Source organism: Podarcis vaucheri (genome assembly GCF_965113315.1).
Source record: "Podarcis vaucheri genome assembly, chromosome: 7".
In the NCBI taxonomy this organism is placed as follows: domain Eukaryota; kingdom Metazoa; phylum Chordata; class Lepidosauria; order Squamata; family Lacertidae; genus Podarcis; species Podarcis vaucheri.
The window spans coordinates 24,979,126-25,051,214 of record NC_138765.1 but is presented as its reverse complement, the minus strand read 5'-3'; the positions used below and the strand labels follow the sequence as shown (position 1 = coordinate 25,051,214).

The 72,089-nt window shown below is 44.1% G+C and overlaps 1 protein-coding gene across 1 annotated transcript; it reads right to left on the bottom strand.

Moving 5' to 3' along the window:
* Nucleotides 1–42,445: 42,445 nt before the first annotated feature.
* Nucleotides 42,446–64,427, bottom strand: MATN1 (matrilin 1; the record flags this gene model as incomplete). Its single annotated transcript, XM_082231747.1, has 7 exons — nt 64,195–64,427; nt 61,399–61,745; nt 49,158–49,380; nt 47,489–47,614; nt 44,249–44,656; nt 43,215–43,367; nt 42,446–42,537 (listed from the first exon to the last, which is right to left on the bottom strand). Exons 1-7 carry the CDS (start codon nt 64,280–64,282, stop codon nt 42,446–42,448), a joined length of 1,437 nt encoding a protein of 478 aa, XP_082087873.1. The 5' UTR covers nt 64,283–64,427.
* Between the last annotated feature and the right edge of the window lie 7,662 nt (nt 64,428–72,089).

The following is a 72,089-nucleotide window of genomic DNA, read 5'->3' as shown; positions in this document are numbered from 1 at the left end:
TCATCTCTATACTGACTGAGCTGTTTCACTCAGCTCCCTTTCCTGGTGTGTCCTTTGCTTCATTTTACAAATCATATCACCTCTGGCCTCACTGCAGGTGGTGACAGTAGTCACGAAATTAAAAGACTCCTGCTTCTTGGGAGAAAAGCAATGACAAACCTAGACAGCATCTTAAAAAGCAGAGACATCACCTTGCCGACAAAGGTCTGGATAGTATGGAAGTCTGTATGGTCTGTATGGAAGTGAGGTCTGTATGGAAGTGAGAGCTGGACCATAAAGAATTGATGCTTTTGAATTATGGTGCTGGAGGAGACTCTTGAGAGTCTCATAGACTGCAAGAAGATCAAACCTATCCATTCTGAAGGAAATCAGCCCTGAGTGCTCACTGGAAGGACAGATCCTGAAGCTGAGGCTCCAATACTTTGGCCACCTCATAAGAACAGAAGGCTCCCTGGAAAAGACACTGATGTTTGGAGAAGGGGACAACAGAGGACAAGATGGTTGGACCAAGGTTGAGTTTGACCAAACTGTGGGAGGCAGTGAAAGACAGGAGTGCCTGGCATGCTCTGGTCCATGGGGTCACAAAAAGCCGGACACAACTAAACGACTAAACAACAACATCACTTCTGGCATGCATTCTTCAGCCTTCATAGGTGTCCACAAGTCAATCAAAGCCCAGGAGAAGACATCATAAGGTGACCCCTCTCATTTGGCTTTTTCAAATCAGCAAGGGCAAACAGCCAGGGAGGCTGCAAAGCCCTAGAAAGATGTTTATTGGGGGGAAACATACACACACACACATGCACACCACACCTTGGCCACCTCACAACAATAAGGTAGCCTCAAAATCCCACACCCACTGCCATTTAAAAGAATTTTTTTTTCAATTATATTTCATTAAGTTTCAACATTTTTAGCACATACAATCCAAGTGCTCTGAGAATGAGGCAGGAAAATGAAAGGCTCTTTTGCAGGAGAAGAAAACTTTTGAGAAACTGAAGGATAGGCTTTTCTATAGTGCTCCCCTTCATCTCCAAAAAAATGAATGTGCTGCTTTGATCCTTCTTGGTCGGAGGGAGGGAGGACCCTTTCAGAGATCATGCTACAATTGTGAGGCTGTGAAAACCTCAGCAGGCGTCTGGTATGAGACCAGCCATTGTTCAGTCTGTATCACACTTGCGCCAGCCTGCGAAGGGAACCTCTGCAAACATGGGAAACCTTATCAGCACCCGCTCTGGCTTCAAAAGCAAACGAAGAAGGAGTTATAACTCTTTTGTTTCCGCAGCTCGGGTCCCTCAAGGTGGGAATTGGAAGTGTGAGACAGGTCTCTTTGTCCCCACTTTGCCCTGAAAGGAAGATGAAACAAGAAGTGCGATGGATCTGCAAAGTGAAATGAAACAACTCGCTTGACTATGCCTTTTGAAAGCATTATCAAGGCTTCTTCAAACAGCAACTTAAAGCTTTTTTCCGAATGTTAACTTCTGTGATTATGGTAATAATAATAATAATAATCTTCTTCTTTTTAAAAGAAACTCTTCTTTCCTCAGGTTTGTTTGTCAAAATTCTCCTGTTTGTCTGCAGCTCCTCTAGAGTTATTGAACTTGATTGGTGATATTATCGGTGCATGTCTGGTGAAGGCTAGAATAAAGTTTATTGAGCAGAAAATTACATGGAGAGCTGTTTCCACCTAATGGTAATAGGTAGAACTGCAGCCTTCATAAACTTCAGTAATTATTCAGTAGCGCAAACATCAGTTGCAGAGTCCTGAGATCTACGGTGATGTACAAATTTACTAAATAATAATGATAATAATAATTTGTGTCCTGTGACTTCTGGATCCCAGTATGCTTTCTGGACCAATATGCAGTCTAAGTAGGAGACAGTAATAATATTTTTATATATCTTTTTAAAAAACCACTAAGAACTTGATTGCCAGTTTTCCTAGACTTTCTGAGACAATATTATTTTAAGGTTTAAGGGTTTATGTTTCTATATAAAAAGAAGAGTGATCCCACTTTCGGTGGAGACCTTCTTTAAATGCACACTATGATTACAAGGAAAGCAGGTGTGCTTTTTCATTCTAAAGCTATAGGCAACCCTATATTAGCCTAAATTCAGTGGAACTTATTCCCAGGTAAGTGTGTATTGAACTGCAGCCAAAAGTATTTAAAGCGCCACATGTTGTGCAGAGGCCTTTTGAAACAGCCACATATCTAGACACTCAACTCGACCATTAGAAATGCACGATCAGAAACAACTGATATACAGGGGGGAAATGACACTAAAAACCAGCAGAAAAAGGAAACCTTTCTATAAGAACTCCAAGGCCCCCACATGCCCTCTAAATGAGAGCAGGTGTGGTGTACAAAACTGCTACAAATGTATACTGCAGATGGAGCCTCAGTAGGACAAGTGTTGGACACAACCCTCAAAAGTTTGTTCTTAGCATGAACAAATAGCAGCATCACAGGCAACAATCTATTTTAATGCAGACGTCTATAATTAGTATCTCACATTTCAAAAATAATAGTAGGTGTTAATTATCAGTAGTAAGGAAAAATGCAAAATTGAACAAGGCCTATTTTCTGAGGTAGATGACTTGGGGGCTTTAACTCTTACAAAAAACTTCCAGAGACCCCACCTGTGTGCCTGGACCATCTAGGTACCACACATATGCAACCTCTACTAAAATCCAGCACCTGGATGGGGGACCATCTAGGAACCATACATATGCAACCTCTACTCAAAATCAGATCAGATGCCTTCAGAAACATCCAATGGAGCTAAATGCTGGAAGATTTAGGGCAGATTCAAAAAAAAGTACTTCTTCCCACAACACTTAGTTAAACTATGGAACCCATAGGAAGCAATGGTGGCCGCCATCTTGGATGCTTTAAAAGAGGTTTAGACAAATTCATGGAGGACACCGGCTACTAGCCATGATGACTGCGTTCTACCTCCACTGTCAGAGGCAGTATGTCTCTGCATACCAGTTGCTACAAATTGTAGGTGGGCAGAGGTGCCTTGCTTGCAGGTTTCCCATAGGCATCCGGTTGACCACTGAGAGTACAGGATGCTGGGTGAGATAGGCCAATGGCCTGATTCGGTGGGCACTTCTTATGGGCATTTAAAATGAATGTGGTGATGATCCATGGCTGGGGAAAAATGTCTCACTAAAGCAATATAATGCTTACCCATTTCACTCCAATTCCATACAGTAAATCGGGCGGGGGGGTTGTATGTGTACACACACACACACACACACACACACACACACACACACCAGCATTTGGGAAGGAACATAGTTCCTTGAATGCCAGCGGTCCCAAATTCAATTTATAGTACTCCCAGTATTAAGAGGATCAGTTACATGTGATGGGAAAAACCTCAGTCTGAGACAACCTAGAGAATCTCTGCCAGTCAAACTAGACAGTTCTGGGTCTGGTATTCTGACCTGGCATATGTCTCTGCTCCTTTCACCTGTTTCCATGGGCGCTGCCCCCCCCCCCCCCGATCAAGGGGACTCAAATTTAAGAAAATGGGGGGAGATGACACAGAGTTGTTGAGCTTTGGGGGGGGGATTACCCAAAAATCACTCACCCGCCTGTGTAGCAAAATCCACCTTCCATCTGTCCTATCACTGGCAAAAGCTGCCAATCACCCGCCCAATTGCCAGAGCATCAGCCAATCAACAGCACCCACTGATGCAGCAACCAATAACACGCACAATAGCCGCTTTCAGCCGCAGCAGCAACCAATCAAACATCCACCCTATATGCTACCCATGTATAAGACGACCCCCCACTTTTTAACATGACTTTAAAAGAAAGAAACATAGTCTTTTGTACAGTTAACTTGCACCAGTTGGATCGTCAGCATGCAGAGATTCTCCACTGACCTCAAGTCAGAGTGGCCATCTCCTATAACCCAGGTGTTGCTCCGTCAACTAAGTCACACACACACACACACACACAGAGAGAGAGAGAGAGAGAGAGAGAGAGAGAGAGACTTCTTTTTTCAAAAGCGAGACTAATCTGACTTTAATGGAAACAGCCAAGTGTGGTTCAGGTGGGGAGGATGGAGAGTTGAAGGGGTAGGTCATTATCAGACAGATCTAGACTTTACTTAGAGGGAAATACTTTTGCCATGGCTTTCCAATCACATTGGTTTGTGGGAGGAATATTGACAGAAATAGCTAGTTTCTCAGGCTGGCCCATTCCAAATTCTCCCCAGAGGAGGATTCTGTGAGTGGTGGACCATTTGTAGCCCCTCTCATCCTCTCCAGTCGCTTTCTGTTACTCAACCAAACAATGGACCTCTTTATTTTCATTCTTTTTTCTTATTCCCCCCCCCCCGTTGCATTTGTTTGTGCCAAGTATTAGAGTTAAATGTACTGAGTGTGGTGCTGTTCCCTTTTCCCCTCCCTTAGCTGCGTGATGTTCCTTTCATTCCATTTAAAATAATAATAATAATAATAATAATAATAATAATAATAATAATAATAATAATTTATTATTTATACCCCGCCCATCTGGCTGGGCCTCCCCAGCCACTCTGGGCGGCTTCCATAGAAACCAAAAATATACTAAAATATCACACGTTAAAAACTTCCTTGTGTCAGGTAGTTGTTTATTGCTTTGACATCTCGTGGGAGGGCGTTCCACAGGGCGGGCGCCACTACCAAGAAGGCCCTCTGCCTGGTTCCCTGTAGCTTTGCTTCTCACAATGAGGGAACCGCCAGAAGGCCCTCGGTGCTGGACCTCAGTGTCCGGGCAGAACGATGGGGGTGGAGACGCTCCTTCAGGTATACTGGGCCGAGGCCGTTTAGGGCTTTAAAGGTCAGCACCAACACTTTGAATTGTGCTCGGAAACGTACTGGGAGCCAATGTAGGTCTTTCAAAACCGGTGTTATATGGTCTCGGCGGCCGCCCCCAGTCACCAGTCTAGCTGCCGCATTCTGGATTAGTTGTAGTTTCCGAGTCACCTTCAAAGGTAGCCCCACGTAGAGCGCATTGCAGGGAAGTTTTTAATATGTGAAATTTTAGTGTATTTTTCATCTTTGTTGGAAGCCGCCCAGAGTGGCTGGGGAAACCCAGCCAGATGGGCGGGGTACAAATAATAAATTATTATTAGTAGTAGTAGTAGTAGTAGTCCAAGCGGGAGATAACCAGAGAATGCACCACTCTGGCGAGACAGTCCGCAGGCAGATAGGGTCTCAGCCTACGTACCAGATGGAACTGGTAAACAGCTGCCCTCGACACAGATTTGACCTGTGCCTCCATGGACAACTGTGAGTCCAAAATGACTCCCAGGCTGCACACCTGGTCCTTCAGGGGCACAGTTACCCCATTCAGGACCAGGGAATCCTCCACACCTGCCCACCTCCTGTCCCCCAAAAACAGTACTTCTGTCTTGTCAGGATTCAACCTCAATCTGTTAGCCACCATCCATCCTACAAGCGCCTCCAGACACTCACACAGGACCTTCACTGCCTTCACTGGTTCTGATTTAAAAGAGAGGTAGAGCTGGGTATCATCTGCATACTGATGAACACCCAGCCCAAACCTCCTGATGATCTCTCCCAGCGGCTGCATGTAAATGTTGAAAAGCATGGGGGAGAGGACAGAACCCTGAGGCACCCCACAAGTGAGAGCCCAGGGGTCTGAACACTCATCCCCCACCACCACTTTCTGAACTTCTCACTTTGCCTCCAAATCGACTTCAACGATGCAACTTTACAGCACAAAACCCCACGAATTGACTTGTTTGTCTACAATCTGACAGGTTTCTTTGCCAGGGGCACCTCTCTCATGTCAGCAATTTTCAGACCAATTGGCCACAAAACACGCTGGGCAGTTTAATGATTTATATTCTACCCAACCCAAAACAATAAAGACCCTTCCAGGAAAATCACTATGGCTATCATTCTGAAGTCTGGCAGTCTTCATGCCCTCAGAAGGGGCAACTTTGCCTGCAAATTGCATCCAATTATCCTCAAAAATAAAGCAAAAGTTAGAGATGTTCATCTTTTTTCATAGAATTGTAGAGTTGGAAGAGACCCCAGGGGGCATCTAAGTCCAGCACTGTAATGGCTACACCACTTTGCCTCATATTTTTACACATTAAAACATACCTGAGCAGTATTCAAGAAGAAGATGGGTGAAAAGGGGTTCTCCACACCTCGGCTATCCAAATCAGTGATGAGGGGCAAACATTGCAGCCCTCTGCATTGTTCTTAATTTAATATTTGGGGTTTTTTATGCTTTTGTTGTTGTTGTTTAGTCATTTAGTTGTGTCCGACTTTTCGTGACCCCATGGACCAGAGCACGCCAGGCACTCCTGTCTTCCACTGCCTCTCACAGTTTGGTCAAACTCATGCTGGTAGCTTCGAGAACACTGTCCAACCATCTCGTCCTCTGTCGTCCCCTTCTCCTTGTGCCCTCAATCTTTCCCAACATCAGGGTCTTTTCCAGGGAGTCTTCTCTTCTCATGAGGTGGCCAAAATAATGCAGCCTGGGCTTCAGGATCTGTCCTTCCAGTGAGCACTCAGGGCTGAGTTCCTTCAGAATGCATAGGTTTGATCTTCTTCCAGTCCATGGGACTCTCAAGAGTCTCCTCCAGCACCATAATTCAAAAGCATCAATTCTTTGGCAATCAGCCTTCTTTATGGTCCAGCTCTCACTTCCATACTGGGAAAACCATAGCTTTGACTATACGGACCTTTTTTATGCTACCATATCCTATTTGCTCATCCGGGCCTCCTGATGGAATTCCACACCTTGAACACATTCACTTTTCAAGACTGAGCTTCAACAGCATGTCAACAAACTGCTTAGGATTAATGCTTAAGGTGCCTGCTAAATCTCATGACACCATTATTTTCGCTATGTTGGCAACTGACACAGAACAATTATGCAGTTCCTCTGGTGGTGCACTGCTGACATTTGTGCCAGGAACCTACCTCTCCAACAAAGGTTAATTCCTGTGTGGCTGAACTGCTACAGCAGGCATGACCAACTTTTCTCCCCATCAAGGAGCACAATATGTCTAGGGCAGCATAAGAACATCAGAAGAGATTGCCAGATCAGGCCAGTGGTCCATTTAGTCCAGCATCGTGGCCAGCCATATGCCATGGGGAAGCCTGCAAACACAACCCAGGCACAGTAGCACAAGAGTTTCCAGCAACTGATATTCAGAAGTGTACTGCCTGTGACAGTGGAAGGAAAACACAGCCATGAGGATTAGCAGCCCCTAATAGTATTATTGTAAACCACCACAATCTCCAAGAGGTGTGGGATTGGTTTATTTACACATATGTACAAACTGAGCCTATGATGGAGGGGCTCATAGCATTAAAACTCCAAGAGGGCCTTGTTTCTCCCATAGCCACAGCCTTGGCTCTAAACAGAAATGAGCCACAGTTCTCCCTATAGTTTTTTGGAGGTGTGTGTGTGTGTGTGTGTGTGTGTTATTTACCAGTATCTATTTCTCATCTCTGGAGGTGTTTCTCCGGTTGACTTCAGGTACTGAATTTTCCGACTGACAGATCCTTTGATGTTCTCTCTTTTATTTTACTTTTTTTATTGCATCCATAAAAAGAACACAAAACCAACGAGTACAACCATGCATAATGTTTATAAAAGAGAAAATAATGCATCCTGAAATGTGTCATTCCACTGTGCTATAAATAAAATGCATTTTTCAACCAATCTGTTTGGCGTGTGATTCATCTCTTAGTCTCTTAAATGTCAGTTTGGTTGAGAATGTTATAGTCCAAATACGCTGAGGCCAATCTATTAATGCCATAGGTACTGAGAGTTCCAAAATCTGTACCCTACCCTTTTCCCTACCCTGGTATCTATAAACAAAGACGGGCCACAGACATGATAAAGAAATGAATAAAACATAAGCGTTGTGTCGAGCCCAACAGGGTTGCTTTGCTGATGGAAGACTTCTGTCTGTGGAAAGGGAAGGGAGACCACCTTCAGCAATTTCCCTTCCCTCTTGAAGTTCCCTGCTAAAGCTTATTAAAATTAGCTGAACCAGAGAAAAATCTGTCTGCCTACACATTAGGCTGGTGGAAGAGGAGCTCCATCACTCTGCAGATGGCCAGAAGCAGATCAACAGAGACTGGGAAAGGTTGGGTGAAGGAATTCCTCTGCCTAATCCATCCACCCATCCCCAACCTGGTGCAAAAGGAATCTGGATTGCTCTGCTACTCCCATGTACATGAATATAGGATTAGGGCCTGAAGCAGCATTGGTCATCATAGGCTTTAAATATCCCAGATTAACTCCTCTTTTTAGTCCACTATTTCCCAGGTCTGTTGTCCATTTTTTGAGATCATCTGAATCTGGTGGTCCTTCAGATTGCAGGAAAGCATTTTGCATGCTTAGATATCTCCTCTTTTGATACAGCGGTAGAGAAGGAAACAAAACCTTTATATATATTTTTGAACTTTGCATAAAAGAAACTGATTTTCTTTCTTTTCTTTCCTTCTTTATTTTCACGGAAGTACTCATTTCTGTGCTGAATTCAGATTAACTTTGGAGAAGCTGTTATTTGCCCATTTTGCAACACTGAAATTGCTGATTTTTTACCTTGGGTTGCTTATCTGTCACTTCAAGAATATAGGAGACCGGAGAATGTCACAACTGGTAATGTATTTTTGCTCACACATCTCTGCTACGAAGCAGGGGACAATTACTGTCCTATTTCACAGAAGGTGACCTAAAATAAAGGCAGACTGAGTGATTTGTTCAAGGTCACTGACAAATAGCACAACAAGAGACTAAATGCAGATAATGGGGCTTTCGCACAAATTTGACAATTTATGGGTCAAGTGCCAGCAGGAGGTTTGGGTGTTTTTCCAGGATGGGTGAATGGAGTTATTGGTTTCATAGAATCATAGAATCTTACAGTTGGAAGGGACCCAGGGGTCATCTAATCCAACCCCCTGCAATGCAGGAATCTCAGCTAAAGCATCCCTGACAGATGGATATCCAACCTCTGCTTTGAAGCCTCCAATGAAGGAGAGTCCACCCCTCTCTTGTGAGTCTGTTCCACTGCTGAACAGCTCTAAATGTCAGAACCTTTTTTCAAATGTTTAGTTGGAATCTCCTTTCTTTCATGTTGAAGCCGTTCGTTCGAATCCTACCCTCCAGAGCAAAGCAAGGGATAGTATAGCCAAAGCTATTTTTGTTTCATTACATATGCTAAAACTATTTTTGGTCATCTGCATACTATCCCTTGCTTTTTCCTGTAGGACTAATTGCAGTTGTTAACAGTCATCAACAGATTTACCATACCCATTGAGTCAATCACCCATCTCCCACTACCCTTCTGAGAAAAACCCCACCCCACCCTCCCACTTTACATAAGGATCTGGTGACTTCTGTTTCAGTGTATCTGAAGAAGTGTGCAGGCACACAAAACCTTATAACCAGAATAAATTTAGTTGGTCTCTAAGGTGCTACTGGACATTTTTTTTATTTTTGATTTATTTATTTTGACTGTGTCAGACCAACACGGCTACCTACCTGAACCCACAGTAAGGTCACTGTTGTTTGTTGGAGTGGGCTGTGGGCTGCAGTCTTAGGTGAACCAGGTTCTGGGTGTTGGAATTCTGCCTGGGTCAGAGGAATGTGCCACAGCGTAGGCACCGGCAGATATTCCTGTCGACCTCCCCGCGTCTCCACTCTGCTGATAAGCAGGCGAGGTCTCGGCGATTCTTCTCAGATATGTGAGAGGAACACACCGTTCTTCCTCTCTCCCCTTTGGTGTCCCCCAGGGAGGGGAAAGAAGCAGACAGAAAACTATTTACATCCTTTATTTCTGTCTCTCATATCAGTACAGAGAAACATGTCTGCACTCGACAACAGCAAGAAGAAACTCCACCCATGTACTTCCAGTACGGGTCATATGACACACACACTGAGCTAACATCCGGTGCTCAGTACAGAATGGACTGCCCCTTTGTTTCCATGGCAACAGTCACAAACATCCTGTCTGGCTTTCCAGCCACAAGCAGCTGACTGAGCTGCTGGAGCCTTTGCTTGCTGCAGCATTGGTGCTTTATGGTAACACTGGGAACATGGAACTGTGGGACCAGAGAGGGAACTGAGTTGTGCTGGAAAACTCCGAAATGGATAATAAATCAGAAGGCAGTAGCAGGTTGGGTCTCAGGACTGAAGGATAACCCAGGATAGAGGAACACACCAGAGCTCAATAAAAACCTTGTTGCTCAACACAAGCAGGAAGCCATTTATACTCCTTCCTGCCTAGGAAGAACCAATGACCAGCTTGAGTGGGTGGAGTTTTCCACTGCTTTAAAGTCATTCACTTGAGGAAACTAACTCCAGTGCCTGAAGTTCAGTGGTACACCACTTGTTCCTTACTGCATGTCAAGGTGTGAGGAACCATTGGCCCTAGAAAGACAGGAGCAAGTAAAGTGTGCTGAAAAGTGGGAATACTCATTCACTGGTGTCCAAATAATTCAATCACATTTATATCTTCACCCACTGGCAGGTGGTAACAGCCAGGCTGACTCGTTTCACTGAAATTGCCCAGAAAGGCACCCAGATATTTTGCTTCATAACTTTCTAGGAAAGATTCTTGGGGCCCCTACCATGAAATGAAAGCCTTCAGGTGCACCCAAGGGTGCTGTGTTGGTGGATAACCCCGCACCCACCTTTGAGGAAAGCTGGGTGTAAATGAAGTCAGCAAAATTACTGTTTCTTAACTAACATAGTAGGAATTACAAGCTTCCTCAGGTTTCCGTGCTCTCGGCTTACAAGTCAACAATGATAGAGAGCAAAAAGGAAATTCTAACTGTAGCAATCCATCAAGCTGGATGAGTTATTTAGGGAAATTGAAGGGATTAAGTCACTTTGAAGGACAGGCTTTCAAGGCAGAGAATTGTGCTATTGGCATTTTCCTAGTTCTGATTCAATTGCTTCTGAGGTATTACAATCCAATTTATTTTTTTATTTATTTTCTACACAAAAAAGAGAGTAATTCAATCTAGATTATTTTGGAAATACAGGATACTCTTATGATTAAACTTTAACTAGATTTGCTCATAAAATGTCTTCTTCACATGAAATGAAGGGCAACTTGTGACTGTTTTATGGCTGAGAATGATAGGAGGAAAAGAGTATTGGAAGGTCATCTCATTCGTCCTGTGCTGAGGCAGAATGTGTCAAAATCAAATGCTCCTAACCAAGACATGTTTACCCAAGTAGTGCTGCTCTGCGGAATCACGTAAGGCAGCGATGAGGTACCCTTTTCAACTACAGGGCCACGTTCCCTCAGAGTCAACCTTCCAGGGGCCACGTACAAATGGTGGGTAGGGCCAGAGCCTGGAGCCTCATAACCTCAATTGAACCTCATGATATCCTTGCACAGGGTATTAATAATTTGGTGCTTTCTGAAATTAGACTTAATTAATCACAGCTGCTCCTCACTCTGCTGATGACATGCTGAGAATGTTTTGGAGGGCCAAACACGATATAACACATCCTGAAAGAAGCCCTTTTGTTTCATTGCAACAAACCCCATTGTTTCAAAAACAATGCCTTCTTCCCCCACCCACCCTTACAATAAAGAGCTTGATTAATTTAATTAAAAAGAAGAAGAAGAAGGAACACCAACAAAGAAACCTTTGTGGCACCTTAAAAAACTGGCAGATTTATTGTGGGCACAAGCTTATTGTGGTGTGGAGCCCACTTCGTGAGAGGAACGAAGTGTGATCATCCATTTGGCTGGAATTAAGCTGATCTCCTTTCACTTAGTTAAAAGAGCCAGGCGACTCTTCCCATCTGGCTGTCAAGCCATCCAGGTCCTCCAGGTGCATATGTAGGTAATGAAGCATCCAATAAGGAGATAATTGTGGAGATACATGTGGCTGGTGGCTGAGGCCATGCCAGAAAAGATGAACTACCAAAGGGCTTTTGAGCATGTGCAGAGCAGAGAATAACCAACACTATGTGAGGTAAATAACCTTGAGGGCTTGCTGTCTCATAACTGATCTTCCATATTTCTTTGCCAGGTGTTGGGAACCTGCGGCCCTCCAATATTTCCGGACTCCAGCACCCATCAGCCATGACTATTGACCATGCTCACTGGGGCTTATGGAAGCTGAGATCTAGCAACATTTAGAGCACCCAAGGTTCCCTACCCCTGCTCGTAAGCATTGCTTAGACAAAGGGGTGGCCCAATACATTTTTTCCACCTGAGGCAGAATGTCCCACTGCCGCCCCTGTAATGTGCCGTTGGGGTGTGTGAGGCTCTTCAAGTGGCAAAGTGGAGTTTCTCCAGTGGCTGTGGGGCAGATGGGGCACCAACTCTTGAGTTTCCACCTCCTGAGGCAGCTGCTTCACCAGTTTATGGGAGCATATTATCCCAGATAGAGCTGACAGCTATATCTGGAGAAGCCCATTTGCAGTCAATCCAGCCAGTCAGTGTTGAAAACAACATCATCTTCAGCTTGACAGTTTCAAAAGCTTCCCATCTTCTGACTCACCATGTCTTTCCCCTTCACTTTTAACCCCCGCTTCTCCAATCAGCCCGATGGCTCATGACTCTGGGAACAGGTCCAGTTCATTATCTCCTCCTAGACACTTCCTTCACAACAAGGTTAGCTCCCAATGCATCTCTGGCTACTCAGACCATCTTAGCCATAACATTGAAATCATGGCTCCACTGCCAGCTTATTATTTACATGACTTCAGGGGCAGCACGCCTATCAAATCTTAAACACTGTGAAAGGGCAAAAGAAGCTGCCAGATTTGTTCAAGTACAACAGAAAGTTCCAGACACAGACATAGCCAGCCGTTTGCTTTTTTAAAAAGTCAATAATCTATAGAACAAGGAGCCTTGCGGAATGTGTATTTAGCCATTCTGGGGGTTTCCCCCCTCTTTCTAATGTGTTCTGCCTATTTTTCTGTTAAGCCTATGGCAAGAACCTGGCTATACTGTTCACGCATCACTTTCAAGCTTGCAGTTTCCCTATAAGTTGCTTCATTTCGACATCATGGCCACGTTCACATACATTTAAAGAACTATAATACCACTTCAAACAGTCATGACTCCCCAAAGAATTCTGGGAGCTGCAGTTCTTTAAGGGAGCTGAGAGTTGTCAGGAGGCCCCCATTCCCCTCACAGAGCTACAATTATCAGTGTGGTTTAATAAACCATCCCTCTTCCTAGGGAACTCTGGGAATAGTAACTCTGTGAGGGGAATAGGAGTCTCCTAGCAACTCTCAGCATCCTTAACCAACTACAGTACCCATAATTCTTTGAAGGAAGCCATGACGGTTTGAAGTATCATGGTGCTTTAAAGGTGAATGTGGCCTTTGTATCATTTGCAACAGGGGTGGCAAACTCATTGGCCGCCTACAGTGGTCCACCAACCTTCCGCCTCCAGTCAGACGTCACTTCTTCTGGCCCATTTACTTCCAAAGGCCCATTTACTGGCCAAATTTACTTCTCCCTCTGGCAGGGAACCATTGCTAGAAGGTCTTACTGCTCTGAAAACAAGAGTGCTAAGCAAGTATTCAGACAAGCAAGAGACAGTAATCATTCAGTATCCTTCAGTCGCCATATAAGGATTCAAAAGGAGAGTGGGTTTATTACAATGTGGCATGCAATCTATGTGGTAACGAGCGACTCATGGACCTTGTCAGAAATGGACATTCTCAACATGATGGTAATGTGTCTTGACTCTCCCGCTTGTTCAGACAGGATTGCTTTAGAGCTGGATGCCAGACAGAATTACACAGATATAATCGATGTAAATGGGAAGATTGATGGGAAACAAGTCTAGCTACCTCCACCACAAGCTACATGCACATGTAGATGTTGTTGTTGTTTCCAGGAATCATGAACAGTAGAAAATAATGCTAGTAAAATAGTAGAACAGTCTTGTAATTGGTACATCTCTTTGCTAAGTATAGTAATTTGATTCACTGAAATTGTAGATGTTTGTATGCATTATACTAGGTGTTTAAATTTGATTGGTTGGTAACTGAATTCTAGAGACTTTTCTAGTAGTTCTCATGTGATTGACTAACATTGGTCACATGGGAAGTATCTAGTGAAGGAGAGACTCCATTTCATGTGAAGCAAGAGTACTGTGTTTTAGAATGCACTGTGAACACTGCTAAGTTGAATAGAGTGTTGGTTGGAGTGCTTCTTCTCTGCTTGAAAGAAAGAGAGCAAAGCTGCAGGAGAATGTAAAAGCGGAAATCTCTCATAGGAGCTGCAATGACCTAATTGAGATACAGAGGGCTGAGGGCTGAATTCTGGAAAGAGAGGAAAATACAGCTGTTTGGAAGGTAGAAGAAGAGACTATAAGCCCGTGCTTGAAGAAGCATGTGACTGTAAATCATAGAATCATAGGAGTTGGAAGAGACCACAAGGGCCATCGAGTCCAACCCCCTGCCAAGCAGGAAACACCATCAGAGCACTCCTGACATATGGTTGTCAAGCCTCTGCTTAAAGACCTCCAAAGTAGGAGACTCCACCACACTCCTTGGCAGCAAATTCCACTGTCGAACAGCTCTTACTGTCAGGAAGTTCTTCCTAATGTTTAGGTGGAATCTTCTTTCTTGTAGTTTGGATCCATTGCTCCGTGTCCGCTTCTCCGGAGCAGCAGAAAACAACCTTTCTCCCTCCTCTATGTGACATCCTTTTATATATTTGAACATGGCTATCATATCACCCCTTAACCTCCTCTTCTCCAGGCTAAACATGCCCAGCTCTATGCTATGCTTTAATTCATAAGTTTCTGCAAGTAAAGTTTTTGAATGTTAAAGTCTAGACATTGGTTTAATTTCCAAACAAGGGTGTCAGTCATATATATGATTTAAGTTTCTTAGCTGCATTTTCACTACTCTTACTTCAGTACCATTGTCTATACTGACTGGGAGCGGCTCTCCAGGACTTTAGACTTCAGACGAGTGCTTTGTGGGGCAGATTGAATGTGTCCATTTCAGTTTCTAATTTTTCCAAACTTAAGTTCAGTTCATGGAGTTTTCTTGGCAGGGATACTGGAGTGGCTTGCCGGTTCCTGCTCCACGTGGATCATGTTTGATCAAAATTCTCCACTATGACCTGTCTATCTTGGGTGGCCCTGCACAGCATAGCTCATAGCTTCTCTGAGTTATTCAAGCCCCTTCGCCACAGCAAGGCAGTGATCGGTCTGTATAGTTCAAGCTATGGTTTCCCCAGTAGTGATGTATGGAAGTGAGAGCTGGACCATAAAGAAGGCTGATCGCTGAAGAATTGATGCTTTTGAATTATGGTGCTGGAGGAGACTCTTGAGAGTCCCATGGACTGCAAGAAGATCAAACCTATCCATTCTGAAGGAAATCAGCCCTGAGTGCTCACTGGAAGGACAGATCGTGAAGCTGAGGCTCCAATACTTTGGTCACCTCACGAGAAGAGAAGACTCCCTGGAAAAGACCCTGGTGTTGGGAAAGATTGGGGGCACAAGGAGAAGGGGACGACAAAGGACAAGATGGTTGGACAGTGTTCTCAAAGCTACCAACATGAGTTTGACCAAACTGCAGGAGGCAGTGGAAGACGGGAGTGCCTGGCGTGCTCTGATTCATGGGGTCACGAAAAGTCGGACACGACTAAATGACTAAACAACAACAACAAGTTCGGTTCTCTCTATTTCTACATCAGTTTCTCATGTATTAATTTTTTAATGTTCATGATGAGGAACTTCCTGATGAGTTCTGCGAAAGAGCACATGTCTCAGGTGACCTTCCTCATACCTACAGGTGAATTGCCCGTTAGGGATACATTCACAGCCATTTTAAAGGAACACTGGCTTTCTTTCATCACTTCCCTGACTCACATCAGTTGACAGGCAAGAATTGCCACACACAGTAATCGGAAAGGAAAGATCACCTCAAGAGCTTTATAACAATGAAAACAGGAGGAACAGACAAAGAAACAAAGGAAACAGTGTTAGTATATTCTTCTGAAGAAGCTAGTGGGTAGTTTTTTTTGGGGGGGGGAGATGCCATCTGACAGCTAATCAAATAGAGAACTATTCTCTGTAAAGCCCTTCGGTCGCCCTCACTGGATATGGATGGCATCTTTTCAAAATCTGAAAATATAACTTTTTTCTGAGCTAGGGATGGTAGGATTTGATTTGGTTCACAATGAAAGTGAACTTACAGAATTCTCAGTTTCCAAAACAATATAGCTCAGTTGGTTGCAGGTGCGATCCCCGTACCAGACAGCTGCCTATTCCTGCATTGCAGGAGTAGATTATCCTCAGGGTCCCTTCCAACTCTACAGTTCTATGATTCTGCAAATGCATGAACCAAAATGCAGTCATCCTTCTAAATTCACACATCGCTGAATTTTGTAATGCAGTTCTCCAGATAAGTGATGTGTACAACAATGTGTATACTCAGCTAAATTGTGCATATGAAGGCACATGAAAGTGAAAATAGCATACGGGAACACATTTTATTAGGGGGAATTCCTTAGGAAAATATATATGGGTATTTGGCAAAATTACATACAAAACAGTGTATATAAGAAGAAATTTGCACTAAAATGCTGATGAACTTCCATGAGGACTTAAAAATAAAAATGCAAACTGATTTGGAAATGTGGAGAGTCAAAGTTAAGACTAGAAAAATGAGAAACTGAGAGAAAATGAAATTTATATATTCGCTTTCCTCTATTCTAAGCCTTGGCCAAGGATATCCCAGAGGATATCCCAGAATCACAGCTCTCTGGGATAAGCCATGTTCCTAGTATTCGCCTAATAGGAGCCACAGTTTAGATAATCATTTAAGATATGAGTTAAGCCAAGCATAGGCAAACTCCGGCCCTCCAGATGTTTGGAACTACAATTCCCATCATCCCTGACCACTGGTCCTGTTAGCTAGCGATGATGGAAATTGTAGTCCCAAATATCCGGAGGGCCGGAGTTTGTCTATGCCTGAGTTAAGCAGATTAGTAAATACAGTAAAATAAGCAACTATATTATTCTACCCTTTGTAACATTTGAGGATATCAGAGAGGCTGTCATAAGCGAAAATGCTGTCAATTTCCACTCCCAACTCTGCTTTGCTTTAACTGTGGCCAAACATGAAATATCAAGATTTTAATCAATTTTTACAGCAAGCCAGTGACTGCAATTGGGGGGAGGGAGGGGAATGCAATGGCATTATAGTCCATTGCATAAAATCCCCACAAGGTGCCAATGATGACTACTTCTTTATTGAGGATGACCCTCCATGTTGCACCCAGCCTTCCGAAATATCAGTGTTTTGTTTTTATTGGCACTTACATTTATATTTATTGCCCCTTTGATGGAACAGCAAAAGGATGTCTGCTCGTGCAACCTGGCGGATGAGCTCCAGCGACTCTCAAGTATCAATTGGAGAAAATTGCATTCAATTTTGCAATGATACCATTTCAAAAGAGAGGAGGTGAAATGAGAGTGAAAACGTTAATGAGCTTTGAGGCTTCAGATGAATGCAGACCAGCTGGAAAAGCCAGTGAAGGAAAGAGCTTTCTTGCTTTATAAAGGAGCCCACCCCCCAAAAAAACCCCAGATCTGTTTGGTTTTTCCTCAGTCAGCGATGGTTACTGTCTTCTATAGTGCCTTGATTTTGGAACTTTTCATATATTTTTGATTTGTTTCTCAGGTTCTCTCAGAGCCTAAGCTTCAGAAACTCAAAATGCCTCATGCATCAAAAACAGCCAAGGGTGTCTTGACCTTGTCTTCCATCAGTTTCCTCTATGCTCAGCGTGGGCCAACACACTGTGTTAAATCTCTACGGTTTATGGTAGGATGAATCAAAGCAGAAGATGTGGGAAGGAAATGTGGACTTTTAGCAATTCCGAAGAATCTCTTTCTCTAACAGTTGGAGAAAGTGTAGAAACACAGGAGGCAGAGCGGAAATCTGCACACAAATATATATGCACACACACACTCTCTCTCTCTTATTTGCTGAGATACCCTTAGGTTAGGGGTGGGGCAGAAATTTCATTCACTTTGCATTTTAATATGTATGAATGGAAATCCACCTAATTTGCTCGGCCAGGAACAATATGAAAATCAGGATGCAACTATTCATCAGAGGGTGCCTTTCTCCGAATTTCAAAATCAGACTTCCAACCAAAAATGTAACTATTAGGGGGAATTGTGTGTCCAAAAATAATGCATCAATGAAAATTAACACACACAAAAAACCCATTATATTAGGAAACAGTGCTTGAAAAAAAACTGGGCATGTTAAGAAAAAGTGCATACAAATATGACTACATTTGCGAAAAATGGGCATGAAATTGCTGGCAAATGTTTGTGATGACTTTTTCTATTAAAAAACAATTTAATGAGGTAAACTGAACTTTAGATTCGAAAAACGAGAAACTGAGAAAAATAACAATTGACAGTTCACACACCCCAAAACTCTAGTCACCCCGCAAAAAACCAGATTGCAGACCAAGCTTCATCTCTACAGATGTGCCCACCAACATAGGCAGGCAGTGGTGGAACAGGGCTCCTGGGGATTCAGTGCTGAGGGCTGAGCCACCAGGCACAACGTAAGAAGTATGTTCTATACCAGGAGTTCCAAGACTGTGGTCCATGAGCTCCATTCAGGGGGTCCACTGTGGATTTGTGGTTGAAGACAGGAGATAGCACATCCAGTGCAGAAAATATGTGGAAAGGACTTTCTCTCCCCATATAAACCAACCCCAAATCTGTGTTCCTCATATGAGGCCCCTTTTTGTGTGCCTCTTCCACGTGAGGTCTGGAGGGTGGCAACCTGAGAATGGGCCTTTTGGGCTCCAAGACCTTTGGCTGATTAATATTCCTCAGCCTTTTAAGTGTGTCTGTAGTATGAGGGGTTGTTGTTTTCTTGTTTTTGCTTTTAACTATTTATTTGTGCTTTTGCCTTGCATTTTTATCTTATAAACCTCCCTAAGATCTTGTGGCGAAGGTTGGCATATAAAACTCACAAATTAAAAATACAAATATTCATATTGAGTTTTGATTGCGTTTTAACTTTTTCTCTTATTTCTTACATTGTATTTTACTCTATTTCAATTGGAATTCTGCAGCAAAATACAATATATAAGAAAGGAAAAGAAGCAATACAAACACAATTAAAAATCATACAGCTTCTGGCTGTTCTACATTGACATGCAGTGGCTCCCAAACTTGGGTCTCCGGTAGTTTTTGGACTACAACTCCCATTATCCCTGGCTAGCAATACCAGCAGTTTGGGAGGATGGGAATTGTAGTCCAAAAGCAGCTGGAGACCCATGTTTAGGAAACACTGCTCTAGGGTTTCAGACACAGGACATCCACATGGAAGTGCCGGGGATCAAACCTGGGGCCTTCTGAATACAAAGCAGATGCTCTACCGCTAAGCTACTCTATGGCCCTTCCCACATCTCTACTTTCCTCCATGAAATAATGGATAAATGCTTGAGAGAGAATGACTGAGTGAGTCTGCTGTCTGTGATTTAATATGTTCATCCCTGTATATCTGTGGGATGCTTTGTCTTTTCTACCTTGGCTTTCTAATCAAATCAAACCCATTTCCCTTCTTCCCTGCCCCTCTGTTTTCTTACTATCCCTTCCGTAAGAGCAGAGTAAAATACAGAACGCATACATAGCGCTTCAGAGCTGCTAAACAGGGTTCATTAGGCATTAAAGACCTGGAAACTATAACATGTTCTGACAAACTGTCACACATTCTTGCTAAGATATGAAATCAACTCTGAAAAGCTAGCAGCTGTTTATTCCAAACAAGTGTGGTTTAGGCAGGATATATTTAAAGCCACTCAACATTTCTTTAACAGCAGATCCTCCCTGTTAGTTCCCATTGTACTCACAGTGCCAACTTCCAGCTGGGTGGGCTTGATTTATCCTTTGAATTTGGACCTTATTGGACAAGGGACAGATTTGGAGGATTCAACAATTCATCTAAAGCTCTCGCTGTATCTCGTTGGCCAGTGCATCTACTGGAGGAGCTCTACAGAGTCATTTCTGTTTCAATGACTTGACTTGAGTCACATTCAGCTGTTGTCATGGTTGTACCAAATAAAAGTATGCAGTGGTACAAAATTTGTAAGGTGCAATTGCAGTTCATCTGGCCCTGGAGACTTGAATACATCTAAACTAGCCAAGTATTCTTGTACTATCTCCTTAGTTATTCTGGGCTGTGTTTCCTCTGCTGAATCATTTGCTCCAAATTCTTCAGGTCGGGCATTGTTTTCTTTATTGGAGAAGACTGAGGCAAAGAAGGCATTGAGGAGTTCAGCCCTTTCTGTGTCCCCTGTTTGCATTTCACCATCTTCTCCTCTGAGTGACCCCACTGTTTCTTTGTTCTTCCTTTTGCTACGAACATACCCATAAAAGCCTTTTTTGTTGCTTTTAACCTCTCTAGCAAGCCTGAGCTCATTCTGTGCTTTAGCTTTTCTGACTTTGTGTCTACATGTGCTGGCTATTTGTTTGAATTCCTCTTTGGTGGTTTCCCCCCTTTTCCATTTTTTGTACACGTGCTTTTTTAATCTTAACTCAGTTAAAAGTTCTTTAGATAGCCACCCTGGCTTCTTTAGGCACCTTCCATGTTTCCGTCTCATTGGTATTGCCTGACGTTGTGCTTTTACTATCTCCCTCTTAACAAACTCCCAGCCATCATGAACTCCCTTTCCTTTTAGTATTACTGTCCATGGGATCTCACCCAGCACTTCCCTAAGTTTTCTGAAGTCGGCTTTCTTAAAGTCAAGAAATTGAGGCCTAGTATGCTTGGCTGCTCCTTTCCGCTGTATAGTAAACTTCAGAAGAGCATGATCACTCGCACCTAATGATCCTTCCACTTCTACCCCACTAACATTGGTTAGGACCAGATCTAAAATGGCTGTTCCTCTTGTTGCTTCTCCCACTTTCTGGACAATGAAGTTGTCTGCAAGGCCAGTGAGGAATCTGTTTGACCTTATGCTCTTGGCTGAGTTTGACATCCAACAAATATCTGGGTAATTGAAGTCCCCCATTACTACTATCTCCCTTCCTTTTGCATGCTTGGCCATCTGTTCCAGGAAGGCATCATCTATGTCCTCCGTTTGGCTTGGGGATCTATAGTAAACTCTCACAATGAGGTCTCTGTTATTCTTCTCTCCCTTAATTTTGACCCAAATGCTCTCACTTTGGCTTTGAGGTTCTAAATCTTGGATCTCTTCACAGGTATACACATCCCTGACATATAATGCCACTCCTCCTCCTTTCTTGTCTGGTCTGTTTCTCTGAAATAGATTGTATCCCTCCATTATTACATTCCAATCGTGGGACTTATCCCACCAGGTTTCAGTGATGCCTATTATGTCATATTTAGTTTGCTGTACCAAGAGCTCAAGCTTCATCCTGCAACACTGAGATGGGGTAAAAGTGGATCTCAAAATGTATGGGGAAATTAGTCCATAATTAGGGTTTAATTAACAGGCAGTCACATATTTTATTTTAAACAAATATTTACACAAGCATCCTCTGAAGAAGGCCCTATGGCAGGAGCATTTTTGAAAATATGTGCAGCAGAAGTGAGGAATTACTGATGACAGCTCCACATTTTTTTTCCTTTTTAATTAAAGGGACTGTGCAAATGGAAGAATCAGACTTCTGCAGCTTCTTGTTAGCGGCAGGGCAGATTTGCCTGTAATTGTTATTTACCAGTTCATCTGCGTAGTGCAATGCAATTTCATCCATCCCTTTGTCACATGAATGTTGTCTAGATAATGTTTGTTATAAAATTAATATTTTAAATGATGTCATGTGATTGACATATACCTGTCAGACCCATCCCTGGTCCAAAGGGGTTTGAGGAGCAAATGTAGATGTTTGAGTGGTGTCTAGGGTTGGGGGTGTGATGGGGGGAATTTGGTGGGGCATGGCAGGTAGGGTTGGTGAGCTATACAAGCCGGGGTGCAGCCCTTAGTATTACTATATTTTCATAGTAAACAATTAACAAGAACTGAAGGGTGGGAGGTCAAGCACACAGAGTCATTTATGCAATAAATGCTTCCTGCTAGGAAAACCTGTCCTTGTCTTATGTTGTGAGTTTCCAGTGCTTTGTTACAAAAATTCTACAAGTCTCTTTACAATAAAGCAGGGGCTCCCAAATTTATTTCCCCCATGGAACACTTGAAAACAACTGAGGGTCTTGGCAGAACACTTAATGATTTTTCTGCCTTTTGTAGCAATTGCAATGCACTGTGCTGGATGCTGGGCAGTTTTTAATTGTATTTTTATTGCTTCTTTTATTTCTTGTATATTGTATTTTATTGCATTACAATTTGAATTCCATGGAATTAATACATGGGGGCACAAGTTTCTCAAATGTTCTCCCCCGGGATTAGTTCTTCATGACAAATGACAAAAAAAAGAAAGAAATGATGGGGAAATTATTCTTTTGTGCTACAGCAATAAAGTGCACCTTTACAAAATACCTTCAGAAAGACAGGAAATGTACTTCTTTGTTTTTACTACAATGCAGCTCGGCTTTTGTGCCTGGATATAAACGTTGCCTAAAGAACAGAAATATTTTGTCTACCGTAATCTGATTCAGCTTGCTCCATAATCTTTTGCAGGAAATAAAAAATCAAAGGCTGATGACAAATCAAGAAAGGTTGAGAAGAGCTTGCCTTCCCTGAGTTTTGCACGCGAGCCGCTCATCATGTGGGGCTAGATTCCTAGCAGGTGGCCCAGCGTTGCTTATCAGCAGGACCAAAGCTACAGGGAGGTTGTGGAATGCAAACATTTCATTATTACAGGGAGAGTGCACCTCATGGTCATGGATTCAAGCCCCACATTGGGTGAAAGATACCTGCATTGCAGGGGTTTGGACAAGATGACCCATTGGGGTTCCCTTCCAACTCTACAATTCTATAATTCTATGATTCTGTTTTACCATCTAAGGCTCCCCCTGCAGTAGCTAGCTACCCCCCCCCCAAAGAATTATGGGAATTTTGGTTTCTTACAGGGCCTGAGAGGAATCACGTCCTTGAAAACAGCTAACCTTTTTTTTTCAGGCTGAGGGTTACGTTGTCCTATGGATAAATCTACAGGAGCCGCATATCAAAGTGTGTGTGTCTGAAGTTTCCCTCCCACCAGAGGTCAAAGAGAAGAACAACTACCAGACTTTTAGAAGACATCTGAAGGCAGCCCTGTTTAGGGAAGATTTTAATGTTTAAGAGATTGTTGTATTTTAATACTTTGTTGGAAGCCGCCCAGAGTGGCTGGGGAAACCCAGCCAGATGGGAGGGGTATAAATAATAAATTCTATTCTATTCTATTCTATTCTATTCTATTCTATTCTATTCTATTCTATTCTTCTCACAAATCTACAATTCCTAGAGTTCCCTGAGAAGATAGATTGGTAATTATTTATTTATTTATTTATTTATACCCCACCCATCTGGCTGGGTTTCCCCAGCCAATTTGGGCTGTTCCCAATTGAATATTAAAAACACAATACAGCATCAAACATTAAAAACCTCCCTGAACAGGGCTGCCTTCAGATGTTTTCTAAAAGTCAGGTAGTTGCTTATTTCCTTTACATCTGAAGGGAGGGCGTTCCACAGGGCAGGCACCACTATTGAGAAGGCCCTCTGCCTGGTTCCCTGTAACCTCACTTCTCGCAGTGAGGGAACCGCCAGAAGGCCCTCGGCGCTGGACCTCAGTGTCCGGGCAGAATGATGGGGGGGGAGATGCTCCTTTGGGTATACAGGACCAAGGCCGTTTAGGGCTTTAAAGGTCAGCACCAACACTTTGAATTGTGCTCAGAAATGTACTGGAACCCAATGTAGGTCTTTCAGGACCGGTGTTATATGGTCCCGGAGGCCATTCCCAGTCACCAGTCCAGCTGCCACATTCTGGATTAATTACAGTTTCCAAGTCACCTTCAAAGGTAGCCCCACATAGGGTGTGTTGCAGTAGTCCAAGCGGGAGATAACTAGAGTGTGAACAACTCTGGTGAGACAGTCTGCGGGCAGGTAGGGTCTCAGCCTGCGTACCAGATGGAGCTGGTAGACAGCTGCCCTGGACACAGAATGGACCTGCGCCTCCATGGACAGCTGTGAGTCCAAAATGACTCCCAGGCTGTGCACCTTGTCCTTCAGGGGCACAGTTACCCCTTTCAGGACCAGGGAGTCCTTCACACTGGCCCACCCCCTGTCCCCCAAGAACAGTACTTCTGTCTTGTCAGGATTCAACCTCAATCCATTAGCCGCCATCGATCCTCCAACCGCCTCCAGACACTCACACCCTGGGAACTATAGCTCTTGTGAGGGACCTTCTAACACCTCTCAGCAACCTTAACAAACTATAGTTCCCATGATTCTTTGTGGGATCCAAGGTGCTTTAAATGTATGGGGTGGATGTGGCCACAGAAATCTACTAGTGGTATGATGCAGCTTTAAATGTATAGTACGGATGGAGCCTCAGACTCTTTTCTTAACAGATTGCAGCAAGAGAACATAAAAGTTTCTTTTCATAACTCGCTTTGCTGACCTCTTCTTTTCAAAGTCTCCGTAGAAAAATAAAACAAAGTTACTTGCTAAACAGAGGCAGGAAGGCAAAGGATAAGCTGCAGAAAAGCAGCGATATTGTTTTCTTTCCCCCCACAAAGCATCTTGTTTGTTGATTTCTCTTTTCACCTCAAGATTACTATCAAAGGTTCACTCTGTGATGGTTATGCTACCTTTAATAGAATCCAAAGGGAAAGAAGAAGAAAAACCTTGCCATTGTCAAAGCAAAGATGTGAACTTTTACTTCACACACTGAAAGCTTTCGAATTCTTCAACAACAACAAAAGAGAGAGAGAGGCAACTTTGAAACACACTCCTCATTTGAGACAAGCTGGCAATATAGTTTTTAGCCTCTGTCAGAAGGCTGCTCCTGTTCGCAAACAAGCTTCATCCAGCATCAAATGGAGAAATAAGGGCCTAATCGCATGAGGAATTAATGATGCCAAGAGGAGTTTTGTCCCCCCCCCCTCATGATAATTGCTCCGTGCAGGAGACTGGGGGCAATTTCACAGAGACTGGGGCTGAGAAGGCTGAGAAGGTTTCCCACAAGCTGTGCTCTTGATAACAATCCCACCCCCCCAACATGCCTGGCATTTATTCATTTTTTATAAAACACATAAAATGATTGCTAATCACTTCATTAGCATCAAATGCCGTTAGGCTCCTAAGGACAGCAGACTGATTTTCCTCAAGTGTTAACAAAGAATGTTTAGAGTTGTTAGTAGCATTACCTGCGTTGTAGAAATAATGCAGACCTCTAGGCAAGCAACACACCAACCCCTATTTTAATAGCAGAGAGAATCTCTGAAGTAATTCACATTATTATGTATCCCCCAAGCCACAACAAGGATTGTATGGTATAATTATTAAGCATATGGCACAGCCGCCAAAGGTGGAGGCCATTGGCCACTATGTTGGAAAACCGAGACACTGCTGTCCATCTTCTTTCTTTCTTTTTAAATTAGTATTTATTAAATACATTTTTGTGTTACAAAACAGACAGGGAAAGGTACATCTATTGTTCTATGTTGTTGCCTACACATCCAGCAGGAGTCACATGAGGTGGTCACATAGTATTATGATCAATATTGTCATTGACCATAATAAAGAAATTAATTGATGTTTATTATTATTATTATTATTATTATTATTATTATTATTATACTCATTAATGTATTTGTTGCCTTCTACGCAATGGTCTCAAGGAGATGTCTAATAAAAAAAATTAAAACATACGTTAAAACACACACAAAAAGCTTTTAAAACACAACTTTAAAAAATGCAGAATAGACATGCATGGCAAAGGCCTATTTATCCAGCTGGGAAAGCCTGTCAGAACAAAAAAAAAAAAAATGTTCTTTAATTGTTTCTAGATTCTAGAAAGTGCAGGTGGTGGGCACTTGTCAGCGTTAGAAAACAGATGAGGGTTTTCCCCCTGAACACTCACTAAGGAATCTTGTAAATGAACAGAGCTAATTCTGAATTGAGCACAAGGGAGTTTACCCCATCACTATTTGCTGCAGGTCAAAGGTTTTAAATGCAAAATTATAAGCCTTGTTTATTTTTTTTGACACTTATTAGCAGATACAGACTGTATTATTCCCCACATGGAGTGTAGGAGGTGTTATGCTTAGAACGTGGTAGGTACAAAAGAAATCTCAGGCTATTCCAAAATCTACTGGAACAAATAAGCAATTGTAAAGTGAGTTGGGCATAAATTAAGAAAACTGAAAACTTGTAGAGGAAGAGAAAGAATGCCTTTGAATAATGAACAACATCAGCAACCAGCATCCTTGTGCATATGCTGATACCTGCCCTGTGGCACCCAAAACATATTTTTTAAAAAATCAATAAATATAGATGACAGTACAGGCACTAGCCATGGTTTGGAGGACCACTGATGAGGAGGGGCTCCACAAAATGACACTTTGCCATGGATTCATTCAACACAGAGAAATCTAGCTCTGAGCTACTACTGTTTCTACTCTGTAGAAGGGGACATGGGTGGCGCTGTGGTCTAAACCACAGAGCCTAGGGCTTGCCGATCAGAAGGTCGGTGGTTCGAATCCCCATGACAGGGTGAGCTCCCATTGCTTGGTCCCAGCTCCTGCCCACCTAGCAGTTTGAAAGCACATCCAATTTCAAGTAGATAAATAGGTACCGCTCCGGCGGGAAGGTAAACAGTGTTTCCATGCACTGCTCTGGTTTCGCTAGAAGCAGCTTAGTCATGCTGGCCACATGACCCAGAAGCTGCCTGCAAACAAATGCCGGTTTCCCCAACCTAGATGAGCTCACAACTCCAGAGTCGTCCGTGACTGGACCTAACCGTCAGGGGTACCTTTACCTTTACTACTCTGTAGAACAGGGTTGAGGAACCTTAGGCCTGGGGTCCAAATGCAACCCTCTAGGCCTCCCTATCAGGCCCTTGTGGCTCTCACCAAGCCACACTCCCTTCCCAACCACACTTCTTCTTCCCAGGCCATGCCCCACACTAGTCTTGCTTCACACCCTTGAGTATTTTGCCTGACTGGAATGCACCCTGAACCCCTGGCAATAACCTTTGCTTGGCTACATAGAAGATAGAGAGGAGTGCGTGGATCTTCTGCAGAGGTTTTTTTCCAGTTCCAAAAACAAGACACAAATGGGGTGAGAGCTAAAGATTGCATTTAGAAGCTAAAAGAAAGCTACAGACCATTGCAATTATCTTATTTCCCTTCCTTTGGCTCCTGGGAACTCCATCAGCAATCAACATGACTCCAGAAGCTAGAGGTGTGGCTGGTACACAGCCCTTCCCAGGCCTAGCTTGCATCAAGGTTTTGACTAGCAGAGGTGTTCTCAGGACTTATATGCTATGGGGTTACATAAATCACATCTGGTATTTGGGTTATCGTCCGTGGCCTTGACAATGTTTATCCATTCTTGCAAGACGAAGGACTGCTTAATATTTGGAAGGCAGCCAACAAACATAACTTCTAAGGCTAGCAGATACTCCCTACTTCAGGTGTCAATGTGAGTCCCTCTGGAAGTCTATCTTAAAGACTGAAATTCCCACACAGTACCCCACAATATTTTACAGTACCACAGCAATATTTTACAGCATAGACAGAATTAAAGGGCACAGGACCCCCAGGATTTCTTGGTACGCAAGTAGTATTTGTTGCACAACAGCTAAAACATCCTCAAAATAGCACTATATTCCAAATGTAGTGTAGAAAGTAGGCTATTGTAGGGTGTGTGTGTGGTTTTTTAAAATTTATAATAATAATAATAATTTTTTATTTATACCCCGCCCTCCCCAGCCAAGGCCGGGCTCAGAGCGGCTTACAAGCAATAATAAAAACAAGATGAATGATTACAACTTAAAAACAAAAATAAAATACAACATTAAAATAATGGAACATTAAAATATTAAAATGTAGCCTCATCGCAGGAGGAGAAGGAAAAGAAAAAAGAAATGGAGGGAGGGAGGGAATCAAATTGGCTCCAAGCCAAAGGCCAGGTGGAACAACTCTGTCTTACAGGCCCTGCGGAAAGAAATCAGATCCTGCAGGGCCCTGGTCTCATGAGGCAGAGCGTTCCACCAGGCCGGAGCCAAAGTTGAAAAGGCCCTGGCTCTGGTTGAAGCCAATCTAACTTCCTTAGGGCCTGGGACCACTAGGGTGTTGTTATTTATGGACCTTGAGGCTCTCCGTGGGGCATACCAGGAGAGGCGGTCCCATAGGTACGAGGGTCCTAGGCCGTGAAGGGCTTTAAAGGTCAAAAGCAGCACCTTAAATCTGACCCTGTACTCCACCGGGAGCCAGTGCAGCTTGAAAAGCACTGGGTGAATATGCTCCCATGGCAGAGACCCCGTGAGGAGCCTAGCGGCAGCATTCTGTACCCGCTGGAGTTTCTGGGACAGCTTCAAGGGCAGCCCCGCATAGAGCGAATTACAGTAGTCAAGCCTGGAGATGACCGTCACATGGATCACTGTGGCCAGGTCGGGGCGGGAAAGGTAACGGACCAACTGCTTGATGCAGCGAAGGTGGAAAAATGTCGCCTTGGCTGTTGCTGTAACTTGCGCCTCCATGGAAAGGGAGGCGTCAAGGATTGCACCCAAACTCTTAACGGAAGGCAATGACACTAATTGGGCCCCCGCAAGAGAAGGGAGTTGGTCCCTCATCCCCATGCCATCCCGACCTAGCCATAGGACCTCTGTCTTCGAAGGATTTAGTTTCAATCGGCTCCCACGAAACCATCCAGCCACAGCTTCCAAGCATCTGGTCAGTGTGTTCAGGGCCGAGTCGGTGTGGCCATCCATCAGCAGATAGAGCTGAGTGTCATCAGCATATTGGTGACAGCCCAGCCCAAAGCTCCAGATAATCTGGGCAGGGGGCGCATAAAGATGTTAAAAAGCATCGGGGAGAGAATTTATGTAGTCATTATGCTACCCATCTTTGCTTCTGGACCTGCCTATCTCTGGAAGGTAGCCTAGAAGGGAATGTGATCTGTGTGGGGCTGAAAAAGCTTCCCCACCCTTGTTGTAGAACAATGCTCAGACCCTAGTTCTGTGATGGAGCCAGTATGTGGACATGTCACGCCTTCTCACAAATGTTCCAATCTCCCCCACCCATGGAACTGACACATTTGCGCATCTGGTGCCTAACTGCGGTCTCAGCAGTGGTCTCTTTCATCATGATAGCAAATATAAATAATTATTATAATAGCATATGCTGCACCCCAGGATTGCCTGCAAATTGGTGCCTTTTGCTATCACAGGCCTTAACAATTTCCATTTACATCTGGCATATTTATTCATCCCGCTATACCCTGAACCAAACAGAAATACTAAAATAGCTCAGCACGCTTGATTTTAAAAATCTTCATATGTGGCAGAGACAGTGATGGACACGGCATAAAGAAACATCATTTTTCAAGGGCGGGGAGGTGGGGTGGGAATGAATGAGATGTTGATTGGCAAGGCAAATCCCACCCGGCTTCATGGCACTTATGATTAGAATTGGAAATGTGTCCTAGAACATGCACTCCTTCTATTTTTGTTCAGTGGATAGGACTACTACCTTTAAATTTTGCTTTCTGTCTTTCTACTAGGACAGAAATGCTAAAACATTCACATTTTTTTTCTAAACATTTGATAATGATGGGACAAATCATCTCGTTTCTTTAAATATAGCCAGAAAATTGTCTCAAGCTGTGTACACCACACAGCTGAAGCATATCTTCTTTCCCTTAAAAATTCTAGGAATGGTAGTTTACCCCCAGAATCCCCAGCACCCCTAACAAAACATAGCCCCCAGGATTCTTTGGGTGGTGTTTTAAACACACTCTAAATGTATGGCGTGTATGCAGCCCCAGTGATAAGTAAAAGATTGGTTTTTTGAAAGTAAAATAAAAAGAGAGTCATGGCATGGCACCCACGGCAAAGGGCCCATTCACAGCCCCACAGAATTTGATGCCTGAGGCAGGTGCCTAACTCTGCCAAATGATAAGGCCTATACAGCTTGGGTCCCGGCTAACTGAAGGACTGTATTGTCCCACATGAACCTGCCTGGGCTCTGCGATCTTTGAGGGACGCCCTTCTCACAGGCACATATACTGGGGATTCAGGACAGGGCCTTCTCAGTGGCTGCTCCCAGGTTTCAGAACTCCCTTCCTACAGAAGCTAAACTGGCTCGGTCCTTGTTGTCCTTCCACTGGCAGGTAAAAGCTGTTTTATTCCAATAGGCCTCTGAGAACTGACTGAGGTTTTTGTTGTTGTTGTTGAGTTGTTGTTGTTTTGTTTTTTTAAGGAAGGGCTTTAATAGTTCCGTGCTGTTTTTATTTTCTGCATTTTAATGTATTTGTTTTTAACATACTGTTTTAATTCTATTAGAGTTTAATTACTTTTTAAACCATTATCTTTTATAGGTTCTTAGTTTTCTGTTATTTTATCTGTGTTGATTTAATTTGCGTTAGCTGCCTTGAGTCTCAGTCGGGGGAAAGAAAGAAAGAAAGAAAGAACGAAAGAAAGAAAGAAAGAAAGAAAGAAATCTGACCTTGAATTCTTATACAATGGCTTCATTCAAAGTTACAGAGCCACAACCCCCTTGATGCGCTGTGAGCCTGTGACATTGCCTACCTTGGAAGATTTGAGTGAACCACTTATTATTGTTTCTCGAGGTCTCTCACTTGGAAGAGAGGGGGGGAGAGGAAGGAAGGGAGGGAGATACATACACACACACACACACACACACACACAGCAGGATACGAAATTGCTAAGACAGGCATTCGTTAACTCCGAGCACAGCATGGATGAAGATCAGAAATCCTGAGAACTTCCAAACAATCAGAAGGGGGTGCCCATTTGAGTATGGTTCACAAACACCCCAAGAAAACCGTCAACCTTCTTCTTGATCCTCACACAGAGTGCATCAAATAAGAATCAATAAGAAACCGTACAACCCCGAGGCTTTAACATGGCCCTCTGCGGTTTGCTCTTCTTCATCACAGCTGTGAATTTTTCGTTTGGTGTTTTAGAAAGAAACAGCTCATGCTGAAAGGCGAGTCGTTTGGGGGGGCAGGTGGGAAGTGGGGTGGGTAGATTGCAGGGTGCAAAGCTGTGCGGGGGTGGGGGTGGGGAGCAAACATTACTGATCCAGTGCAAATGACAGAAGGCTAAATGGTGTTACCCTTCATTATAGTCAGTGTCAAGCCTAATCACTCAGAGCCTGGTGAGAGAGAAAGAGGAGAAGGGGGGGAGTTTATCTGCATTGGAAAGCAGGGGAGCATCCCTCTATTTGTATTCCGAGGGTACCATCTAGTGGCCACTGAAAACAGAAGCTGACTGAGGAGGAGAGGGAGAGAGACAGGCAAAAGTTTATTGACTTATGGACTTCACTTGGAAAGCTCAGGTTCTCAAACCTTTATTGGCATACGTACAAGATTCCAGTACAAAACACACACACTCACCCCACCTAAAAAAACACCCAGCATCTAACACTTAAGTTAGTGTTGAATAGCATTTATGAATCCTCATTGCGTGTTGCAGAAACCTTGCAACTATCTCCGTCTTATCCCCATCATGAGTAAACATAAGGAAGGCTACTTTGCATTTGTCCGAATGACCAACTGATTAATAAACTTAGATCGAATTGTCTGATACCAGTTACAGTACAAAAGAACATGTGTAACTGCTTCTATTGGTCCACAGGGGAATAGTCTCTATACGAGTTGCATTTTCTGTAGTATTTCCTGTAGTATTGCCGAGAGTAGCCTATCCGGTCTTGCTAGCTTGTGGGTCCTGCGTTGATTCTGGTTGGTCAAATGGGAGAGATAAGACACCGTTGACTGACCACCTTGTGCCATACCCAGACTTAAAGGTAAAGTGGCGGACGACTCTGGGGAGGACTCCAGTGGCGGACGACTCTGGGGTTGCGTGCTCATCTCACTCTATAGGCCGAGGGAGCCGGTGTTCGTCTGCAGACAGCTTCCGGGTCATGTGGCCAGCATGACTAAGCTACTTCTGGCGAACCAGAGCAGCACACTGAAATGCCATTTACCTTCACGCCGGAGTGGTACCTATTTATCTACTTGTACTTTGACGTGCTTTCAAACTGCTGGGTGGGCAGGAGCAGGGACTGAGCAACATGAGCTCACCCCATTGCAGGGATTCGAATTGCCAACCTTCTGATCAGCAAGCCCCAGACTCTGTGGTTTAGACCATAGCGCCACCCTCATCCCAATACCCAGACTTACAAATACACTATTCCTGATTTGGCTACTAAGTTATTGGAATCTGTTGTCTAACAATCTGCATTTAATTATCTCAAACACAGAATTTCTCTAAGGATACATCAAAGGTTGCTCAGGAAAAGGATTATTTGCCCCCTTTCTTCTCAGATTTCGGGGGCTCGTGGTCAGTGATAAAATACTCGCCCGTCCATTCCTTCCTAGTGATTTTGTGTGCTAAGTGCCAGTCACACTTGTTGATTGACCGCAGGTCTAAACCTCTTTTTTATTGACTTTGGGGGAGCCTATCTAATGTGCTAGAGAGCATGCAGCACGATAGCTTTGATGTGTCAGCAGTCCTTTCTCGAGACTTTCTGGCATGCGTGTTAAATAAATAAAAGTGCATTTGTATACCAAAGCAGTTTGACAGCATGCAAATTCATAAACAATATGAAAGTTGTCAGACAAAAACTCTACTGTGTCTTACATGACAGAATGGGAGGGAGAGGAAGTGAAAAAGTATTCACTTAGTACTCTTGGGGCCAAACTAGACAAGACACTATTTGTGCAATTAGCAATTACATGAATAATTTTTCAAGGGTAGAGATGAGCAAATCTGTCAATTCTGATTTATCTCTGTTTCTTATTTTCCCAGTCTTGAGTGCAGTTCTCCACGTTTCCACATTACTTTGTGAATATGTTTTTTAAACCAGTCCTTGTGAAAATTCATCAGCATTTCAGGGCAAATTTCACCTGAATTACATTGTTGCATGCAGTTTTTCCTAAGATTCATGTTTTTCATAGAAATCAAAGCATTGCAGAGTTGGAAGAGATATTGAGCATCATCTAGTCCAACCTGCTGCATTGTATGAATCTCAACTAGAGCATCCATGATAGATGGCCATGCAATCTCTGCTTGAAAACCTCCAAGGAAGAAGAGTCCACCACCTTCTGAGGAGGTCCGTTCCCCTGTTGAACAGCTATTACTGTCAGAAAGTTCATCCTGACGTTTAGTCAAAACCTCCTTTCTTGAAACTTGAATCCATTGGTTTGGGTCTTACTCTCCAAAGTGGAAGAAAATAAGCTTGCTTTTGACAACCCTTTTGATATTTGAAGATGGCTATCATATCTCCTCTCAGTCTCCTCTTTTCTAGGCTAAACATACCCAGTTCTCTCAACCGTTCCTCATAAGGCTTGGTTTCCAGACCCTTGATCATCTTGGTTGCCCTCCTTTGTACACATACCAGCTTGTCAATATCCTTCTTGAATTGTGGCACCCAGAACTGAACACAGTATTCCAGGTGACCAAGGCAGAATAGAGCCGTACAATTACTTTCCTTGATCAGGAAACTATACTTCTGTTGATATAGCCTAGAATAACATTAGCCTTTCTTGCTGCTGCTCACACTGTTGACTCATGTTAAGCTTGTGGTCTACTAAGACCCCAAGATCCTTTTCACATGTACTACTAGCAAGCCAGGTGTCCCCCATCTTAGATTTGTGCAGCAGGTTCTTCCTGCTTCAGTGCAGAACCTTACATTTGTCATTTTGTCAATTCATTTTCATTCGTTATTTTCTAGTTCTGCTGGATCTCTCAGCGGCCTTTGATACAATCGACCATAACATCCTTCTGGACCGTCTAGAGGGGCTGGGAGCTGGGGGCACTGTTATACCGTGGTTTCGCTCCTTCCTCCTGGGCCGTGTTCAGAAAGTGGTGGGGGGGATGAGTGTTCAGACCCTTGGGCCCTCACTTGTGGGGTGCCTCAGGGTTCCATCCTCTCCCCCATGCTTTTTAACATCTATATGAAGCTGCTGGGAGAGATCATCAGGGGGTTTGGATTGGGTGTCCATCAATATGCAGATGATACCCAGCTCTACCTCTCTTTCAAATCAGAACCAGTGAAGGTGGTGAAGGTCCCGTGTGAGTGCCTGGAGGTGGTTGGAGGATGGATGGTGGCTAATGGATTGAAGTTGAATCCTGACAAGACAGAAGTACTGTTTTGGAAAAAAGGGGTTTACAGCTGTAAAAGATTAAGTAAAAGAAAAGAATAAGGGATAAATCTGATAAAATTAAGTGTTAGGATTTGCTGAAATAATTTTGGGAATTGGGATGTAGAAAGGGGAGGTTTGGGGAAGTCGACGAAGTAAGGTTTATGAAAAAAAAGGATATGAAATTATACATGTTTGTTTGTTTTTTTTATTTGTTTGTATTGTCTATAAAACATTCTTATAAAACCAATAAAAAATTTTATTAAAAAACACACAGAAGTACTGTTTTGGGGGGACAGGGGACGGGCAGGTGTGGAGGACTCCCTGGTCCTGAATAGGGTAACTTGTTAAGGTTGCTGAGAGGTGTTAGAAGGTCCCTCACAAGAGCTATAGTTCCCAGGGTGTGAGTGTCTGGAGGCAGTTGGAGGATCGATGGCGGCTAATGGATTGAGGTTGAATCCTGACAAGACAGAAGTACTGTTCTTGGGGGACAGGGGGTGGGCCAGTGTGAAGGACTCCCTGGTCCTGAATAGGGTAACTGTGCCCCTGAAGGACCAGGTGCGCAGCCTGGGAGTCATTTTGGATTCACAGCTGTCCATGGAGGCACAGGTCAATTCTGTATCCAGGGCAGCTGTCTACCAACTCCACCTGGTACGCAGGCTGAGACCCTACCTGCCCGCGGACTGTCTCGCCAGAGTGGTGCATGCTCTAGTTATCTCCCACTTGGACTACTGCAATGCGCTCTACGTGGGGCTACCTTTGAAGGTGACTCGGAAACTACAACTAATCCAGAATGCGGCAGCTAGACTGGTGACTGGGGGCAGCCGCCGAGACCACATAACACCGGTCTTGAAAGACCTACATTGGCTCCCAGTACGTTTCCGAGCACAATTCAAGGTGCTGGTGTTGACCTTTAAAGCCCTAAACGGCCTTGGCCCAGTATACCTGAAGGAGTTCTGCCCGGACGCTGAGGTCCAGCGCCGAGGGCCTTCTGGCGGTTCCCTCATTGCGAGAAGCAAAGCTACAGGGAACCAGGCAGAGGGCCTTCTCAGTAGTGGCGCCCGCCCTGTGGAACACCCTCCCATCAGATGTCAAAACGATAAACAACTACCTGACATTCAGAAGACATCTTCAGGGAAGTTTTTAATGTATGAAATTATAGTGTTTTTTGGTTTCTATGGAAGCCACCCAGGGTGGCTGGGGAAACCCAGCCAGATGGGTGGGGTACAAATAAATTATTATTATTATTATTATTATTATTATTATTATTATTATTATCGTTATTTTCTCAGTTTTGACCCAGTTCTCTAATCTTATGGTCCTCTTCAATCCTGATTCTGTCTTGTGGAATTAGCTCCCCTTTGGTGTCATCTGCAGATTTGATGAGCATCTCCTCGATATCTCCATCCACGTCATTTATCAAGATCTTGAACAACAAGGTCAAACAACAAAGCAATTTTCCATAGTATGCATTTTTGTATGTTATTTTCATTAATAAAATGCATTTTTATGGATACTTTAGCCAAGCATATGCATTTTTATACACACTGGCTTGCGATCTACATTGCAAAATTCAAAGACATGTGAATAATAATAATAAATAATAATAATAAATTTTATTTATATCCCGCCCTCCCCAGCCGAAGCTGGGCTCAGGGCGCTAACAACAATAAAACAGTACAAAAGTACAGCATAAACAACACTCTAAAATCATTCATTATAAAATTAATTAATTCAAGCCACTGGCGACCATTGGGCCAGAGCTCCGCGAAGATTGCCGAGGGAAGGAGTCAGGCTGTGCCCTGGCCAAAGGCCTGGTGGAACAGCTCTGTCTTGCAGGCCCTGCGGAAAGATGTCAAGTCCCGCAGGGCCCTGGTCCCTTATGACAGAGTTTTCCACCAGATCGGAGCCACAGCCAAAAAAGCCCTGGCTCTAGTTAAGGCCAGCCTAACTTCTCTGTGGCCTGGGACCTTCAAGATGTTTTTATTTGAAGACCGTAAATTTCTCTGTGGGGCATACCAGGAGAGGCGGTTCCGTAGGTATGAGGGTCCTAGGCCGTATAGGGCTTTAAAGGTTAAAACCAGCACCTTAAACCTGATCCTGTACTCCACTGGGAGCCAGTGCAGCTGGTATAGCACCGGGTGAAAGTGATCTCGCAGCGAAGATCTTGTAAGGAGTCTTGCTGCAGCATTCTGCACCCGCTGGAGTTTCTGGGTCAGTCTCAAGGGCAGCCCCACGTAGAGCGAGTTACAATAATCCAGTCTGGAGGTGACCGTCACGTGGATCACAGTGGCTAGGTCAGGGCAAGAGAGGTAAGGAGCCAACTGCTTAGCTTGGCGAAGATGAAAAAATGCCACCTTTGTTATAGCTGCAATCTGCGCCTCCATGGAAAGGGAGGTGTCGAAGATTACACCCAAACTCTTAATGGATGGTGCTGGCTCTAATTGCGCCCCCGCAAGAGATGGGAGTTGCCCCCCCAATCCCATATTGTCCCGTCCCAGCCACAGGACCTCTGTCTTCGAAGGATTTAGCTTCAACCGGCTCCCACGTAACCATGCAGCCACAGCTTCCAAACATCTGGTCAGTGTGTCTGGGGCCGAGTCAGGATGGCCATTCATCAACAGATAGAGTTGGGTGTCATCGGCATACTGATGGCAACCCAGCCCAAAACTCCGAACAAGCTGGGCGAGGGGGTGCATAAAGATGTTGAAAAGCATCGGGGAGAGTATTGCACCCTGAGGTACTCCACACACCAAGGAGTGGCGCGATGACAATTCCCCCCCCCCAAGCGCCACCCTCTGTCCCCGACCAGAGAGAAACGAGCACAGCCATTGAAGGACTGTGCCCTGGATCCCCACGTCGGCAAGGCGGTGGTCCAGGAGTTCGTGATCAACCATGTCGAAAGCTGCTGACAGATCTAGAAGAATCAGCAGCCCCGACCCGCCTCGATCCAGCTGTCTACGAAGATCATCTGTTAGGGCAACCAGAGCCGTCTCGGTCCCATGACCAGCGCGGAAGCCGGACTGGAATGGATCCAGAGCCGATGTTTCATCCAGAAACCCACCAAGCTGTTCAGCAACCACTCTCTCAATCACCTTACCCAGGAACGGAAGATTCGAAACCGGGTGGTAATTGGATAGATCTAAAGGATCTAATGATGTTTTCTTTAAGAGCGGGCGCACCACTGCCTCCTTCAGTTCCCCTGGGAATGTCCCCGTGCCAAGGGACAAATTGATGATATCCCCCAGGAGGGCCCGCACCTCGTCTGGACACGCTCTAATCAGCCAAGACGGGCACGGGTCGAGAGGACAGGTGGTGGGCTTTCCAGCTCGGAGGAGTCTGTCCACATCGGCTGGGGATTTCAAAGGATGGTTGTGTTTTGGCTCTTGCATTGTTTCAGAATGTGTAAATTATGTAGGTTCTCCTTTGAACATGAACCAAATTGAATTTCTCCCCAAACTTACATAAGAGCCCTGAGCCCTGATCAGGATTTGGAAATGGAGTGTAGTGAGGTTTTAGCCAATAGGGGGCAGAGCCACCCTCCTGACACCAGCATTGCTGCAGCTTACCTGGAAGAGCAGTGCTAGGGTGGTACAAAGTCAGGGCTGCATGGATGCGCTGCTGGAGCTAATCTGGCATTCCCATTGGTGCATCTGTGCTGCGTCAGCTTCATCACCACTCACTCTGGTTCAAGTAAGCTGGAGCCAGGAGTGGGGTTCAGTGGCTCACCTCTACCACACGGGCAGCTACTAGCTTTAGGCCTTTGCTCCCCACCCTCAGGCACATCAGGATTGTGTGAAATGAGAGCACTGGTGTTCTTTTCCTTGTCCTCTTTCAGCTCTACGTGCTTTTCAAGGCTCAGATTAGTTCTGCTGGATCTGTCTTTTAACCGGATCCCTTGGGAAAGTGAAGGCTCTGTACATGCACTTTTGCGAGGGGGCAGGGTTCTTACCTGCAGAGAAGTGACCACAGCACTTGCTCAATAATCCAAAAGTGCCCATGGGTTAAAAAAAGAAGAAGAAAGGTTGCCAATCCCTGGAGTGTGTTGATGATAAGCTGATTTGCAAATCAAGCCAACACCTTCATTGCTTTCAATGCATCAGCAGCATACAGATGAGTTTCTTGTTGTATGGGTTGCCTCTATTTCCATAATAAACATGTAATTAAAACATGAAGAATGCAAAGCAAACCTTGTCTAGAGGGAGGCCTATTCTTCCTACTATTGATAGCAGGAGGGTGAGACAAGAGATCTTTTCATGAAGTCTAATTACAATTGCAAACTCTGTCAATGACTCATTAACATTAGAGCCAGGAAAGAACCTTTTCTTATTTTGGACCAGTGCAAATGCAGAGGAAGAGATTAATTGGATTATTTCCCTTTATCCATCTGATCGAAAACAAAAACTAATTGCAAAAGCAGTTTTTACAGACTGTTAATATATGCCAGCTATCACAATGTTTATAATCTAATAGCTTGAGACGTGCTCATCTCAACATGGTATTTGGCTCATAATATTATAATTTTTATTTATGTACAGGTGTCCTCCCCCCTTATGCGGGTGTTACATTCCACGCCCCTGAGTGAATAAGTGAAAATCGCTTAAGTGGGGAGCACCTTATAAAAGGCCTCTAGACATCCATTTCCCCCTGCTCACCAGCCCTGTCTCCTGCTCTCTCCAGTCCAGACCAAATATGTAGAGTTTAAGCTTTGAGGCAAGCAGGAGGCTAAAGGACATGCAGGTAAGTGACAGCGGCTGTTGCGCTACCACGCAGGTCAGCTATTAAGCGGGGAGGTTGAGTAGCCTAAACAAAGGCCTGCTGTGCCTAAGGTCTCTTTGGGACTTTCTCTGCCCTCACATACCCTCCAACCATCCCTAATTTCCTAGGACATTCACGGAATTACAGAAGCCATCCAGGTTTCTGATTTGATCCCAGAATGTCCCAGTGATGGCATTCTCTTGCATGAGCCAGCGGCATCAAAAGACATGCATCCTGATTTCCAACAGGGGAATGTTGGAGGGTATGGCATTGTAGCTCCCAAGCATCCTTCTCCACTTCTTTGATCCTGCTGTTTCTCTTGGTCTATTTTACAGAGTCCATTTTTGTATGCTAAACACAATTGCGTGCTACACACACAAGCATTTTCCCCTAATATAATGCCTTTTTGTATGTTATTTTCACTAATATGTGCCTTCATGCCTGTATTTCTCCTATTTATATAAACTCATCATATGGCTGGAGACCTGCCTCACAAAATTCAGAGAAGTGTGGATTTCAAAGGCTGTTTCTCTTTCCATTTAGTTTCTTGAATTTTAAATTGCAGAGATTCATCTTCAAACTGTTTTTAATGTTGCATTTTACATTGTTGTGACCCATCTTGTTGCCTCATGGTGCAGGGTGGGTAATGATCCTCTTCATCATCAAATTTCTAACCCATCTTTAAAATAGCCTCAAGCAAATCAACAAAACTCAGCTTAAATATTTAACTGAACTTTAATTATTTTGCCTACTCACAAAAACAACTTTTACAATGACATTTCTGAGTACTCATGTTATTCTGAAAAGCCTTTTACATACTCTCAAGTATAAATATTCTGATACAAACCCCTACAAAATTAACCAAAGCCCAGCCCCTTGTGCTCACATTCGGAGGGGTGCAGTGGTGATGCTTGTGTGTTTTACAAAGCATGCCTTGGCATTGCTAGTTACATCTAGGTCAATGGAGTCAAAGGACTTTTACTGGGAGCAACAGAAACCCTGGAGTGGGGTCATATTGGCCTTTGGTTTTGTATCACCATCAGAGGCAGCACTCTTAGCAAGCTGCATTATACTGAGTCAGAACATTGAACCGTCTTGCTCAGCATTATCTACACTGATTGGCAGCAGCTCTCCAATGATTCAGACAGGGAACATTCCTAGCCCTACCTGAAGATGCTGGGGACTGAATCTGGGACCTTCTACACATGAATTAGATGTTCTGCCATGGAGCCACAGCCGTATGCCATAAAGGAAAGCTGATTGGTTAACCTATGATGAAAATTTCATGGCCAGGGTTTCCTCCAGTTGCAGTGTCCTGCACTGTTTGCTTATAATGATTATGAAGCTACTGGTCGCTTGAGATGTGGCCACCAATAATATTACAGAGGGTTGCGTAGGTAAGGAGTTGGCAAGCTGCAATATCCCATTGTGCTAGCTAAGCTGTCCTGTGCAACTGTGAACAAGTCCATGGATTTAGTCCTTCATACAAAACCAGACTTGACTTTGAAAAACCTTGGGATTCCTGCTTTGTAGGGGATTGGACTAGAGGACCTTGGGCTCCCTTCCAGCTCTATAATTTTGTGATTCTCTGAAGCTAGGGAGAGACTATTGTTGGTGAGCGGAAACGTTGGCCATAGTTTTCCAGGCGATCTAACCGTGCTTGCTTTTTCTTCTCATTCCAGGAGTAGGAGTTTGCAGCAGGAGCATCTTACCTTGCATGCTGGGCTTAATATTCTTTAATTGTTTCATCTACTTCTAGATATATGTTTTATGCATAAATTATACATTTGCCATAAAAAAAACATTCAGAGTCACATGAGTCAAATTCAGTTCTTAAAGAAAATGAGAGCAAACACAGCAATCAAAACAGAACCCACCAAGCATTCACAGAACTCATAGAAAAGAACATATTAAAACAATATAGAAGTATATATTAAGCTTTCGATTAAAACAAATTATCCGGGTATTTGATATATGCATATTCTATGGTGTGAGGAAAGTTTAATGGTGTTTGGTAACACATGGACCTCTAGTGCATTACCATGACCTGTATACCATCACAATTTTTGCTCCTCCTCAAAAAGAAGTATAGTCAGCACTGGAGAAGACCCTGCCCATCCACATCTGTCAGAGTCTTCTGGTGTGTTTATTTTGAGTTGGGAAGGAGATGAAATGATTCCGCTTTTAAACGGTGATCCTGTTTTCTAGGGCAGCAAGCTTCTTCGACACAGCTTCCAGTGAGCAAGAATTAAGGAACAGTCCTGGGTTATTTCAGAGAAGTGTGGAGACGAAAAGCCTCTGAAAGGGTTAGGCTGATTTAGATCAGTTGGATTTTTTAAAAAAATCCCCCCAAATAGTGCTGGTTCAGACTAGTTGGACACAATGCAAGAAGCTGCATTAGACCCAGTGGTCCATCTAACACAGTACTCCTGAGCTCAGTACTGCTGAGTACTGCTGCATGTTCTGGCTCTTATGGGAAATGGGGATTTTAGCAAGAGCCACTTGTTATGCAGAATTGAGAAAGTTGGAAATGCTCAACTTGCCTCTTCTGCATCAGTACTGAAGATAGAAAAGCCCATCCTCCTTTGCAACTAGGGATGTAAGAAGACATAGTTTCCCATTCTTCTGACCCTGTCTTCAATGCATGCAGCAATGTTACCTTTCCACTGCAGTTCATCTTCCACCAAAAGCTGTGTTATTGGCAAATGTACATCTACAATGGTGCCTCGCAAGACGAAAAGAATCCGTTCTGTGATTCTCTTCGTCTAGCGGTTTTTTCGTCTTGCGAAGCAAGCCCATTGACGGATTAGCGGATTAGCGCTTTTAGCGGCTTTTAGCGGCTTATCTGCTGATCGGCTCAGCTGATAAGCGGCTTAGCGGCTTAGAAAAAAGGGGGGGAAACCAGCAGGAACTCGCAAGACATTGTCGTCTTGCGAAGCAAGCCCATAGGAAATTCATTTTGCGAAGCACCTCCAAAACGGAAAACTCTTTCGTCTAGCGAGTTTTCCGTCTTGCGAGGCATTCATCTTGCGGGGCACCACTGTATACCGCTGTCATTAGGATATTCCACCCCATTCATTTCAATGCAAAGGAAACAAAATGGAAATGGAGAATGCTAATATTATCTGTTATGTATCACTCGTGGGTGAAATAAACAACAGCAAATACTGGCCATATTCACTGGGTTGATTTCTGTTCTGGATATGCAACAAGTAAACAAATATCAGCATTTTCTGTTTGTTTCTCTTTTTGTAGGAATTCTCCACCATCCCTATCAACTGATGAACCTACCTGGAAAAACAAGTGTTACCATCCGGCCACCTAGTTGATTTCCCAGAGAGGTGGCTCACCCAGTAACCTAAAGTTTATTTCTTCCATAAACAACTCAGCACACACCCAAAATATACTCTTTTCCAAATAACTCTCAAAGGATATGTTTCCGTGTCAGTGCCTTTATGAGGTTGTCTACCTTTGTCTGGAACTTCACAATGGCTTCACATTCACATGGATCTTCTTCTGAGGAAGAGAAAACAAAGCCATTCAATGAATCATACTCCTGGCTGGACATCAGTGGAAGCACTTAGAATCATAGAATTGGAAGGGAACCCATTGCAGGAATCTCAACTAAAGCATCCAAGACAGATGGCCATCTAACCTGTGCTGAAAAACCTCCAAGGAAGAAGAGTCCACCACCTTCTGAGGGAGTCCGTTCCACTATCAAACAACTCTTATCAGCAGAAATATGCCAGTATATACTGCCAGTAAAGCAGTATATATCCAAGGGGTGTGTGTGTGTGTGTGTGTGTGTGTGTGTGTGTGTGTGTGTTGATTCTGTTCCTCCATCATTTTTTGGGGACAAAGGGGTTGTGTTAGATCAGTCTTCTCCAACCTGCTGCTGCCCTCCAGATGGTTTTGACTACAACTCCCATCACTCTCAGCCAACGTGAGCAATGCTCAGGGATTATAGGAGTTGTAGTCCAAAGCATTTGGAGGGCAGCATAGAGGGGAAGGCTGAGTCAGAGGAACCTCCCTTGCGGCTCATACTGCCCCCTGCCAATGGACTGTATGGGTTTGTGGTGTCGCTAGGCTGTACTGCCATAGTAGTTATTGTGCCTCGTGTTGCACATTTATTTGCCAGGGTAGCCAGGGTTAGAGGATTGTGCTGTAAACATACGAGGCATGACCTTCCTTACCAACACAGATTTTACTTTGTAGTTTCTTTCCAATTTGGTTGATGGTTCTGAAATCGGCAGTGTAGAAGTAATGCTCTCCCACCGGATCTGAGGCAATTTCTTTAAGTTCGTCTTCAACAGCATTGCCTACTCCAACAGCGAACATCTTGTAACCTGAAACAAGCAAGAATTGCTAATCTGCCGATCTGCTTTGTGAAAGAACAACCAATCTTTTTATGCCAGGCTGAGGAACACGACAGTAAACCATGGTTTAGTGCTATGTGAATGAGCAAACATGAGCTGTGGACTGACATGCTGTGCTCTCCTCCTCTGACACAAAGAAGGGATCAGAAGTATCTATGTTCTGGTTTAAACTAAGCAGAGTTTCTAGTTATTTGTGAACTAGAGACAGGTTTTTATCCTGCCTTGTTAACAAACCACAGCTTGAACTAACCAGTTTCCCCAGTTCAAATCTAACCCAAAAAACCTTCCTGGATACTTTAAGCCAGGACACACACACACTTCTATTCTCCTCAAAGCAAAGTGGGGAGAGGAGGTCAGAATGTATGACCCTGACTCTTAATTCGTTTCCTTCATGTAGCCTTAAACTATGGTTTAGCATTCAGTCTTTAATGCTCCACACTGTGGTTTAATCTTTGTTTATAAACCAGGAAACCAGAGTATAACTCTGGTTGCATATCCTAGTTTGGAAACTACAGTTTTCTAGTTTGGATACAGTGGGAAACTCTGGTTTAATAAACCTTGAAAGTCTTGCAAACTGGTGCATAAGTGATAGAAGGAGGGAAGGGGGACAGTGAGCACAATGTATAACACTCATTCTTGGTCTAAGAAACCATGGTTTATGAGACTGAGATCATTGGGTTGTATCCAACATTAGACATACTCAGAGGAGACTCATTGAAATGAATGGACCTAGGTTACTCATGTCCTTTCATTTCAGTGTGTCTGCTCCAAGTATGACTAATGTTGGATACAGGCCATTATATCTTAATCAGGCCATCGCAAAACAGTGGTACTAAATTATGAAAACCTACCTAGTTCTTTGGCTTTCTTGGCAGCATCATTGATGTAATCTTGTGACCGGCCATCAGTGAAGACAATTGCTACCTTGGGGACTCCAGGCCTTGCACCACTGGAGATGGCAAAGGAACTGTCCACTAGGAATTTCAAAGCTTGGCCAGTCATGGTGCCTTTCTCCATGTAAGACATCCTTCTCACTGCTGCTTTGATGTCCTTCTTGTTCTTGTATTGCCCCAGTGGAAATTCCTGCCTTACTGAACTAGAATACTGGACCAGGCCCACATGTGCATTCCTGTCCGACACATCTAGGGAATCCACTATCTGGTTGATGAACCTCTTCACCAGTTCAAAGTTCTCTGGCCTCACACTCTTTGACCCATCAATCAGGAAGACAAGGTCCGTGGCGCCTCCTCCACTGCAGGCTGGAGAGAAGAGAAGGGGGAAGGGACCCAGAAAGCTGGAGCTAGTCATCTTTTTCATTTAAAGAAACACAATTTTTAAAATGGGGGGGGGGCTTTTCAATCATGAAGGCCACATTCCTTTCTTGCTCTGGGTTCATTCCAGCTGAACCACAGACCAACTATGATTGGCCCAAATCAGTTCAGGATCCAGGATTCAGCTAGACCAGTTTCACAGCCTTAGTTTCTACAGGAGCTCACACAGCTATCTGTATACTCCATCCATGTAAGCAAGAAGCGTTCCCAGAGTTCAGGAATGCATTCACAACCAGGCAAGAACACTCAAGGCAGTTGCATGGTGGGGTTGGTGAGGGACAGTGTCTCTGAAGGGTTTGTGGCCTGGGGAGAGCCTCAAGGGCCAGATACAGGGGGGGCTTGAATATAACCCTGAGGCCTGATGTTCCCCATCCCTGTTTTAAAGGTTGAATTTAGCCAACATATATGGCTGATTAAGTCAACATTCTTCATTCCAGATATAAGGAAACAGTTGCCCTCCAGATGTTACATGGTCAGAGATGATGGGATCTGGAATTCAGCAACATCTGAAGGGCCACAGGTTCCCAGTCCCATTTAGTTCCATCAAACTCAGTGGGTTAAGTTCCTACCCTTCAACATTTCTCCGATGAGAGTAGGGAATTCTTATTCTCTCCATTCCAACATTTCTCCAATAAAAATAGGGATGTCCTAAGGAAAAGTTGGACATTCAAGGATCAAATCAGAAACTGGGACAGCTTCTGTTAATCTGGGACTGTCCCTGGAAAACAGAGGCATTTGGAGAGTCTGTAACTTAGGCCAGTGTGATCGATTTCCGTGGTAAATAGCAGGCAAGCAGGTCCTAATCCATACGGGTTGCAGTGAGGCTTTAACCCTTTGCCCTCTGTTGCAATCCCAATCTAGATGGGGGGGGGGCTTGTTTGTACTAAACCAAAAGCTTCCATTGGGGCAAATGGGAGCTTACATTCTAATGCAAACAGCAGGCACAGAGATAAAGTGTGATTCAGACAGGACCTTGGGCCAGGTGCAATGTTAAAGCTATCCATATAATACAACATTATGTCAGAGCTCCAATCTGGATCAGGGAGAAGCTGCATCCATAATTTATGTCTCACCTTGTTTGACCCCCTCCGGTCTCTTGAAAATGAGATACAAAGCACAAGAGAGACTCAAAGGCTATGTAAGCATCAGCTCTTGAAAGTACTCATTCTCAGAAAGGAAATGAGGGAAAGTCATTTCGACTGGCATGCGTTCGAGATGTTAGATACTGATCCAGTCTACTTCCCTCTCTTTTGTGTTATGGAACCTTCCCAAGTCCCAGCTTCCCAAAACTGAGTTGGTTGTGTTTCAGCTATTGGATACTATTCCTAGTTCAGCCACTGGCTAGGTTTTTCTAAAGTTTACTCAAGGAGGTTATACATTTCAGTGGTCACCTTGTTCTGCCAGGGGAAGTTGGTGCAAAGTTTTAAACTGGGCGATCTATGCTCCTTGTTGCTTTTACAGCTCTTTGGAGGCCATTGGAGAAGGTTACTTAAGGATTCCAGAAGTGACGCAAGCAATGTAGTTATGCTTGTGGAGGGGGGAAAGGAGGTGTTGCAGGGAGTGCCCTGGACAAAGCATTCATGCAGCAGCAGGCCCATGGCCCTGTGAGAATGAGCTGCTTGTATCACCTCATTGCAAATATGGCCCCTAATCCACCCAACCTATGACTCTCCTGGCACATGGAAGTCCAAGGGAATGATGGTTTAAGAGACACAGAAACAATGTAAGTGGTCTTAACTAGAGGAAAGGACCTGCTTCTTGGACAAGTGTCTCAATGTGCTCATGGAGGGAGAATATTGCAAGAATATGCAGCTCATGAGTCTTTAGTGCAGAGGCAGCACATGTAGTGCTTATCAGACTCTCTGAGACTACAACTCCCATCATGTCTAATCTTGGCCATGCAGGCTGGGACTGATAGGAGTTGGAGTCCAAAATATCTGGACTACCTCTAAGGTTCACTAAGGGCATCTTTTCTCCACTGCAAGATTGTGTTCCCAGCACTTTTCCCTGATACAATGCACTTTTTATACTTTGGTGAATTGCAGTGCAACTTTTGCATAAGTGTAAATTTCAAAGTGTGAGTTAATTAGTTTCTCACAAAAATGCAAACAAAATTTAATTTCTCCCCCGTTTTTAACTTAAGCCAATTAGATCTAGTTGTTCCCTGGTGGTCTGAAGAGAGCAAATCTTTGCCTTCTTTTATGCGAAATCTCTTTAGGTATTAGAAGAGTACTATCAGGTTCCCCTGTGGCCTTCTCTTCTCCAGCCTAAAACTACCCAGTTCTTTCAACCGTTCCTCATATGACTTGTTTTCCATATTCCTGACCATCTTCATTGCCCTCCTCTGAACTCATTCCCATTTGTCCTCAGTAAAGATGGAGCATTTGTGGCTCTTCAGATTTTGTTAGACTACAACTCCCATCATTCCTAGAGTGTGGCCATGCTTGTTTGGGAAGATGGGAGTTGGGAGTCCAGCAACATCTGGAGGACCACAGGTGCCCCATCCCTGGTCTGCAACACCCTTCTTAAAGCACATCGTCTACAACCACTGGTGACCAAAACCATGGTTCTAGATGAACCCCTCAAGCAGTGGCAAGGACAGATAGGAAGAGCAATTAAACAGCCTGCATATTTTGTGTCACGTGTATGCTTGCAAACTTGAGATTCAGATCAGGAAGATGGCATGCTTCCTGAACGTTGAAATTTGCATGCATTCAAAACATTGGCCCACTCTACCAAGTTGAGAACAACATTATTTACCACTGCAGGTTTTTCCATCAGCGTTAAGCGTGAACCCCTCTTTACATGCACAGGTATAAGAAGCCCCTGCACTGACACAGATCTGCTGGCAATCGTGGTCTCCAGTGGCACACAGGTCTGACACAGCTGCAAAATAATAACATGCAAAGTTAAAACATATATTTATACTGGCAGAAAGTACCCGACGTTGCTCAGGAATTCTAAGAAACCAAAGGCGTTGGAACACTTCCATCCACTATTTTGATTGCGCAGACACAGGTGACTGTGAGGGTACAGTTGTGGTGATGGGGCTGGCAGCAGCATGGGTGCGAGAAAGGGGTCAGAGAGGGGGTGGAAGAATCTGGATCTGCAGTGGAATAGCATCATTGTTGGGCATTTTGCCTACAATGGGAAAATGACTTGTGCTGGCCCTGCTGGCACCCTCCAGATGTTTTAGACTACAACTCCCATCACCCCTGACTATTGGCCATGCTGGTGAAGACTGATGGGAGTTGTGGTCCAAAATACATGCTTTGTGAAGCCTTGTACCAAAAGTGGATTACATGAATTTCTTTTGCTTGGTAATTTCCAATGTACAACTTTGCTTCTTGCGCTGAGGGTAAGAACAGTCTCTGGTCCTTGGGTTGTATCCAACCAAGTTCTACTTAGAGTAGACCCATGGAAATTAATTACCTTAAGTTAGTTGTGCCCTTTCATTTTATATATATATATATATATATATGCTTTCGTAGATTTTCACGGGTACAGGAATGCAGGTTTTGGTGTCTTCGGGTGTCTTCCCGTGTAAGAGTCGGGGTGTCTGTGCGACGTTTCGACGAGGTCTCACTCGTCATCTTCAGGCTGGTGCTTTCGGCTTCTTGTTAGCACCAGCCTGAAGATGACGAGTGAGACCTCGTCGAAACGTCGCACAGACACCCCGACTCTTACACGGGAAGACACCCGAAGACACCAAAACCTGCATATATATATATATATATATATATATATATATATATATATATATATATATTCTGTTTTACAATTTAAAAATATTCATTTAAACAACCTTAAAATATCAACGACTTCCCTTCTTCTCTTTCTATGGTTTATTTTGTATAACATAAATCCCCACATATTTTACAAAAACTAAAAAATTCAATATTCCATTACTGCATCCATCAAAACTTATTTACACTGTTGAATTTATCTTAATGCTGCCTAAGTTTTCAAGTGTACACAACTCCCCCCAAATATATTCAATAAACATTTTCCAATCTTCTTTAAACATATGTTCTTCTTGTTCTCATATTCTATATGTTAGGTCCGCAAGTTGCACATATTCCATCAGTTTAAGTTGCCATTCCTTTTTAGTTGGGATCTCGCTCATTTTTCCATTTTGGGGCTAACAAAACATGGGCCGCAGTAGTGGCATACATAAAAAACCTTTTTTGACACCTGGAAATTTCCATCTGAGTTATCCCTAACAAAAACAACTCTGGTTTTTTGGTGTGTGTTTTTGCAACATTTTTTTTAATTCATTATGAATTATTTCCCAATACTCTTTTACCCTTTTACAGGTCCACCACATATAAGTTCCATATGTTGTGCCCTTTAATTTCAGTGGGCCTGTTCTGACTAATGTTGGATGCAACCTCTTATTTCGCAGCACAAGGCTTCCTTAACAACTTACCGCAGAATGCCTCCTGAAACTTCTTGGTCAGCTTCTCAATGACACTGTAGCTCTCCACATAATCCACATGCTCATCCAGAGGTGGGCTAGCCATCTGTCGCAAAGTGTGCATGTCCACACGGCCCACGCCAATGGCAAAAATTTCAATCCCAAGTGCTCGGGCCCTCGCTGACACATCCTTCACCCCATCCTGGGGGCGTCCATCTGTCACTACAATGGCTACCTGTGGGTAAGAGAGTGGCAAAGGACTCTCCAGCTGCACACAGTACTGCTTATTCATTCATGTATTTTATTTAATTACTATATTTATATCCTGGGGTTCAGGGTTGCTTGCAACAGTTCAAAATATCACTTACAAAATTCAGAATAATAAAGCGAACTACTGAAAATAATAATCAAAATGCAACACATTTTAAATCAGCAGTTAATTTGCCCTGACAGCAGCCCAGTGATCAGTATTGTTTGCTCCTTAGTTTCTAAAGGCCTGTCTAAAATAGGAAGGTCTGAGCCTTTTGGTGGAAAGAGAGCAAGGAGGGAGACAATCTCACCTCCCTTGGGAGGGAATTTCACAGTATGGGAGCAGCTACAAAAAAGGCTCTATCTCCTGTCACCACCAACCAGGCTTCTGATGATGATGGGACCAAGAGATAGTGCTCACTTGAGCATCTTAGCACCTAGGCAGGTTCCTATAGGGAGAGATATTTCAGGCAGCCAGGTCACAACCTTCCCAATTCTGCCTTCACTTGGATGGCATCTATCCTGAAGCACATGGGTCGGCAAACTAAGGCCCATGGGCCGGATCAGGCCCAATTGCCTTCTGGATCCAGCCCGCGGATGATCCAGGAATCGCCACGTGGATCGCCAGCACGCGTGTTCTTTCCCTCTCCCTCCCTCTGCCTCACACGGCAGCAGTGGTGCCTCCTTCCTCCCTCCTGCTGGCTTCTCCTTGCCCTGCCTAGAGGAGGAAGGGGGCTGGGCTTTGTTGGCACCAGCAGCAGCAGCGCTTGAGCGGCCACCATTTTAAGCAGCCCCTCTCTGGAGCCCTTTTGCGCACCACTCATCGTCCTGCTGCCCCCACCGCCAATCCCTGCCACTCGCAAGACACAGGTAAGTAGTCACCAGGGCTCTTGGTACTCTTGCAGCATTATTATTTTTTTCAAAATATAGCCTGGGCCCCCACAAGGTCTGAGGGACGGTGGACTGCCCCCCTGCTGAAAAAGTTTGCTGACCCCTGCTGAAGCACATCATGCTATCAGAGTCAGTTCTTCTACTCAGCTTGCTCACCCTTTAATTGGAACCAATAATAATCCCATTTTCCTATAAACAATCAATCACAGAAGTTATTGAGTCTACACCACCAGGAACACGCACCATTGCATATATTATGAAAGAGCTATATTTAGTTTTTACAGCAGAATATTTTACAAATCCAACTGGATTTGTAAGGGAGTACAAGATTCAGCCTTAGTAACCTTTAGAGACAAGAGAAATAGTGGGTGGTAGTCATATGTTGGAATTTTATGTTATAAGAATTAGAAATGAGAGCAGCCACATGCTTTAAGGATGCCAATGGTTCACCAGATAGAAATGCAAACACGAGTTAAACCTGCTTAAACCAAAGACCCTACGTTGCTCAGTCACTTTGCTTGTTTAGTCTTCGGTCACGTGGTTTTTGGTTTCTTGGAAAGTGTGTTTATAAGCCTTCTAAGTCCTCCAGACAATATTTACCTTGCGCATATATATATATATATATATATGCTTTCGTAGATTTTCACGGGTATAGGAATGCAGGTTTTGGTGTCTTCGGGTGTCTTCCCGTGTAAGAGTCGGGGTGTCTGTGCGACGTTTCGACGAGGTCTCACTCGTCATCTTCAGGCTGGTGCTTTCGGCTTCTTGTTACTGGAACAGAGCAGAGTCTGGTGTTTGAGTTCCTATAAATACTGTTGAGGGGTGTGGTGTATAGCCTCCAACGTTCTGGGTAGAGAGGAAGTTCCTAGATTAGTGTGCCTTTTCTTCTTTTGTTCCTTAATTACTTGAGGGATATCTTGGGTGATTTCATGAGTGATATTCTGAATATCACTGGGTGGGTCATTAATTACTTGAGGGATATCTTGGGTGATTTCATGAGTGATATTCTGAATATCACTGGGTGGATCATTAAGTGTAGATTAGTTGCTAAAGCTCTCGTGTCTTGACCTCTTGAGCTTGTGAAGAGTTTTTCTGAGAAGATGGCTGTGCTGCATTTAGTTGTGCTCTGGCTTGGCTTCGTGTATAGGGGCGAGCTATGGTTTTGTGCCTTGTGCCAGCCAGATCTGTGTAGGGATTGCAGGGGGGTGCAGCATCCGGAGGTGCCACTATAGTTTGGTTGCTGGATGGAGTCTGTAATATGTCTGTGGAGAGGGTCTGGGTTTGGGTCTGGTGTGGTTGATTGGTGACGGCGTTCTGTGTGCCTCTGGTTCTGGTGTCGGTTTTTGTGGGGAGGGCTAATTTCCAGATGTCTGGCAGGCGGGACGTGTCGTCACGCTTGTTCATGTTGTGAGGGTGTTTCTCTATCTCGATGGCTTCCATGATTATTCTCTTGTGGTGATGTTCCATGTTAAAGAGCAATTTGGAATCTGCAAAATTAATTTCGTGTCCTGTTTCTTTCATGTGTTGGAAAAGAGAGGAAGTTTTTTCTTCTTTTTTGACGGCATTCTTGTGTTCTGCGATACGTGCATTTATTCGTCTGTTTGTTTGTCCAATGTACGTGGCTGGGCAGACTTTGCAGGGTATTTCATAGACCCCTTGGTTTTCCAGCTGGATTTTGTCTTTTGGGTTTCTGAGGATATTGGCTATTTTTTGGTTGGTGCAGAAGGCTGTTTTGATATTGTGTTTATGGAGGATTTTGCTGATTTTGTCTGTAGTGCCCTTGATATAAGGAAGGAGGGCCATGCCATTGTTTTCTTCTGTGTCTTGGTTTTTGGGGGGTGTTTCTTTTTGGATTAGCTTCGTAACCCTGTTTTTCTGGTATCCATTGGCGATTAACACATTTGAGAGATACTGTAACTCAGTTGTCAAGTGGTCTTTGTCAGCCAGGCGTTTGGTTCTGGAGATGAGAGTCTTGGCTACGGAGTTTATTTGTGCAGGGTGGTGGTGTGATTGTGCATGTAAGTAACGGTTGGTGTGTGTTTTTTTCCGGTAGATAGTGTGTCCTAGGGAGCCATCAGGTTTTTTGTAGATTAGGACGTCAAGAAAGGGGAGTTGGTTGTTGTCTTCTATTTCCATAGTGAATTGTATTTTGGGGTGTAGGCTGTTGAGATGTGTGAGGAAGCTATCTAGTTTTTCTTTCCCGTGTGGCCAAATTACAAAGGTGTCGTCAACATATCTGAGCCAAAGTTTGGGTTTGTGTTCTGACTTGTCTAAAGCATTGGTTTCAAAGTGTTCCATGTACAGATTTGCGATGACCGGTGAGAGGGGTGATCCCATGGGTGCTCCTTCTATCTGTTTGTATCTTTGTCCATTGTGGATGAAGTACGTGTTGGTTAGGCAGTGGTTGGTCAGGTCCAGGATGTATTTGGGGGGGTTGTACAAAATCTCGCTAAATTTCTCGCTAAGCAACTTCAGCCCTATGCAGAATCCATCGCTTCACACGTTACTAACTCCTTCCAGTTCATAGAAACAATAAAGAAACAATACCTACATCCCGATGACCTACTTGTGAGCTTCGATGTTGTATCTCTCTTCACTCAAGTGCCCATTAATGAAGCCTTGACAGCCATTCAAAACAAATACAACCCCCCCAAATACATCCTGGACCTGACCAACCACTGCCTAACCAACACGTACTTCATCCACAATGGACAAAGATACAAACAGATAGAAGGAGCACCCATGGGATCACCCCTCTCACCGGTCATCGCAAATCTGTACATGGAACACTTTGAAACCAATGCTTTAGACAAGTCAGAACACAAACCCAAACTTTGGCTCAGATATGTTGACGACACCTTTGTAATTTGGCCACACGGGAAAGAAAAACTAGATAGCTTCCTCACACATCTCAACAGCCTACACCCCAAAATACAATTCACTATGGAAATAGAAGACAACAACCAACTCCCCTTTCTTGACGTCCTAATCTACAAAAAACCTGATGGCTCCCTAGGACACACTATCTACCGGAAAAAAACACACACCAACCGTTACTTACATGCACAATCACACCACCACCCTGCACAAATAAACTCCGTAGCCAAGACTCTCATCTCCAGAACCAAACGCCTGGCTGACAAAGACCACTTGACAACTGAGTTACAGTATCTCTCAAATGTGTTAATCGCCAATGGATACCAGAAAAACAGGGTTACGAAGCTAATCCAAAAAGAAACACCCCCCAAAAACCAAGACACAGAAGAAAACAATGGCATGGCCCTCCTTCCTTATATCAAGGGCACTACAGACAAAATCAGCAAAATCCTCCATAAACACAATATCAAAACAGCCTTCTGCACCAACCAAAAAATAGCCAATATCCTCAGAAACCCAAAAGACAAAATCCAGCTGGAAAACCAAGGGGTCTATGAAATACCCTGCAAAGTCTGCCCAGCCACGTACATTGGACAAACAAACAGACGAATAAATGCACGTATCGCAGAACACAAGAATGCCGTCAAAAAAGAAGAAAAAACTTCCTCTCTTTTCCAACACATGAAAGAAACAGGACACGAAATTAATTTTGCAGATTCCAAATTGCTCTTTAACATGGAACATCACCACAAGAGAATAATCATGGAAGCCATCGAGATAGAGAAACACCCTCACAACATGAACAAGCGTGACGACACGTCCCGCCTGCCAGACATCTGGAAATTAGCCCTCCCCACAAAAACCGACACCAGAACCAGAGGCACACAGAACGCCGTCACCAATCAACCACACCAGACCCAAACCCAGACCCTCTCCACAGACATATTACAGACTCCATCCAGCAACCAAACTATAGTGGCACCTCCGGATGCTGCACCCCCCTGCAATCCCTACACAGATCTGGCTGGCACAAGGCACAAAACCATAGCTCGCCCCTATACACGAAGCCAAGCCAGAGCACAACTAAATGCAGCACAGCCATCTTCTCAGAAAAACTCTTCACAAGCTCAAGAGGTCAAGACACGAGAGCTTTAGCAACTAATCTACACTTAATGATCCACCCAGTGATATTCAGAATATCACTCATGAAATCACCCAAGATATCCCTCAAGTAATTAATGACCCACCCAGTGATATTCAGAATATCACTCATGAAATCACCCAAGATATCCCTCAAGTAATTAAGGAACAAAAGAAGAAAAGGCACACTAATCTAGGAACTTCCTCTCTACCCAGAACGTTGGAGGCTATACACCACACCCCTCAACAGTATTTATAGGAACTCAAACACCAGACTCTGCTCTGTTCCAGTAACAAGAAGCCGAAAGCACCAGCCTGAAGATGACGAGTGAGACCTCGTCGAAACGTCGCACAGACACCCCGACTCTTACACGGGAAGACACCCGAAGACACCAAAACCTGCATATATATATATATATATATATATATATATGCACTCAGACCCACAGCTTTAAAGTATGGACCTGTGCCTAGACAGCATAGGGTAAAAGCTAAGTGTGAATCAGTTGTGTGCAGTCAGTGGACTAGGGGTCTAGGCTAGTCCCCTAAAGTATTAAAGCCTAGCACCTTCTTCCCAAAGCCCCAGGAAGCTTCTGCCCAGCTTAGGGAGGGAGGTGCATTGCTCATGTGTGTGATGTCGGGACACCACACGCATGATGTCAGAAACCCCCAATCATCCTCACAAGCTGGAGCCTCTAACTGTTCCCCTCTAACTGTTCCCCTCTGAAAAATTTCACTGCATGCCACTATTGTAGACAAACCCTTAGTTTCAAGTTGAAAGCAACTGGCAGGGGAAGGGTTATGCACTCTTTCCTGTCCTGTCCCTTCTTACATGCAAACCACACTTCCCAAAGGCATTTTCCATTGTATTCAAGGCTTCATCGCATATGGCTACAATGTACCCTGTATTTTGCTTCTTAAAACTGAACAAGGATCATAGCACTCAGTGCAATGCCCCTTGTTTGCCAGAAGAGAGAGCCATTTATTTAACAAATTGGGTGGGGGAGACACGGAGTAGAGGGGCTTCCCTTGCACACAGAATGTGTGTGAGAGAGAGGTGGGGGTGGTTTTCAACTTGTCGATAAAAACAAATCAAAATCAGCCTTCCACAATATGACAGAGTCTTTTACACAGCAGTTTCAACCCGACCTCCAAAAATATTGCAATTTATTTATTTAGAGCATGTGCCATTAAGCTTTCCAGAGTGGCTTACAGAGTTAAAATGAGACTGCCCCCTGCTTGCTGGCTTACGTGATTAAAAAAAAAACACAACACGTAAAGGAAAAGGGGGGTGGAGGGAAGGGAATCAAACTCTTGGCAGGTCAGGTAAATCTGGGTCTTGTCACTTTTTCCAGTTCATTTTGGCACAGGTCTGAAAACAGACCAATTTTTTAAAGAAAGATTTCTTCTGGGTGTTGAAATCTCATGCAGCTAAGGAAAAAGCCAACTTCCTTCACATCCTACAACACAGGAAAAAGCAGTTTACTAATAGTATATCCACATTCATCATAAGTACTGTAGCCTTCTAGGGAGCTGCCTTCCCCCTGGATCTTTCCAGGATATTCCTTCCGTAAATTTCCATCTATCTCTTTATAGCCTTTAGGTAAAGGAGCCACAAAGTTCAAAGAGCCTGTTCAATTTCTTACGTAAGCCTATGTTTGCTATGGGCGTAGGTCACATCCATGCCATACTTTTAAAGCCCTCTTATACCACTGTAAGGGACGCAGGTGGCACTGTGGGTTAAACCACAGAGCCTAGGACTTGCCGATCAGAAGGTCAGCAGTTTGAATCCCGGTGAGGGGGTGAGCTCCCGTTGCTCGGTCCCTGCTCCTGCCAACCTAGCAGTTTGAAAGCACGTCAAAGTGCAAGTAGATAAATAGGAACAGCTCTGGCAGGAAGGTAAACGGCATTTCCGTGCACTGCCCTGGTTTGCCAGAAGCGGCTTAGTAATGCTGGCCTCATGACCCGGAAGCTGTATGCCGGCTCCCTCGGCCAATAAAGTGAGATAAGCACCACAACCCCAGAGTCGGTCACAACTGGACCTAATGATCGGGGGTCCCTTTACCTTTTATACCACTGCAACAGTCATGGATTCCCCCAAAGAAACCTGAGAGCTATAGTTTCTTAAGGGTACTGACTTTACAGACCTACAATTCCCAGAAAGCCCAGCAACCTACAGTTCCCAGTATTCTCTATTACTGTTAAAGTGGTATAAGTGTATTTTAAATGTATGGTGCAGCTGTGAGCATAGAAACCACGCCAGAAAATGGGGCTAGGGGAGAGACAGAGAGAGAGTTGGCAACAGCAGCTTGCCACAGTGGCTTTGTTCTACTTCCACTGTTGGAGGAAAACAGCAAAGTCAAATGCAATACTCTCTGAGCTAGCCAGAATTCCACAGTCCCATTTGCCCTCACTGCTGCATGACTCTGCAAAGCCCCCCAAATTGATTTGGGGCCCGGATCTGTATTGGTTCATCCCTGGATTGTCCATGGTCATATTGGGGCTACTGCAAAACAGTAGATTGAACCCTGAACCAGATTGCGGGGGTGGAGGGGAGAGCTGTGCATAATCCTGCTCTTTAAGTTTAAGGTGGACTTGAAATGAGCAGCCTTTCAAATAGAGAATGCCTCTGAACAGAGGGCTGTCCTCTCTAAAGTAGAACACATGGCCAACCTGGCAGACACAATTCTATATATTGTCTTTTCATAAAACGATATTATGCTAAACCTAATGGCTTGGAACACACTTAATCCATATCACCGTGAAATTTAAACTCGAGGGGTTTAAAGGCAAGGGGTTGTCAGCCGAGATGGGGCTCTTTTGCTCTCCTAAAGGACAAAGACCTCCACAGTCCACAGAGTTCCTTTCAGCAAGCTAAAAGGCCCCTTCAACTGTATGTAACAATATCTTTATTTCGGCACCTTTTCTATCCCTGTAAAAAGGGAAAATAATACAGTCTGGGAATGTTTCGCCCTGCAGGTTATGAAAACCTGAAAACAGAGACTGGAAGCTGCTTTCCACGTTTCAAAAATAATCCACCTAAGAATCTGCTCTTGGGTTTCACCAAAATGCAGACAACACATCACTCTTGTTTAGGTACAAGTATTAAGGTTTTATGGAGCAGGGATGGCACAGGAAGAATCTGGCATCACCAAAATGGACATAGAAGGCAATGAGCTGGATGCAGATTGAGCTGAACTTTGTTCTTATTAAAATCAACATGACTGAAGTTTAACTCAGCTAACTTGGAGCTGCGTCTAATGTTAGCCATATGCTCAGAGTGAGCTCACTGAAATTAATGGACGTGGAAAACTTAGGTCCATTAATTTCAGCAGGTCTACTCCATGCAAAGCTTAGTCTCATAGAGAATCACAGAATCATAAAACTGCAGAGTTGGAAAGGACTCCAACGGTACTTAGTCCAACACCCTGAAATGCAGGAACTACAGCTAAGGAATCTGTAACAGGTGGTCTTCCACCCCTTCTTAAAAAAACCCAGTGAAGGAGAATCACCACTTCTGCTTCACTGAAGGTTGAATGGCCATCCAGAGAAGGGCTTTGCATGCCAAATGTCCCAGGTTCAATACGCCGCATCTCCAAGGCAGTACTTCCAAGAGATACTCCTCTTTAAAATCCTGGAGAGCCACTGCCAGGAAGTACAGACAACATTAGCCTAGATCAGGTGTCAGGGAACTGACATAGGAGCTAGAGGTGGAGGGAAGGCTCTCAAATGATGCTGGAGAAGGGCCCAGCAGGGAGAGAGGCAGCTCAACAGATGGGGAAGCAAATCAGTGCAACACCAGGGATAAAGGGGGGCAGATGGGGGAATCGGCGAGAGGGCTCCAGGACTCTTCACCGGACACCAGTGGGGAGAGCACGGGTCCTCCGCTACCCACGCCCTCCCTGCGCAGAAGACTTCCACGCAGGGAGAGTAGGAGGAGACTTGGCGTCAAACAACTTTTATGTTGGAAAAGGTTTAAGAAACGCCCACTGACGGATTCTGCTAGTGACTGAGGCAGCCACGAAGTGAAGGGCTGTCCAGACAGAAAGGTTTAACCAGGCAACATAGCCAGGAGAGGCAGCAACTTACGCACGAGCAACCCATACTCATTACATCAGGGATCAGCAGACTTTTTCAGCAGGGGGCCTGTCCACTGTCCCTCAGACCTTGAGGGGGGCTGGACTATATTTTGGGGAAAGAAAAGAAAAAAGAACGAATTCCTATGCCCCACAAATAACCCAGAGATGCATTTTAAATAAAAGGACACATTCTATTCATGTAAAAACACGCTGATTCCCAGACCATCCGCGGGCCGGATTTAGAAGGAGATTGGGCTGGATCTGGCCCCTGGGCTTTAGTTTGCCTACCCATGGCCTAGATGGATTGATAGTCTGATTCAGTCTAAGTCAGCCTCCTGTGAGACATTATTGAAGAGTTGTATCCCGTCTCTTTTCTTCCAGAATAAAATGTGTCAATACTCACCATGAAGTTGTTAGAGTAACTGCCACACTTTTAACCAGTGCTTTTCTTCTGGGGGGGGGGGAGATGCTGGTACTGTGTACCCTTGAGTACCCCCAGAAAGAAAGAAAAATGACTGGTTGTATCTATAACACAGCTATTAAAAAAGCCACTTATACTACATTAACTTCGCAATGCAAGACCCTTGCTACATTAAATGAAAAGCGAGCCAGGAGCGAAGGCATTGTGGCAGCAGCATTACTCCTGACATGACAGTTTTGCTTAAGAAGTGACTTGAGTTTGTACTGAGTGGAAGTAAAAATAAATAAATAAAAGCGTTTCTGGGCAACCACACGTTATTCCTTCTATCAAGTTCCCTTTCCTCTCATAACCAAAGCTCACTCTTCTCCAGCCAATCAAGCACAGAGGCAGCTGCAAAGTTATTCTCCTACTCCCCAAGTGAATTAAAGAAGGCAATTAAAGAAGGCAAAAGGGTTCAATACTTGGTGTCCCCAGCTAGGGTTGGGAATGTCCTCTGCCTTAAACCCTGGAAAGCTGCTACCAGTCAGTGTAGGGAATGCTGAGTTAAAGTAGCTTATATAAAGTAGCTTCCTGTGCTCTTGTTTTTGGTAGCTCACCCTCACAGCACCAAAATAGCCTGACTTAGCCCTGTGTAAACAGCTACTGTTTCATCTTATCTCATTTCCTAGCTTATCACTTCCCCATTTTTTCCTCACCTCCCTGTACTCGTATTAGGTTTTTCCATGATAACTTGTACAGAACTACTTTTTAAAAAGAAGTCCAAATGCTGATTGGAAGACTGGACTTAAAAACAACCATTGTGCCCTGAAAATCATCTCTTTGAACTCCTCAGATGAGCTCATCAGGGGGGTCTTTTTTGGACAGATTCTGTGGATATCTGAATTTAATGACATTCCAGAGCGCCACTCAAATGTCTTTCCAGCTTTTTCAGAAAGCGAAACATGAAGCTGCCCCATGCCGAGTTGAGCTGCTAGTCTACTCCAGTGATTGGGATAGGCTCTCAGATATTGTTGGACTCCAGTTCCCATCAGCTCCTGCCAACATGGCCAATGGTCAAGGATGATGGGAGTTGGAGTTCAGTGACTCCACACCCCTAATTTGCTCCACTGGCACAGAGATGAGGTGAAACACTTGCCCAGCACCTGCTACCTGTGTTTGAATGTGAGGCCTTCCTTCTGCACACAAGAAGAAGAAGAAGAAGAAGAGTTTGGATTTGATATCCCGCCTTTCACTCCCTTTAAGGAGTCTCAAAGCGGCTAACATTCTCCTTTCCCTTCCTCCCCCACAACAAACACTCTGTGAGGTGAGTGGGGCTGAGAGACTTCACAGAAGTGTGACTAGCCCAAGGTCACCCAGCAGCTGCATGTGGAGGAGCGGAGACGCGAACCCGGTTCCCCAGATTACGAGTCCACCGCTCTTAACCACTACACCACACTGGCTCTCAAAGCACATGTTCTACTGCTGAACTGTGACCCACCCCTAACAAATCTGGTATTCCATAGAAGGGTCAAATTAAAAACCCAAGCAGAGTTATGGCCTGACTTAGGTATAATTTTTACCTTGTTCTACATAAGGGCCATTCTGAGAAGGAAAACCCAGGAGTCTGTCTGGAGCTGAAATTAGGAAATAATTGGATAAGCAGAAAACAGAAGTGGTGTAGCGGGGGCCGTTGTGGGGACAAAAGTGTAAATTAAAATGACTGCAAACAGTCATTCAAGCATGAAATTATATCCCTCTCCCAGGAATTCCTGCTACAAAGAACGGGCAAACTGAAGTAAGCAGACACTAGGGGATAGGACAGGACAAAGGATTTCCCCTAATAGATTCTTTGTCCCCTGCTTTCCATAAAGGTGTTGGCCAAAATTTCTGCATATTTTGTTTTATTTTGTCAGCTGTCTCTCCAAGCTTATATTTCTGAAAAATGTACAGAAAGCAAAGTTCATCCTAGAAGTTGCTTGCTGTTTTCTTTCTTTTTTCTTTTGCTATTTACGACTTCATTTTTAAAATTTATATACCACTTAAACCCACAATTTCAAAGCAGTGTAGAGTAGGGATACAGCCAGGAATAGCCAAATTTCAGTTCCAGTTTTTCCCTTTTCCATTCTTAAGCTGCATTCTCCACATTGCCACATCAGTATGTAATTCTTAAAAATGAAAAAAGAAGTCCTCATGAAAAGTCATCAGGATTTTAGTGCTAATTCCTCCTCGTATACAAGTTTTTGCAAAGCAGTTTCCCCTAAAATAATGCATTTCTATGCACATTTATCCTAGTGCAGGAATTATTGTACACATTGCTTAAATGGAGAACTTGATTGCAAAATTCAGAGAAGTCCAAACGTTGAAATATGGCTGTGTTTTGGTTCCCATATTGTTTCAGGAACTGTGAATTAGCTAGGTTCACTTTTAAATCCAAACTGAATCAAATCCCTCCCCCCAGCTCCAGATACAGCATAAAATCAGCCCACTTATATCTGCCTAGATAGCCTGCTTATTCCATTTGGCAGGAACTATTTATCCAATCTTATATTTTTGCAAGAAAGGTTAGAAAACAAACAGGAGGCACAAAGGTTCTTGCAAGTCCACACAGTTTCCATACCTTGTTAATCTCTGGAGATCTCACTCGGGCGCCTTCAACCTCACTGAATGCTCTGTTGATTGCAAACTGGATAGCCAGGCCTGTCATGGTCCCAGTGGAGAGTGGTTCGATCTTGCGAACAGCTTGCAGCAGGCTGGCCTTGGTACGGTGAGTCTTGAGGGACAATTCATTCTTGACTGCACTGGCGTAGTTGATGACGCCAACCCGTGTAGCATTTGGTCCCACATCAAGTGACTCAATGACCTTGGACAAGAAGACCTTGACTTGCTCAAATTCATTGGGGCGCACACTTCGGGAACTGTCAACGATGAAGAGCAGGTCTGTAGGTCTTGTCCTACATTGGACACCTGCGTGAGGAAAATGAAGAGCCCTTTTCAGCCTTGAGAAAACTCAATTTGGAAGTAAGCTCCACTGAGCTCTGTAAGGCTGAGTCTCAGGTATATAGATGGCACAGGATTGCAACCTTAGCATCCTCCTTATATTAAAACCATATTTTATTTTGCTACTGTTCAATCCACTAAGTAAGTGAAATCAAGAGAACTGGGATAAATCTTTGCAATCTTTCAGACCATCATCTGAAAGGTGTACTAAAAGCAAACACTTGGACATGCTTTGGGGAAATTTCTAGGGTTGTCTTTCTTGGTTGTAAGCATTGCCTGTGTTCAGATGGCATCATATGGTATCATTATGAAGGAGTGAGGAAGTACCCCTCCTCCAAAAATACCTGGAAGTGACCACCATACTTCACCATCCCTGTAACTAAGTTAGCTATGTCTGTCACCCATGACCACTACAGGTATCCATGTTCAGAGGAAGTATTCTTCATAGTAACCTGTGTTCTGGGGACAGGAGATTGCTATCAACTTAGTGCACGTCTGAGAAGCCAGAGACATCTGTCTGGCCCCTTCTGAAAGCAAAACTCCCTTACCTGATGCATGCAGATGATTTCCTACATTGGAAATGTTCTTATTGCTTTTTGCTCACGAGACTAGTCCCCCAGAAAAGCTAAAATGTGATTAGAGAATGCTTTGTGCTGATCATAGAGCAGAAGGTATTGGGAATTGGTGGTCTTCCAGATGCTGTTTGAGTCCAACTCCCATCAGCCTTACCCATAGGCACCAACTCCTAGGGGTTGAAGCACTTTGGGCTCCCCAGTATTTATTTATTTATTGAGGGGGTTGGGCTGGCCATTGTTCAGAGGGCAGAGGAGGGTGAGCACAGAGCTGGGCGTGGCGCAGCTTCGGTGACTTGTGGCTCCTCCTGCTGCCCTTGTGTGGCAGGGGAAGGGGGGATGGGAGCTGCTGGCCGCTGGGACTGTGCTGCTGCTGCGTTTGGCTCCACCCCCTGAGCCCTTGCAACGTTGCATGCATGACTAATGTAGGGCCCCCACAATCGTATTTAAAAGTTGGCGCCTCTGGCCCTGCCCAATATGGCCAATAGGGATGATGATATACCTATCATCATAGTTCATATAGTTCAGCACTATCTGGAGAGCCAAAAATTCCACACTGGAAGCTGCTTTATACTGAGTCAGACCATTGATCAATCTAGATAAATATTGCCAGCACCAACTGGCAGCAGCTCTCCAGGATTTCAGACCAGAGTGTATCTTCATCCTACCTAGAAATGTTGGAGATCAAATTTAGGAACTTCTGCATGCAGATATTGGCATTTCCCTAGTAACAATATGCTAAGCACTGTGGAATGTCTCTGGAAAGTCCAAGAAACAGCAGGACAGGAAGGCAATGGAATCACTGGTATTCAATGCAGGATTGACTCTGAGATAGGAATTCCCTTTAAGTGTCTCGCCTGGTAGCCACTTATGGACATAGCCTGCACATGTCTATCTGCTGCATCCATGGTTTTCTGGATGAGATAATTAGCTGTAACAACTGAATCAGTGTGAACGGAAATTCTTTTTCAAGGATGGTCATGCTCAAACTACTCACATGCCTGCTCTCAGATCCTTTGCTTGAACTGCTACTGTCATTCAAAGAATAGCCATAGGAAGATGCCTTATACTGAGCCCGACCATCTAGCACAGTTATTGTCTACCCTGACTGGCAGTGGCTCTGCAGGGTTTGTCTCCCAGCCCTACCTGGAGATGCTGGGGATTGGATGTAGGACTGTCTGCATGTTCTGCCACTGAGCAAAACTATTTCTTTTGCCCTCCTACTGAGCTAAGGGGGGGGGGATGGCCAGGTGATTTGTTACTATGCATCCTACCATGGAGAAGATGGAGAAGATGTACTTGCTAGTAAGCCAGGTGTCCCCCATCTTTTATTTGTGCATCTGGTTCTTTCTGCCTAAGTGCAGAACCATACTCAGACGTCTTACTGAATCCAAAAAAAGGCTTACTTCCAGGGAATGGGAGTTAGGACTGCAACCTTAGCTGAGTGACTCGTTTCTCAAAAGATGTTCTTCCCCACAGAAGCACCTGACTCACTCCAAACAAGAATGAAATCTCTTGTACTGGTATCTGAAACAGGCAAAGTCTGAGAACAAGACAGATGCTTGTGTGTACCAGGAAAATGAATACTGCTGCTCTGTTAGATCTAGGTATGTGTGCCTTCATCTCAGCTGCTAATTCCAAAATAAAGAAGCAAGCAGTAACAGAGAAGAGAGCCTTGCAAGTGTCCTTGCCCTAGGAGAATATCCACACTCTCAGCCAACCGACATGCATGCATTTTCTCACAATTCGCAAATCTTGCTATGCTTTAATTCCCTTCTCTGTTGCCCTAGCCTGCTGGCCCAGGTGGAATGGAAAGGACTGACAAATTCATTTGCATCACTTACCTCTCAGCTGAGGAGGGACCCCATTAACTCCCTGCTCCTGAAAAAGCAGCAGCACAGAGATCAGGAAGCCAGGGAAAAATGCTGTCATGATGGCTGGACTGAAGGCAGAGAGTAGAGTGGCAGGCACCGGCTTTGGCCCTGAGGTATTAATGGGCCACTCCTCAGAAAGGCAGCAAGCCAACCTATAGCATGTGTGAATGATGGGGTGGAGGTGGGAGGGAGGAGATTGAATGGAAGTGTGGAAGGACAGATATTGACAAGGAAAAGTCCCTTGGCCCTTCCCATTGCCTGGACTTGCGACAACAGCCTCATTGCTTGACTAGGAAGTGGGAAGTAGTAAAAGTGACCAGAAAGGGACCTGGAATGCAGGGAATTTGAGACCTGAACAGTGAAGCCAGTCACATCCATCTGAAGGGAAAGGGCTTTAATCTGCCAATCACCAGCTTCAATCTAGCCTGGGGTCTGCCACAGTAAGTAAACTGTCTCCAGCGAGTTGGGCCAAAGACTTTTCCGCGTTGGAGACCACTAGGGACAGGGACAGGATGGAGTTGGGTGGGTTGCATAAAAATAGCTGCACGGGCACACAGAATGTTAGGGGAGGGAAATGTAGGCATGAAGAAACAGCAGTTTTCTTATTAATTCTGACTAGGAGGTCTCAAAAGGAGAGCATGTGGATTTTTCACAATGGGGAGGTTGCGGGCATAAGACGATACAGGAATTAGCAAAGGAATCAATTTGCATGACACTTTCCTATGTTAAAGACATCCTTTCAATGTATTGTGAAGCGAGGGAAGAGAGAGGGAGGAGGAAGAGACAAGACAGAGAGCTGCCTAGAAATATGCCTCTTTCATACAACAAAAGGAAGCGAGTATATATGAACCCCTGAAGCAAAGCGAACAACCTCTGGTCTATTCTATAATCCATTTCCCCTTTAGAATCCATTTCATGGGAAAAGCATGTAGTCTGCTTCACTAGAAACCACCGGTGATGTTTCAATGATGGTGACCCATACTTGAGTCATATCGTGCTCTGTCATGTGCTCTACATGGGGCTGCCTTTGAAAATGACATGAAAAGCCTCCCAAATGATGCAGCCAAGCTGGATATCAGAAGCATGTTAATACATTATAAAAGGGATTGGGGACATCTGAGGGCCACATTCCCTTCCGGGTGACCTGCCAAGGGCCACATGCTAGTAGTGGGTGTGGCCAGAGGCAAAAGTGGGTGTAGAAACGACTTAAATTTTCCATTTATGCACAAGGATGTTATCTGTATGGACTCAAACGCCTCTCCCCATCCCCCATCCAGGCAATGAAGAAGCATTATCGGAGTTCAAGGACACCTTCCAGCCAGGTAAGGAGGGTGCAAAGTAGTCATGGCTTCTCTCAAAGAATCCTGGAATGTTAAGTGTTGTGAGAGTCATGAGGAAACCCCTGTTCTTCTCCCAGAACTGCCTCACCATCTGTTGGCAAGCCCTGGTTCCAGAGTCTAGAACAGGGTTTCTCAAAACTTGGGTCTCCAGCTGTTTTTGGACTACAACTCCCACCATCCCTAGGTAGCAGGACCAGTGGTCAGGGATGATGGGAGTTGTAGTCCAAAAACAGCTGGAGATCCAAGTTTGGGAAACCCTGGACTAGAACATACAGACCTTCTGGGTATATGTGCAAATATTGGAGGTGACTGTGGCTTCCAGAGGTTGTTGGACTCCAACTCCCATCAGTCCCTGGCATCATAGTCAATTGTCAGGGGTGATGGGAGTTGTAGTCCAGCAACATCTGGGGCAGCACAGGAAAGTCATTCCTGGCTTTACATCCACTGTTTTTTAAAAAATGTTTGTGTACCTCTGTGTTTGTATGATGTAAGATGTTTATTCCAATAACATGGAAATAACACTTGTTCCCAAGTAATAAAACTCTATCAACATAATCAGGGAACAAAGTGAACTCGAAATGCACAGAACAAGTGTCCCTATTCCAGAACTATATTATATGTATTTTTCACCAGCTGTCATGCACACAAAGCCCTTTTGGTACCGAGAGTCCATATGGCCATGAATAGGGTTCATTCACATCCTTCTATAAATGAAGTCTCTATGGCTGTTCTCACTGTGAAAAAGAAGTCTGAGGTTTCTCTGTGTCATTTTTCAGCTAATGAGCAAAGAAAGATAAATACATCGCTGGGAGTGGGGCCTTTTTGCTAGCACCATTTGTGGTATACAAGAAACATTAAAGCTTTCAAAACAAAGTAAGTCGGGAGGGGCGATACAAGCGTGCATCTGTATTTATAGATGTGTGGAGGGGCAAAAGCATGTTTGGTATTAAACTATGAAACATAATTTCCCCCCAGGGCTTCAAAGGCCAAGCACATTGCATCCAATTGACCTAGAAGAAAATGTGCATTCTTGGATTCTTCCCAAGTCCACTTGAAACAGAGATGTATGAGCTATTGAGGGATTATTATGGGGAAAGACTCCCACTCCACACACCATTCTGCAGGGTTCTACAGCCCCATCCTGTAAGTCTTCTGCTGCCTTAGCACCTGTATCAGACTATGTTTATTTAGTATCATCAGCTAGCCCACCAACTGAGATAGGCTTCAGAGTGGGGTAGTCGTAAGTACGTAAGAAGAGACCTGCTGGATCAGGCCAACCTAGTCCAGCATCCTGTTCTCCAAGCAGCCAACCAGGTGCCTTTGGAAAGCCCTCGAACAGGATCTGAGTGCAACTGTGCTCTCCCCACTTGTAAATTCCCCGTAACTTGTTGTGGCGTTTGCCCTCATATGTGTGTGACATCATACTGGGTTCATAGGGAAAAGAGTTAACTAATTGTAAAATGACTAACCAATGGGAACCCCGGGGGCAGAGTTAACTGTGTATAAGTTTTAAGCACAGAGGTTTTTAGGGAGTTAGAGTTGTTGAGAAGACCGCCTGGTGTTAGACGAGACAGAGAAGATAAGTCTGTGGGTTGGGCTAGTTTGGTGTGAGAGAGTGAGAGAATTTGTTAAGAGGAGTCAGTCAAACAGTTGAGATAATCAGTCAGAAGGTATTAGGAAGGTATAGGCTGGTAAAGAAACTAAAGTTATGATACCGACAGGAATATTATCTGAGAAACCATAAACTTGTTAATGTTTGTAAAATAAACTTAGTTCTTTTGGTTCACTTTTAACAACTGACTGGACTCTGTGTTTTACCAGAGAGTAACTGGTTGGTGGCAGCGGGGAAGCGAGCACAGTGGTGGCACAGGGATCAATAGACCGTTAAACATCCGGGGTCCCTGTGTAATCGCCACACTTGTACTCAGAGGCATACTTCCTCCGAAAATGAAGGTAAAACACAATCATTGGAAGCCTTTTCCTCCATGAATTTGTCTAATGCTTACAATTCTGTTTGTTTCTCTCTGCTGCTCTCTAAATTTTCCATATAAAAGTATGGAATGCAACAAAATTGAAATTTGGAATGATGCATAGGCTATATGAGAGAATAGTGTACATGGCTCCCCCTGCAATCCAGGAATATTCATTTACCCCAGGCACGTCCAACTTCCAAGAGACTGAGATCTACTCCAAGTATTAAACAAATTGGCAGTGATCTACCCATTGTCGGAGTTGTTGAGCTTTTCTGGGGGAGGATTGCCCAGAGTTGAGTTTTTTGGGGGGAGGATGGTCAAATGACTGCCCAGTTAACGGGAAGGCTGGGCTGGGTGTCATTCCGAGTGCTTGCCGCCTACCATATAGCACCGGGGGCAGGAGGTGACAACATTCCTTGCCCACTTGATTTAATCCCGTGATCGACAAGGATCACCCCAGTGATCTACCTGTCAATCACGGTCAACCAGTTGAACATCTCTGGTCTACCCAATACAGCAGGCATAGGCAAACTTTGCCCTCCAGATGTTTTGGGACTACAACTCCCATCATCCCTGACCACTGGTCCTGTTAGCTAGGGATGCTGGGAGTTGTAGTCCCAAAACATCTGGAGGGCCAAGTGTGCCTGTGCCTGCAATACAAGCATTGAACCTGCAACCTTGGCATTATCAACACCATGCTCTAACCAACCATAGGTATGCAACCAATCAGCATTCCACACAGCCCAATTTGGCTTGGCCCTAGTTAAAATACTAGGCTAACAGGAGTGCACAGGCATATAAAACAGACTTCCACAGAAGTGGCTGGAATTTGTGTAACATCAAAAATGTGCAGACACGCATGAGGCTTCATTTGTACGTATCCACAGGCAGTCGCCACATGACAGTCCATAAACCCATTGAATTCCCGCCATGTTCACTGCTACCTGCATCACACAAACTCTCCCAATGTCTATCACTATAAGGAAATGCCCCCCTCCCACCCCCCCAAAAACAAATCATGGAACAAGGCAGCATTATTTGCACAAGTATGGATGGGGGACACAAAGTAGCCCAGCATTGGACCACACACAATGTGGTCTGATAGGCTAATAGGATAGGATATGGACTTACCTTGTTGATATCATAAGTGCATTTTGGTTTCTCACTTCTCAACTCTTAAGTTCCGTTAAGTTCCATTCTTTACATTGCCGTGTGTGTGCACACGTGCGTGTGCATGTGTGTTTTAAAAAGGCCCTCAATAAATTCACCTGCACTTCAGAACAAATTTCTTCTAACAATTTTTTTTGTATGCAATTTTGCTTAATATGCACATTTTTGCAAAGCAGCAAAGCAATTTTCCCCAATATAATGCATTTCACATACTGTTTTCACTAATATATGCAAGTTATGCACCCTTGATCCTAATATATGCATTTTAACACAATAATTGACCAGAGAAGTGCATTGCAAAGTTCAGAGAAGCGTGAATTCCAAAGGATGGCTGTGCATTTTGTTTTGGAAAGTACAAATTAGGAAATTTTAGAAGGAACACCATCTTAGAAGGAGCACCAGGCTGCAATCCTAAGAACACTTGCTTGGGGAGCAGACCAAAACTCAACAGACTGGAGCTTCCTTCTGAAGCTCAAGCGGCAGATTATACAACTTCCACTAAACTAGACTGTTGGTTGGTCTATGGACATTTGAAATCCCAACCCCACTTATTTGGGAGTAAGTTCCATGTTTTTATATTGAACTTATTTCTGAGTAGTAATGGGTAAGATAGCTCTGGTCCAAGCCATCCGTCACTCAACTATCTGTGCCATTAATTTCTCAACCCTGAAATAGTTTGGAACACATCAAAAAAAATGTGGTCCATAAATAACTATACAGGTAACAGGAAAGCCTTTCATAGATCAAAGCACTTAACTCTCCCTTTTCCATTCTTAAAAAAAAGAGAGAGCGAAGTCACCATCAGAGATGTGGCTTTTTACAGCCAAACTCTGCTAACTTTACAGCCCCAACTCCAGCAGCACATACCAAAGCCTGTATATTCTGTCTACCCAGATAAATACCATTGGGGAGGAATGCAGATATGTGGCTAAGTCATTCTAATTTGCCACCATGATGGAATTAGAAAGAATGATCAATTTTCTCCAGCCAAGCCCAAGTTGAACCTCCAAGCGTTGCTATTTTTTCATTTGTTTTAGTTCAACCTAAATAAATAGTAAGCTTAACTTTCTTTCCCTCAACCCACTCCAAATCTCTCTGAATTTTTCAAAATGCTTAGTACATTTTTCTAACATTTAGAACATTTTCTAACATTTAGAAGAGGTGTTTTTCATAAAACAAAACAAACATCTAGCTTGATAACAGCTAAACCAGAATCCAGAAATTCTACTTCAACTATAAAGATATGCAGGTAGGGGTGGGGATAAACTGTTGTCTTAAAGCCTGGAGAGTCACTACTAGTCAATGTGTGAACAATGCTCAGCTAGAATGACCAATGGGCATATGACCCAGCACCCCCTTTTTTATAAATAGAAGTGCCCTCTTTTTTGCCATATGAGTCACAGTGTGAGCAGGTTTCTTTGGTTCTTCCTTAAGCTGAGCAGGAGAAGAAATTTCTTCCTGAGGCAGCTTCCCTTATCACTACAGTCATACCTCTGGTTGCAAACATGATCCATGCAGGAGGCACGTTCGCAACCTGCAGCGCCGCATCTGTGAAAGAGCGTGGTGCAATACAGCACTTCTGCGCATGTGCGTGATGTCATTTTGCACTTTTGCGCATGCGCACGAGCGCCGAAACCCAGAAGTAACCCATTCCAGTACTTCTGGGTTCGGCGCAGTCCGCAACCTGAAAATGCACAACCTGCAGCATTCGTAACCCAAAGTATGACTGTAATGGTAAAAACGTAAAGGTAAAGACCCCTGACAGTTAAGTCCAGTCACGAACAACTCTGGCGTTGCGGCGCTCATCGCGCTTTATAGGCCGAGGGAGCCGACATTTGTCCACAGACAGTTTTTCCAGGTCATGTGGCCAGCATGACTAAGCCGCTTCTGGTGAAACCAGAGCAGAGCACGGAAACGCCGTTTACCTTCCCGCTAGAGTGGTATCTATTTATCTACTTGCACTTTGCTGTGCTTTCGAACTGCTAGGTTGGCAGGAGCAGGGACCAAGCAACAGTAGCTCACCCCATGACGGGGATTCGAACCACTGACCTTCCAATTGGCAAGCCCAAGAGGCTCAGTGGTTTAGACCACAGTGCCATGCAAAGAGCTGCAACTGGTAATATCCCCCCCCCCATTTTTCCAACTCTTAGTTCAATTTATACATCACATTGAGAAGCCGGCGAGGGAACACAGGACAATTTGCATGCAAAGTATATGTGTTACTCCCCAAGTTTTCTCATGTGAATGTGACTTTAATAAGCATCTAATAGGCATGTGAAAAGGCAGTTTGGCAATTGACATGATTGTCCACCCATGTTCTGGATTTCTTTATCACGTAGCCACAGATTTCTCTAAGCATTTGTGTAATAGCCAAGGCAAATGTCCAGTGCCTCTTTCTCCTATGTCAACACAGCCAGGAGAAATTCCATTGGACCTCTACCAATGAGAAGAGGAGAAGGGAGGAGAGGGCAGAGGAGGGATCTAGGAGGTGGAGAAAGGAGTGTCGTTGAATCAGCAGATCTCAATGATCATTTTGTTTTATCTGGGAGACATTCAGTTCTTTGGCTTCTATTCTTTCCTAAATTTAGATTTCACCACCACCATCACATTTGCTCACTGCCTGCTTGCAGCTTGTGTTCTCAATGGACTTTTACATAACTAATAATGTGTTCTTTACACCATAGCTGACTATAGAGGTTGATTTTAGGCTGTAAACCCAGTTGTCAAAAAAATCTTCTCCAGAACCAGTATTTATATTCCCCCACTCCCTGGATCCCTAAAAAGAACCTGTTGGTGCCATGTTTGTGCCATACCTGTCCAGCAAGAAAAGGGCAGGATGATATAAGCTGGTATGAACTTGAATCGTTAAGAAACAAAGTGCCTTGATAACTACTACTGGAACTTCTCCAGCAGTTTATGGTGTTATTCCTGTCTCCCAAGGGCCAAACTAGATACCAGGTTGCAGTTCAGTTGCCTGGATTGCTGTTTTTGAATACTAGCTATGGAAAAGTGGGAAGGCTAATGGCAGGGATCACGTCTCATAAGGAGGGGGACTAGCCCTTCCTCATGAGTAGCCCTTCCTCTTGCACCAAGGTCCCTTCTGTACTGTACATTTAAAGAAGCATTGTGTCACTGTAAACAGTTGTGGCTTCTGGGAACTGTCATTTTTAAGGGTGCTGAAAGTTGTTAGAAGACCCCTATTTAGTTTGACAAGTCCCAGTGTCAAATCGCTATTTCCATGGAATTCTAGGATTCTACTCTGGGATTTGTACCTATCTGAGTCTGTGTCAATCTTTCATATGGTGGTGATATTCTCTCTCTCTCCAGATATTGCAGACTTTGTTATTTTACCTTCTTACAAGTGGAAGGCACAGTTTCAGCA